The 72089-nt window shown below is 38.9% G+C and overlaps 1 long non-coding RNA gene across 1 annotated transcript; it reads right to left on the bottom strand.

Moving 5' to 3' along the window:
• Positions 1 to 32489: 32489 nt before the first annotated feature.
• LOC138921186 (uncharacterized) lies at positions 32490 to 53558 on the bottom strand. The gene is made up of 5 exons (XR_011433544.1): positions 53411 to 53558; positions 37804 to 37918; positions 34544 to 34685; positions 33689 to 33742; positions 32490 to 33273 (listed from the first exon to the last, which is right to left on the bottom strand). It is a non-coding gene; the product is annotated as an uncharacterized lncRNA (long non-coding RNA).
• Between the last annotated feature and the right edge of the window lie 18531 nt (positions 53559 to 72089).

Here is a 72089-nt window from a genome sequence, read left to right as displayed (position 1 = left end):
TGTTTAGTATTTTTTTTGAATCTATGTATCAATTTAAAGAATTGACAATTTAGCAATATCGAATTTTCCAATCCATGAACAGAGCATATCTCTCAATTTATTTAGATTATTTTAAAGTTCTCTCATCAGCGTTTTCTTTATTTTCAGCATAAAATGATCGTATATATCAGATTATCTCTGTGTTAAGTTTATCTCTAGATGTTTCATGTTTCCTTTTTCATGCTATTATAAATTATGAAGATTTAAAATTTATTTCTATATCCCATTATTCAGTACCGGTATATGAAAACATAATTGATTTTTGTAAGTTGACCATGTATCTGGTGACCCGTCTAAACTCATTCTCAATTTCGAGGAGGTATTTTGTAGAATTTTTGAGATTGTATTCACAGATGGCCATGATTCTTTGCAAGTAATTATAGCCATGTTTCTTCCTTTCAAGTCTGTATGCCTTTTAACTTACTTATCTTTTCTTATCACACTGGCTAAGGCCTCCCACACGATGTTGCATAGACATGGTGAGATTGGACATCCTATTATTTACAGTATGGGGAAAGCACTGTTCTTTTACTGTTAAGTATGTTGTCTGTTATACTTTTTTGTAGATGCCCCTTCATCAAGTTAAGGAAGTTCCCTTCTATTGTTAGACTGCTGAGAGATATTTTAAATTTTGAATAGATCTTGAATTTTTTCAAATTCTTTTATTGCAACTATTGAGAGAATACATTTTTATAGTACATTGTTTTGATATAGTGAATTACAAGGATTGATTTTCAAATGGCAAATCAGCTTTGCATTTCAGGGAGAAATGTCACTCATTCGTGTTGTATAAGCATCCATTTTCTTAAGGAGTTTGTGTAAAATTGGCATAATTCTTTAAATGTTTCATAGAATTCGCACATGCTGTCACCTGGGCCTGGAGTTTACTCTGGGGGAAGAGTTTAAGCTAGAAATTCAAATTACTCGTTAGATATCACACTATTTTGGTTGTCTCCTTTATGAGTGAGCTTCAGTAGTTTGTATGTTTTACGGAAATTTACTGATTTCATCCAAGTGTTAAAATGTATTGGCATGACGTCGTTCATAATATTTGTTATTATCCTATTAAGATCTGTAGTTATGTTCTCTTATTCTTGATATTGGTAATTTTTACCTACTCTCTTGTTCTTCAGCACTCTGGCTAAAGCTTTATCAGTTTGATTCTGATAGAACAGGTTTCCAGCTTCATTGATTTTATTTTTTATTGTTTGTCTTTCATTTCATTAATATCTACTCTTTATTATTTCCTTCCTTTTGATTACATTGGTTGTAATTTTCTTTTCTTTATGTAGTTTTCAAAGTGATGGCTTAGTTTATTGATTTAGGATATTTCTAATATAATCATTTGTTATCATTGTCTCCATGTGCTGCTTTAGCTGTGTCCCTCAAGTTCAATATGCTGTATTTTCCTTTTTATATATTGCAATATATTTCGTAATTCCCCCCGCCCCTTTGAATCATAGATTATTTAGAATTGTACTGTTTAAATCCAAAAGTATGGGGATTTTCCAAATTCTTTCTGCTACTGGTGGGTTTTTCAATTCCACCATTGCCAGATAAAGTACTTTATTTGATTTAATTCTTTTAATATGTTGATGTTTGTTTTATGACTCATGGTGTGGTCTATCTTGGTAAATATTCTCTGTGTACATTAAAAGAATGTGGCTTCTGTTGTTTTGGGTGGATTGTTCTATAAGTGTCAATTAGATCAAATTGGTTGATAGTGTTATTCTTTCATATCCTCTTTATCCTTTTTTATTTTCTGTCTTGTTTTATTACTGAGAAAGAAATTTCGCACACTCCAACTATAACGTCTCTTTCTCCTTTCAGGTCTGTCAATTTCTATTTCACATATTTTGATGATCCATAAGGTGAATGCATAGTTAGGATTGTTGAGTCTTCTTGACAAATTGATTCCTTTACCAGCATAATTCCAGTTTCATAGATTCTTGCAGAAGACACAAGACCCTTGGGTCAGAGACAAAGGCTTTTGTTACTCACAGCACAGAAAATAGCAGGAACTTCATGTTTACATTGATCCTCACTTTCCCCTAAATCTCATGAGTGCAAGGCAAAGGTAAGCCCAGGTGGACACTGTACACTCAGTAGGTTTGTGTCCAGTCAAGGAACCCTGAACTTAGGAAACCCTAGTCCTATAAAGAGGGCTGCTGGGAAAGCTGCCAACATCTTCCCTGGAGCATGTTATTTTTATTATCCTAGACAGCAAACAAATCGGCCTTACACCCTGGAGATGGAGGGAGACACTGTATCTATCTCTCAAGGCTGTTCACTATACAAACATCCTTGAAAGAATTGTCCATTATAAAAGCTTTCACAGGATGTGAGAGTATGTTAGAGACCCACGGAGAATTGTTTCCTAACAATGTCCTTCTTTATGCCTAGAGATATTCCTCATCTGTATTCTATTTTGTGTATTAATATAGCCACTCACTCTTCCTTTTGATCAATATTTGCTTGGCATGTATTTTCCTACCCTTTTACTTTTAACCAATCAATATCATTATATTTAAAGTGGGATTTTTATGGAAAGCATTTGGTCTCAATTTTTTATGAATATGACACTCACTGCCTATTAGTTGAGGGGTTTAGGCAATTTACATTAAATGTAACTATTAAAATGAATGGATTTAAATCTACTAACTGGCTATTATTTTCTATTTGTGTCATCTGATTCTGTTACATTTTTGCCTTTTTTATTATTTTTCTATGGTTCATAATATAGTCTATCTTCAAATTATGTTATCCCACTTACTTTACAACTGTATACTTCCATATACTTCCATTTCCTCACTTCCATCCATTTTGCTATATTTGTGCTACATTTTACTTCTATCTATGTTAAAAATCCTATAATGCATTGTTACCATTTTTCTCTTGGGCAGAAACTTATCTTTTTAATTGATTATAAAAAAGAAAAAATCTCTTACATTTAATTTAATTTATATGACTTCTGGGATTAATTACTTATGTAAATTCAAATTTTCATACAACATCTTAATTCTCTTCTGCCTGAGGAGAATGCTTTAACATTTCCCACAGTGCTGATAGGCTGGCAATGAGTTCTCTAAGCCTTTGTTTTTTTGAAAAAGTCTTTGTATTATTACCACTCTTCTGCTTATCTTAAATTTAATTTACTCCTTTCTCTATAGGTTACTAACGTGGAAACTTTGTTTATTGCTTTTAAATCTTCCTTCATTTCAAATCTGTGAATTTAATGCTATAAATTTCCCTTAAGCACTGCTTTTGCTGCGTCCCACAAATTTTGATAGTTTTGTGTTTTCATGTTCATTTGATTTTTAAAGTTCTCTTGAGACTTCTTTGTCTCAAGAAGGGTTTTGATTGGGGGCTGGCCCTGTGGCCGAGTGGTTAAGTTCACACGCTCTACTGTGGTGACCCAGGGTTTCGCTGGTTCGGATCCTGGGCAAGAACATGGCACCACTCATCAGGCCATCTGAGGAGGCGTCCCATGTGCCACAACTAGGAGGACCCACAACTACAATATACAACTACGTAGTGGGGGGGGGTTGGGGAGAAAAAGCAGGAAGAAAAAGAAAAAGATTGGCAACAGTTGTAGCTCAGGTGCCAATCTTTAAAAAAGAAGGGTGTTGATTAATTTTCAAGGGGAGATGGACATTTCTTGTGGCTTTTTACATCTCAAGTGAAAGCAGAACTTTGGTTTAGCTATAATTTCTCTCTTTTTTTCTCCTAGAAAAGTTAAACTTTATTCTAAATATTTACTCACTACTCTATTCTAAGACACAATTATTTTTTTTATTTTAACACTGAAATTAAGATGTGTCCTACGACTCATCTCCTTTTTCAATCATGATTGATCAGCTAATCTCATTTATTATTGCCTGAGCAGGGATGTAATTGTCATTGCTTAAGCATAGTCAAGCCTTAAAAGTACTATAAGCAAAACTTTCAGAATGGGTGTCAGTGATTTTACAAAAACCCAAAAAACCCAAAACCTGACTATAATACTCTAGTAAAACACTTTTCAAACACTTAATACGTAATGTGGTGAGGGCGGCGTGGATGATAAAACTAAAGTGTTTAGCAGCATTCCTGAAATTGAAAACAAAAGCGGAGCGATCCTACATAATTGCAAGATGGCTTAGAAACTGAGCACCAATAGCTTTAATTTCCTATGTAGACTCTCTTTAAGACATGCTCTATCTTCTTTAGTAGAGAGGATGACATGTGGAAAAACATGGACATCAAAGGCTCTGAATCACGGGATTCAGAAGGCTCAGATTCTGACTAGAAAGACATTTTAGAAATACCTTAACCAATATCATTTGCTGGTTTTTTCTTTTCATATAGACACAAGACAAAATTAATATTAAATAAGTCTAAAATACCTCTTAGTATTTGAAGGTAAAAAGTCTAAGTGTTAAGAAGGCCTTGTGTCACTTGGTTCGCTGAAGTTTTTCTGTCTTAGCTGTACAGAAAATGAGGTGCATCTTATAAGCAATGGCGTGAGATTCACTAAAATAAGACCATTGATAAATGTTCTGTTTACCTGTAGCAACTTTTAACGCTTCGTTTTTTTAACTCATTTCTATTCCTCTTTTGTGAATTCTCTTTTGCTTCTAAATGAAATGTTTTTATTACAATTTTTTTAAATGTGTTAATTCCCTCATCCCCCATGTAAATATTTACTTAAGTCCTTAAATATTTATTTCAACCTATAATCAGCTATATATTTTGCCTACATAACAAAATAAAATTTCATCATTTACTCTAACAAGCATTAACCAAAATCAGAGAGGACCAAAGCAGGAAAGACAAAAGAAGAAAAGGACAAAGGTGGGCTGGCATTTCTTCTTTAGAGCAGATTTTGTCATTTAGACATTGCCAGAGAAATGAGATTCATCAACTAGTCAAAGCTTTGTTTGATATCAAAGCATAAAAATTATAAAATTGGAATATTATTGTTTTAGCAGAAAGAGTAACTTCATAGATAAATTTGTGACATAAGTATAATTGTTCTGTGCTCCCAACTTGTGATAAGGAAGACTTTAAAGGTAAATGTGGAACTTCTTGACACTATTTATTCTCGTTCAGTATTTTGTTCACTCTCCACCTGTTTTTTAAGAAAAAAGATTCCTCTCTCTAAACTTGTTACAGTTATTTGACTTATTATTGCTACTCTTGTCGAGAAATTTAGAGACTCTCATAGTGGAAAGGCAGTATTGTTATGGTCTTGTCTATGGAGCCAGAATTGGGACTTTGTTCCCAATTTCTGTCACTTGTCAGCTGAGTGACTTTTGGCAAACCACCTAATCTCTCTGTTCCTATTTCTTCATCTGTAAGATGGGGATTAAAATGATAATCATTATATCAATAGCTAACATTCATAGACTACTTCTTATTCAGAGAACATATTAAACACTTCCTGCATATCATTCCATTTAGTCTTCACAAGAAGCCTACGGAGAAGGTGCTATTATTATCTTCATTTTACAGATGAGGCACTAACAAGGTCACTATAGAATTAGAAGAAATAATACTTATAATACTCTTGGTGTGGAGAGTAGGCACTCAATGTGGTAATTATGATGATTATGTCAATGATTGTGACAGAAATGGTAATGGTGATAACGAGAAAGATAAAATTTCTATGCATCAGTATTATGCCATCATCTTAGACGAATATACTTTTTGTTATTAGAAATATAGCATCAAGAGTTTATTCATGAAATACTTATTGACACCCTATTATGGCCAGACCCTGAAGGTATGAAAACTAAGATATAATGCTTTTTTCAAAGGGTCTCTAGATTAGCAGGAAAGGAAAAAACTATGATCAAAAGAGGAAAATATTAAGGGAAGGAATGAAGAGGGGGGAAAGGAAGGAAATAAGGAGGGGAAAGCAGAGAGAAGATAAAAGGAGAAAAGACAGGAAGACAGGGTAATCTTGTAGGAGATGCAGTTGGCTTCACTTGGATTGCACAACAGGAGGTATATTCCAGTCTCTAATACAAGCCATGCATCAGCGCCCATATTCAGAAATCAGCTGCTGGGAAGACACGTGTAAACACAGCAGAGCATTTTTCTTAAGGATGTGTGGTGATGCATAGCGCCTGTCAAACTGGAATCTGGCTTTATGCAAAATGACTGCTGGATCACTGGTCCTAATTCGGTGTGCCATCTGTAAAAAGACAAAAAGGCACTGTAGCACGTGTGTGTACAATTGATATTATGAAATGATGGTAAATTGTGAAATCCAGTGAGAACGAGATGGATGTTTTCTTTCATTCATGCTGTGACTAGTTTTTTCAAATATGCATATCTAAGGATTGTGAGAAGGGTAGAGAGGGATATGGAGAGACAGAGAAGAGGGAAGGAGGAAAAAAGGGCAGAAACATAGTAGCTTCCAGCTGCTTCAAATCCCTTGGAAAGAGGTTTGATATAAATTCTATCAAGAAAAATAGGTACATTCAACAGCTTTAGGTGTATTTTGTGCAGATACAGTTAATATGTCAAAACGTTCTGCTTTAAGCAAGGAGACAGAAAAGCTTTGCCACACCACAAAGGGGCACCTTAATCCCTTCACTCCTTTGTCACCCTCCAAGGAAATAGCATTATGTAAGCATCTGATTTGCATCAGGGGGGCGGCCTTGATTTCAGAGAAAGCTGTTTGCAATTCAATAAGCAACATGCACAATGATGCCTTTCATATGATTCCTTACAGTGTGGTTGATAATGATCATAATACTTTTTTTCCTCAATGGAGAACACTGAGGCAATGCTGGAAAATCTAACTGCCTCTGTGCAAATTAGGGAATATATGAAGATTGAGAGAGATGAGCCTTCATATTTTATGATCTCTGACCTGGATTAAGAAAATTTGCAAAAGGTCATTAGGTTGGATACTCTGCAAGGCTGAATTGATGGCCTGGAAATGAAGACTGAGACAGTCAGTAAATGGAGGGAGGGAGGGAGGGGAAATGGGAAGAGAGAAAGAGGGAGAGAAGGGAAGAGAGAGAGAAAAAGAAACAGAGAGACAAACGGGCTGACAGAGAGAGAGAGAGAGAGAGAAGACAAAGAAAAAATAGAAGTTGCTTGGGAGGCTGGATCATGGGATAGAAAAGCAATTTTGCAACCCTTGAGAAGGTCAAAAGTTCATATGAAATTCATCAAATGCTCATTTCCCTAATTCATTCCTCTCAGCTTTTTGAGTATGCTGGTTATGCCACAGGATCTTGTAAAGCCTGGGGTTTTCTTTCCATTTCCCATTTTGAATAGTTAAATAACAACCACCTCCTTTATGGTCCTGTAAATCTTAATTCTGTTTCCATGTGAGCTGAGTTGTTAAAAAGTCAATAATTTCGAGCTGCTTCCTGCTTTGGCTTGCTTCTATTTGACAGAAAACATTTGAGGTAAGGTACTTCTTAACGTGATGTGCCTGGCTATGCATCACTAACTTCGCCGCAGTGTTGGGAGCAAACTTCAAACACAGACATCTCTGCAAATGTGATAGAAACGAGTAAGGATACCACTGATATTGGGGAAGGACAAGGAAAGAGAAATAAGGAAAGCAATGGCTGTCAATGACATGCATCTTGTAGGCTCCATGCATCTTGTAGCAATCATCCCAGAGCCTGGGACAGGGCAGGACACAGAAAAGATGCTCCAAGTTCATCATTATTGCATTCAAAAACTTAAACTGCTTGCCCTGGTGCCTGTAATAAAGACAAGAACAAAACAAGATTTCTAATCTCAATTTGCTTAAAATCAAGCAAGAGTGAGGACATCAGTAAACGAGCAGAAGAAACATAAAGATCTCTAACATGTTGTCCTCATGTAACTTTTGTGTTCCCAATTTGTTCCAAATGGCATGCAACATTTTGGAGATATGAAAATAACTATATAAAGCAAAATTTCTCAACTTGACATTGTTGACATTTTGAGCCAGATTATTCTTTGTGATGTGGGCTGTTCTCTTGTGTATTGTATAATTAGTAGTACCCTTGGCTTCTATGCACTAGATGCCAGTAGCAACCAACCCCCAGGGTAACAAACAAAAACGTCTCCAGGCATTGCCAAATCTCTGGGGAGACAAAATGCTCCTAGGTGAGAAACACTGCCATAGAGCATTCAAGTTCTTTTTTTTCCTGACCACTCATTGGATTTTTGCTGTATCAGCCTTTGTTATTTTACATCATATATGCAGTAAAAGTGGCAAATTGCTAGATTTCTCCTGAAAACCATTCTCTTCTTCTTCTATGGTAATGAGAGCTCATGGACATTCCATTAGAGAGGACATAGCCCAGCTTCCTTTGCACATAGATGTGTCCATGAGAATAAGTTTAGTAACTACGTTAGGGAAGTGATTGGTGGCACTTGCAAGCATTGGCATTATAATAAAGAGCACACTCTTGTACTTTTCCTTTCCCTTTTACTATGATCTGAAACAGGGACTGGGTTGACCCAACTTCGAGAATATAGGAAAGACAACACCGTGGAGGACAGGAAAACAAAAGGATGGAATAACTTGGTCAGTGGCAGATTCCTGAATTACTTTGAAGAACAGAACAGTTTCATCAGTCTCAACTACCCACCTCGAGACTCATATGTGTAAAGGATAAAGCTTCTACTTCATTTAAGCCACTGTGTTGTGGTGTCTTTGTTATAGAAACTTAGCCTTTCAGGTCCTATTAGATACAATCTAAACAGATATAGAATATATGTATGATTCCATGTGCATATATATTTTATACCCATGCTCACATGCACATATGATCAATGTGCAAAATTTTGCTTAGGCAAGACATTTAGGGAGAGCAGAATATATAAATGTGTGAATGTCCATATTAGAATATTTCTTTCAAAGCTATAGGAACCTAGATAATGGAGCAATTAATTCTGCCACTGTGGCTTCTGGGCCTTAAATGATGAATAAGAGTTTGTCAGAAAGATTAATGAACTAATGAAAGATTGTTCTCTGGTTTTGAAACTCCAAAGTCTCTCATCCAGTAAGGTAGTGGTAGCCATACTGAGGGCAACAAGGATCATCTTACTTAGTCACGTGGAAAACAACGTTCTCTTTTATCAAATCGTTTAGCTTCCCTCCCGCCTCATACCAGGTTGACGGCCAGGTTTCTGGAAGTGACAGGTGCTTTGGCACAGACAACTGACTCACATGAATACTGAGTGTTTTGATTAAAAGAGATCCATGTTTCTTTTGCCTTATGAAGAGTCTATGAAAGAAACTAACAGAATTTAATGGGGCTTTTAATGATTCATCTTTCTATGCGTTCTTCCTCTATTTTCCAATGATTGAGATTGTATATCGCACGATCTCCTCTGAGTTAAATGCTGCCTTCTAAAACAGAACATTATCACCCAGGAAAACAAACTAACATTTGAAAATATACTCCTGAAAAAGGTGTATGACGATTCAAATAAATTTTCTTAAGTTAAACTAAACTCAAACTGTCTCATGAAAATCAATACGCATTATGCCAGCTTATTTGCATCATTGAAAGAATTAGCTATGTGAAAAAGCAATAGAGTTGCTCTGGCATCATTTTTTTTTCTAGAAACTTGTATTCTTTCATATGGGAAAAAGCCACATTATATTTTTAAGATGGATAACAATTACATCGCACTATAATGAATTCCAACATTCTTTACATGTTGAGAATTAGTGAAATTTCTCATGAAATCTTACCAAATTTATCTTTTACCAGATTTTTCCAATATAATTTGTATTTTTCCAGTGACCTATACTCTAAACTTCGCTCGTATTTGCGCTTACAAAATATCCTAGTGAATCCTGGTATCAACTTTTCTTATTTATTATTTTCTTTTTACTGTACACCATTGAGTCTCTTTTTAAAAAAAAATATAGGAAGTTTTATCCCCCCTTTAAAAACGTTTTTCTCAGTCCTTTTTTCCTGTTTGATAGTTGCAAAAGACCCTGTCTCTTCATTTAATCCTTTCTACTAGCAGCAACTCAATAATGTTAATTCTTCCGTTTGAAGAGGACGTGGGCCCTGGTACATCCACATTTAACTCTTTCATGGATATTGCAATGAAGCAGTGACACTTTAGAGAGTTTAATTGTGAAAATGTGTCACTAAATTTTTCTTAAAAATTTAATTTTGAAAATCTGCTAAAATATTCAATAAGTCCTTATAATGCCATTCTTATGCTAACTACCCACATCTAGCACAGACTTCATAGGTTAAAAGGAACAGTTTCCAATCAGACTGCCCATATGTCAGACATCAGCTACAAGTTTAGGGGCACCCAGGCCACCCACACTTCTGATTAACTAGCCACCAATTTGGAGGTTTCTACTATCCCATCACATTCAATGATTTGCTGGAATGACTACAGAGCTAAGGAAAATAATATATATATGAAGACCTTTTTATTATAGCAAATGGATACAAATCTGGACCAGCCAAAGAGACACATAGGGTAAAGCCTGGGAGGGTCCCAAATGTGAAGCTCCCATGTCCTCAGGACATGTCACCCTCCTGGCCCATAGATGGATGATTATCAACCAGGGAAGCTCACCTGAGCACCGGAGTCCAAAGTTTTTGTTGGGGTTTTATTGCATGGGCATGATTGATTAAATCATTGACCTCAGGGCCAAAATCAGTTTCGAGCTCCCACCCACGCCATAGAGATCACAGGTCAGGCTGATATCGTGTGGCTTAAAGCTCAAACTCTCTAATCATGTGATTGGCTTTCTGATATGAGCAGTTCACCCTAGGGACCCATAATAAGTCACTCATTTGCATAAACTCAGATGTGGCCCCAGGGGCCCATCATGAAAATCAAAGATACTTCTACCACTCAAGAATTTCTAAGGATTTACAAGCTGTCTCCTGGGAACCTTGGACAAGGACCACACAAATTCTTTATTGTACAACAACCCTCGTTTTAAAAGCAAACTCCATTTTATACATATACCTAACCAAAATATTCACTAAGTGAGTTTAATACATTTTATCTACTGCTATTCTTTTCAGGAAGAAGAACATAAAAGAAGTTTGAATAAAAAACCTTGGACCAAGAATAGAGTATGTGTGTTAGGAGCAGGCTTGAGCAAAATGGTGAAATGGTTGAACCTTAGAACTTGAAGAGATTTCAGAGATTTTTCTAATCCTACGTTATTTTTCGGTAAAACCAAATAGGTCAGGAGAATTAAGTGACTTGCCCAAAGGAGAAGAGAAAATTAACTCAAATAGGAATGAAAGTTCAAATTTACAAGCTCTTCCCGCCATTCCCCTCAGGTGTTCCTTCAGAGCCCGCCTGCCCCAACTCATCATTCAGGGCCTGCACCTCCCAGCTTCCCCACCTCATCCTTTCTTCTGAGACATCATGACATTAAGCTCTCTCCCTTCCCTACTGTTCTTCTCTTCCATCTTTCTTCCTTCATTCCTTTGCAACTCCAGTGGGCCAAAAGTGAACCACAAATTCTCTACCCTACAGATTGTGATCCCTGAAACCCAGCAAGGGCAGAAATGTGCTGATTAACTCATTTACAGCTCACCTAGATAGTATGAGACCTTAACTCAGTTTCTTAAAATTAACCTTCTGGATGGGTGTTCATGAAGGGGATCTCAGAAAGGAGGCCCTTGGCTCTTCTGTGTAGATGAGTGGTTTTGTATGCCACAGAAGGCAGAATCTGAGTAAATGAGAAAAGGAATTCTCTTTTGCAGAGTGGGTGGCTGACTGGGTGTGCTGCTCTCTGTGATCAGAGAAAGAATCCGAATAAGAGGAAAGTGACTGCTGCCTGGTCCTCTTATGGTGTATCTCTTATTCTTCTCTCAGAGTAACCTTTCTAAAATACAAGTCTGATCTGAAACACAGGGTTCAGAGTTCTTCAGTGCATCGTCATACCCTTCAGTCCCCTCAGCTTTGTATGCAGTGGCTTTCTGGATCTGGCTTCTGCCTGTCTTTCAGACAAATCACCAGCCACTCCAGCCAACATCACTTTGTCCCTCTCAACCATATTGTGCTATTCCACGCCTTCCACATTCTCTTCCCTCTGCCTGGAATTCTCTCCTCCTCATCCTCCTGGGCCTCTTTCATGCATACAGGTAACTCCTTGAAAAACAAGTATAAAAAATGCTCTTTCTTTCAGTATTTCCCTAATACTCAGATTTGATTAAGATGTCCCTGTTTTAGTCTCTTTTAGCAATCTTTAGAAACCCCTGAGTTAGCACTTTTCATGCTGTACTCTTTATAATGAGTTATCTGTCTCTCCCAATGGATTATATACTCCCAAAAGGTAAGGGCCGTGTGTTGCTTGATTTTGTATCCTCAGAACCTGGCACATAGCATGAGCTAAGTTAATGCTTGGTGACTGAATGAATGCATGAATGAACAATATACGTCATTGTCATCCTCACCCACCTTCATCTTTCCCAGAGAATTATGAAAACGGTCTTTAAAATGTAGACATTTAAAAATAATAGCCACTTCAGGCTTTGGAAGAATCAGTAACTTCCATAAAATTGTGTGTGTGTGTTTAAAATCTCTCTCTCTCTTTTTCAATTCCTCAGTGTTCACAGGATGTTATTTTGAAAATTGCATTTCATATCATGAATTTTTTTCCAAGAGGATGTGTTGTGATCTTTGTTTTCAAATATAAACAGCAGCATTTCAGGGCTGTGCTGAAAGGTAAATGTTAGAAATCTTCATTCTTCGCAGTGGTAAATATTTCAAAAGAACTGAAAGCACAGAATCCCCAGCTGCATCCACAATTGCCATAGCCATTATTATATTTTGACAAAATACACATGGAATTTTGGCAGTGTCTTTTACAAATATCACAAGATTGTTTTTTCCAACTTAAAGGCCACTGTTCTCTCCTGGCTTCTGCTGTCAGAGCATTGTCTTCACACCATAAACCCATTTTATAATTTACTCAACTCCATACAGTTCACAGAACATGTAAACAGAAGTCTAAGTTCATAACATTGTCAATTCTCCAAAATCAAAGATCAGCATTTTATTGACAAAGCCGTGGGACACCAGGCCCCTTTCCTCTTCTAAAATCCACCATTGTACCTTACTTTTCACTTCCACAAGGCTAGGTCTCTTGGCTTGGATTTTTATTTAAAAGAATATAAATAATGGATGAGTTAGTGGAAGTGAAAAAGGCATTATGTAATACTTAGCGCTTCCAAAAGTGACATTTCAAAGACAAGAGCTGATATTCAGACTGAGAACTTTTCATGGTATGAAATCTCTGTACATGTGATTTGGACAAAGGAACAATAATTGATTTTTAGAAGATAGATCACAAAAATTGACATTTAGTAACATAGCAGAATGTAAGTATTTGTGTCAACTAGTCCAGTTTTTCTTCTCAGAGATTGGCATCAGAAAAGATTAATGATATTTCAGCTATTTATTTTTGAATTGATATTTATACTATCTTTGCGAGCTCGCAGTAGGTACTTCCTTTTGAAAGTCCGGGCTTCCATTTTTGTTTACACATATTTAGTTTCTCTGATTTCCCATCTTTAGCAGACCAGTGATTTCTATAATGACGCTGGCAAAATTGACTTAGGCTATCGTAAAATTAGCACAATGGGAAAAATAAAGCAAGACACAAATAATGTTGTATGAAATATCCCATGGAATTAATAAGAGTCGAGAAAGAATGCTAGTTTCCCTTAGGAAGACCTAAGGATCTAAGATCAGTTCTATTTTCCTTGAATTAATTAAGTATAATTGTACCTTTTTGGGGGGGAAGAGGGGAAGCATGTTAAAAGTAGGCTCAGTAGTACAATTTCAGCATGCTTTAGATAATTTTTAAAAATCTAAGACAACAGTAAAAATATTCTCTCTTTTAAGATGAAATCTCAAATTTAAAAACACTGTAGCTAATAGTCTTTTGGCTTAAATATATGTCCAACTATGACAATTTAAGCATCACACATATTATGCTTAGGTAGAGCATCTGTACTTATGTAGAGTCTTGGGAAAAGTTGCCAGAGCAAAAGAGTGTGTATTTTTAGATTCATATTGTGATGTTCTGCTGTGTGGCCTAGAAGAAATGATGCAGCTTTCACGGTGAGGTCAAAGCTCACTCTGAAAGGTTATTAGTTTTAGTTACAACCCTGACACTTGGGATATATCTATCAATTGCTGGTGAATCACCATTTCTATCTAATCTATTTTTTTCCATGATAAGTAGATCTCTGTTATCTACCTTGTCTATTAAAACAATTGGGTAATATATCTGATATAGTCATTAAAATTGCTAAAATTTAGGTAATGTTGACCAAGTATGGCAACAATTTTATTATATTATTATTATCATTATTATTATTTTGGTAGAAGCATTCTTTGGGGAAAACAGTGATTGTTTTTCTCAAGAGGTCTTTTTGTTTCTCTGACTCATTCTCCCAGTTCTACTACGGCAATTCACTGGAATTAGAGGGAGGGAAGAGGATGTGTCCAAAGGACACTTGAACAATGCATTTTCCTGTTTGTGTTGATGGGTAAAAGACATTTAGAACACACACTGGCTGGTTTGCAGGACTTGCAGTAACAATTCAAATGTCTTGCTGATCCTAAGGGTGGCCTCAAAACAGGCTATAAATGGCAATAAGCCATTTAAAAGAAGTTCGGGGGTTTACTTTTGGTAGAGTGTTTTGGTAAAAAGTCTTTTTTTCCTGTGACTGTTCTGATGTAAAAAGGTTACGGACCACACTGAGATTGCAGAGGTCAACGAGGTTGGGAACACTGAGTTCTGCCAGTGACTTGCTGTGTGGTCTCCAGGAAAGGCATTTAAACTTCAAGGTTTCCACCTCCCCATGTATGGGAGAGAAATAATAGCACTTAAATATTTCTCCGAGTATTGCTGTAATTAATCCTTCTGAAATGCTTTGAAATAAACATCAAAGAGATTCACTTATGTGCTTCAGCTTTTGATTTCATTTGTTAATGAGGGAGAACATAGTCTGCATGAAAGAAAAAAATGCTTGAGAATACAAATGGTAACGTTCTAGGCATTATATTAAATTTATTCTACATGATTTCACTAAGATCATTACAGAAACTTTTGAAGGCCCTTTCCATTGCATGTGGATGTCCACAGAGGTGGTAACCTCCATCCTTGTAGCCACAAGCACCCCCAACTAAGCATCAGGCACTACAGATGCAAGATTACATAATGATGTATCTTTGGAAAGTTTGCATGTTAAAAGGCTTTCCGGATACCACTCAGGGTTGATAACATTATTCAATTGACTAAAATGGGTTTGTCAGTTAAGACATTTTCAACAGAAAATAACAGAAAACTTGAACAATGAAAGGACAATGAAGGACACCCATTGGCTTCTTTAATAGCAAAGATCAGAGGTAATAGCAGTTGCTTTTCGCTATGCTATGCAATAGAAGGAATTCCAAAATTGCGGTAGCTCACCACAGAGGTTTCTTTGAGGCAGGCTGCTGCTCTCCTTCAAGTGTCTACTTTATCCTGGTATGCAGGCTGAAGGAGCAGCCCCTCCTTAGGATATGCCATGGAATTATACAAAGAGAAATGGTAGAACCATGTATTGGCTTTGAAAGCTTCTTCTCAGAAATCACATGCCTTTTTTCAATTCAAAAAGCAGATTGCGTGGCAAAGGCTGATGTCAATGGCGTGCATAAATATAATTCTTAGAGATGTAGGCAGTGAATATTCTGTAATAATAACATAACTGGCCACTTAAAATAAAGCTCAGGCACAGTTTGATCAGGGTCACCCAGCTACATTTTCCTGAGTCACCACCCAACTTCACTTACTGGCTTTGACCTCAGATCGTCTTTCTTTTTGGTAGTAAACTGACAATCATCCTAGGTTTCATATCCAGAAATCATCCATCAAAAGAAAAGAACTTCTGGGGCCAGCCCGGAGGCGTAATGGTTAAGTTTGTGCACTCTGCTTTGGCGGCCTGGGGTTTGCAGGTTCAGATCCTGGGCATGGACTTACACACTGCTCGTCAAGCCATGCTGTGGCAGCATCCCACATATAAAACAGAGGAAGTTTGGCACAGATGTTAGCTGAGTGACAATCTTCCTCAAGCAAAAAGAGGAGGATTAGCAACAGATGATAGCTCAAGGCCAATCTTCCTCACCAAACAAAAAAGAAGAGAACATCTCTTTTTCCAACCATCATAAAAAGGTTTGGGTTTTATTGTGATTGGTCCCCCTTGTGTCACATGCTCAACCCGGAAATCATCACTGTGGTCAGGAAAGGCTAAGCATTGAGTGCCTGAGACCTAGGACGAAGTTCACCCTGGGAGACAGACCAACAGATTGCACCCTGAATCAGAGATTGATCTTGATTCCAACCAAACCACATTGTGGCAGGAGCAGAAGAAATATAAGGAACCAATCCCAGATCTAGAGATCCCAATCCATCTCATGACTGATCAACTTCCATATCACTCTCTCATGAGATTCCATTGCCCTCCCTACCCTTATGTTCTGTGATACAACCCCATATTCCTAATAAAACATCCTTAAGCTTAATTTAGTTTGAAAACGATTTCTGTTTCTTGTAACTCAAAGTGTTCTACTTGGTAAAAAAAATACAAAACTCACATACAATTGTTACATAAAAGAAGAGTCAATAAAAATAAAATATAATTGACTTGGTTTGAATCCAAATCCTCTACTTCCTAGCCATGTGAATTTCAACAGGTTATTAACTTTGCTAGGCATATTCCTCTATCTTTAATAAGAGAATCATGGATTTATAAGGTTTTTGGCAGAAGTTTAGTGAGCTAATGTACATATGTAAAAGTCTTGCCTAGTATACAGTAATGACTAATTAATGTGGGGTGTTTTATAGGTGTTATAAGAATTTAGAGAGGGTAGAGATCATAGCTTGAGGGATTAGAAAATCTTTGCGGGGAATGTGGCATTTAAGCTTGATTTTAACGTCTGCATAGAATTTCCCCACGAGAGATAATAAACAAGCATCTAAGTCCCCCTGGATTGTGTCCAGTAGAGGTGCAGAGGTGGGAAAACACACGCATGCTCAGAAAATGGGAAAGAGGAGAGGGAGTTCTGTGAAAGTTGTCATTCACATCTCCCTCCATATTTCATCTCTGTTTTCATCCCCAAGCCTGAAACGGTCCTTTTACCCCATCCTCCAGGTTATTTAGACCTGTGAGCCGGTTCAGCTCCGGCCTCCCCTCCCCCTCTCTGGTATTTCCTCCCTCTATGCAGGAGAAGTTCCGCATTCACACTTTTCATGAATGCTGGCTTATTCAGGCAGGGCATTTTCACTACTTTTACTATTTTGCCATACTGATATTTGTCTTACTTATATGTTAATATTTCATCATTTCTAACACACTCTGTGCATGAATAAAAAATATATACCTGTATTTAAAATGTGCGTAATTAGACTTTCTGCTGACTTGAGGGAAAAAAATAACTTTCCAAATGGAATTAATTTTATCCCCAAATGGGCAATTAATAATGTATATTATGTACATTACATAGAGCATTCCTCATTTAGAGAATGACACAAAATTCATTTTTTTCTAATTAGATTGTGCTTTGTTCAAAAGTATGTGTGCATTATTTATTGCTGTGCCTGGTTTCCAGAATGAAAGAATTAAACACCCTCAGTGCCACAGAACTAGTTTTGGTTTCCTTTAACAAGGTCTGTCCTTGTATGCTTAACAGGAGCTAGAAACAGTAGAGAGCTAACCAATTCCACAGACCATATCATCATCAAATTATCAAATTCAATACTCCCCAAATCCCCAATATAGAATATATCATTTCAGCTGCCTGTGCTCAGTCTCCTTTTTTCTGACCTTTATAATAAATTTTTCATTCATCTGTTTGAACTCTATTTCTCATGGTTTGCTGGTGATCTGAAAGGCTTTGCATAGTAAATGGAACATGTTGAGCTTCTAATGTGAAAAACTGGGTCAAAATGTTTGAAAATAGGCAGGATAATCACAGATAAACACGAAGTAAGGAAAAATAAAGAGGTAAAACAAACAAAAAGGGGGGTAAATTTTCTTGATAAAAACATTGCATTTGACATTCTTAGACTGGATTTTGTTGTTGCCTTTCTTGGTTCGTTTGTGTGTTTGCGTGTTTACTGGCATTTTTAAAACACCATCAAGTATTCAGTTATGTTGCAATTGCTGCATCAGCCAGGGAAGAACAAAGAGGGTTTCTGGGATGATTCTGGTAAGATTCTGACAACTGAGAGGGGAGACTTTGAAAGGCAGTCCATAGAGAACAGGGTGCATTCAGTCCCATCTTTACAAAAGCTAACACTCCAGGCATTCCTGCATCCTGAGAAAACATCCTTAGCATTTTTTATGCCAAGGAATATCCATTTTTTGTCCTCACAGTATGACTGTTTTGAACACAAATCAAAGGTTTTTAATCAGACCAGTTAGTTCCACCTGCACTGTACCAATCTGATATAAAAAGAATGTTCAGAGATTATTTAAATCCAAATAAACATGAAGTTTGGGCCATGTTCCCGGTCTTGGAAAGTTCTGATTTGCATCACAATTACCTCAAGGGTAATTGGTTTCAATCGCAATTTGGATGCCATCACTCAGAACCACCAAAAACGAAATATCAAAATGAACTGATATAATGGAAAATTTTGTTCCTGGGCATTCTGGATGATCTTTGACAATACCAAGAAGTGGAAGGCCCCAGATATATAGCATCCTATTTGTTAAGCTTAAAACTGGAATGAGGGAGGGAGACAATAAGGTTCCCAAATTTCAACCCAGAAAAAAAAAAAATAGCTGAGAAAACAAGTAATCATATGCATTGAGAAGTTAATTTATGTTTGTATTTAACAAACTAAAAGTAACTAAAATATCTACAAGAAGTATTCGATGATGTGGACTTTGAGGAAAAAAACATTTTTAAAGAATCCTTCAAAATGACAAAAAGAATTCATAGATCTACCTCTCAAAAATATTTTCTCGTCTTAGAGACCACAATTTCTCCGCAGAAGCCTGTCATCATTGGTGATGCTCAGTAATATAAATGAGTAGAACATGCAGAACCCTCCAGCATAACTCTCTGACAGCCCGTCTTTCTTCTCCTTCTACCTCATTCAGGAGCTCCTGGTAAACTTTTTTGAAGACTAAATCAGATAACAGATAATCGCTTTGTGAAGAGTCATACACTAGGCAAAACCAATTTGTTCTGCCTCTGCTAAGTGTTCTCTGAAGGGCAAGATGAAGCAAATTCTGATTATATCATGATTTTGCCTCCAGACAACTCATGATGATTGCAAGTGTATACACACATGTATACTCACATGCACACACACACATATGTATATATACACACATCATTTTAAATGGGAGAGAATTTTCAATTTTATAGTCAAAGAAATATCCCCTAAAGCACATGATTATTTCAGCTGCCAATTCCTTGGATTTATATGTTTGTTTGTGTTTCCTTATTGAAGCAGCCAGCTTTGCAAATTGTGCTCCAGGTGTAGATACACCATGGTTTTGAAGACAGGTAAAAGTAAACTGTCTGGTTGGTTTCTGGGAAACGTGTTGTTGCCTATCATTTTATTGTCAGCAGTGGCAAGGGTTCATTTCATCGGGGAACCTCCCGTCATGGCTACCCTTGCACTCCTGCCTGGTGAGGGCTTGCTAGGAAGAATCATTTCATGGGCATCCTATAGTGCGTTTTGTTTTCCTTTCAACTGATTACCTTTTACCCTGAAACTCATCCAAGTACTTTTCCACCCACTCACAATAACATTGTGCACCCCCCATCCCCAGCCTGGCATTTCACTACCCAGAGAGAGCTTAATGCCATCTGCAAACTGGGAAATTCAATTTTGAGAAGTTGAGAAAATGTGAAATATAATTGATCTTAGCATATTTCTAGTACAACCAGCTTTAACCACTTTATATCTATTTGAGCAAATGCTGTGGAAACCTAAGTTACACATATATATATTTTTTTTCATGTTACAGCATCAAGCAATCAAGCTTTATCCGTTTTAAATTGATTAGCTTTTAAAAAGAATTTTAACACATTTAATTCCTTCAAAATATGTTAAAATAAAACCACCACATATTGAAGACTTATGGTGAGCTGGGAAAAATGTTCAATATTGTAATTTCTAATTTAACCCTACAACAACCACAGAGGTAACTATTGTTAACTTCATTTTCCTATTGAGGAAGTAGGTCAGAAATGGTCTTAAGTTCCTTACCCAGGCACGCAAAGCTGGTAAAACAGAGACAACAATTTGAATCAAGTGCCGGGTTACTTACCTGTTGCAAATTGGCATGACCAGAGGCACAATTTTTAAAATCAGTTCATCTAAAGTTGTGTTTGTCAAATATTTCAGCAGTGACATTCTTTTCAAAAATAAATCTAATGCAAAAGAGATGAAAATTGCATTTTATTATGTGGTGTTTCTTGATCTGTTTCTCTTTGTTGACAACAACAATGTATACATACATGGTAAACATTCAAGCAGCATGGAAATACACAACATGACAAGAAGTGAAAATTCTGTTTGACAAACACAAAACTTTCAGACAGTAATTTAGGTGACAGTTGAAGTCAAATCACCCTTGGCATTCAATTTATTTTTGTAATTTACTGGGTTGTTTAGAAAATAGAACATCTTGACTCTTACAGACAAACAGGAGGGTACACCTTGTTTGTGTGTGTGTGTGTGTGTGTGTGTGTGTACAGGCATGCACAGATGCAAGTTACAAAAATATTCAGCCCGGAGTTATAACCATCTTAATCAAGGACACATGTTTGCAAGCTCAAATATAGCCCCAGAGATGATAAGATTTTATGTAAAGGCCTGCACAAAAATGAACTAATCTGGCAGCAGAAATCAAGATGCTGGTGGTCTATAATGCATTAAAATTTAGTATATAACACATTTGAATGTGTGTTTTAACAATCTATTACCATTAAAATATTAAATTGGAACCAAATGTCAATGGACCTCTCAAGACATCTTTAAGACCTAAGGTTCCTTAGAAAACAGTTTGAAAATCACTTCTCAAAACATCAAATCCACAACTAACTCTATTTAAGAATTGTAATCCTTTCTAACCTCTGGCTAACCTGTAGATCTTCACATCAGATAACTGGCAAGCATTAGGGGAATTGAATACACACAAACACACTCACACGCACACACAATTCTCTAAACAATCTGTAGCCAATACATACCCTAAAGAATATATATTTGACATACACCAAATATATTTTTGTTCTGGAGTTGTAGAGAAATAGAAGAAACTCTTAAGCCAAGGGCTCCTGATGGGCCATACCAAAGGATGGAATATCGTATGCAATAGACGATTTGGACAAAACGAAGAATATGGGTAAAAGCTGGAGGTAAACCCATAGAACGTGTGGTGAGGTTAGAGTTAGTGTTTAATATTTTTTTTTAAAAGATTTTTTTTAATTTTTTTCCTTTTTCTCCCCAAAGCCCCCCAGTACATAGTTGTATATTCTTCATTGTGGGTCCTTCTAGTTGTGGCATGTGGGACGCTGCCTCAGCGTGGTTTGATGAGCAGTGCCATGTCCGCGCCCAGGATTCGAACCAACGAAACACTGGGCCGCCTGCAGCGGAGCGCACGAACTTAACCACTCGGCCACGGGGCCAGCCCCAGAGTTAGTGTTTAATATTTTAATCCTTGGTAATAATCCCAAGCATGTCCATTCTTTATTTTTTCCGTGAAAATATTTTCTTAGCGGAAAAGAGAATTCTCAATTAGGGATGTTATCTTCAACACACATACACATGCAAATCAGTCATTTTAAGGGAGGTCCAGTCTTGAAGATCATAAACTTAGATGTAGTGGCAAGCAGATTTTCCTGTAAATTTGTTTGTTTGTTTTCCTCTTCTTGTGGCTGGACTTTAAAACTGTGAATAAGCCCTTGAACGGAGCCTCTAAGTAGTTTTGCCACTTTAGTAAGTGGGATCTGGCTAAGCTGCTACATTTGTGCAGATAATAGAAGAGGTATGCTAAAATGTAAAAGGGAGACCAATTTCTTCACATTTTTTAATGTTGGTCTTACAGCAGTTGAGGCATTTAATTATCTCCCTTTGAATCCTGTTGTGTTTTTTCTTGTTAGACTTAGTTCAGCTTTTATTATTCATTTCTGTGACTGCACAAAATGAACTGAAAAACACCAGGCACATAAGGAATTAATTTAACGTGGGTCCCAGTTAAGAATGAAGGCAAGTCTGGGTTCCGCGCCATTTTACAAAAGCGAGGGGCAACATTTTGTCTTGCTTTTGTACTATTTAATATACCACCGAAAACAGTCCTTTCAAATGATGGTTTTCAGCATGGGTCTTCCAGCCCGCCATGAAAGTCCTTGACAGTAATCTGCATAATAAAAATAGTACCAAATACAAGTAACAGAGGGAAAAGGGACTGGTTTCAAAAACATGACTTTCACTATAGAAAAAACAGCATTAAAAAGTATAGAAAAACCTTTTCTAAAAATATCATAATGAGGCTTTCCTTTTTTCTTTTTTCTTTGTTTTTTTCAGCATTACCAAGTAAACTGTGTAGGAGATCTGAGGAGATTTTCCTGTTTAAATGTAGTCTCTAAAATAAAAGATTTGGGGTAAATGCTAATATTTTTATTTACACAGCTGATTTCACATGTCAGAAGGTTTAACAACATTGTAAGAGGGAAATATAGATCCATAATTCCTTACAGAAAATTTTCAAAGTCAAATGTGTTTCCAAATTCAGAATTTCAGATTTTGGAAACATAATCCAAGACATATGCCATATATCACGTAATATCTCTAGAAGCGTCTGTCTGGGGCAGCACCTAGTAAATAAACATGTTAATACTATACAGCAGAATGCATGAATAGTCTCATTAAGTAGGATAAAGATCACAAATAACCTCATTTCCATCATTTCAGGGCAGGTCTTGCCAACAAATCTGTTTTCGGGATTTTCTGCATTTCAGAATTGTAGTTAAGGGATCATGCACCACTGTCGTCTAACAGCTCTCCAACATGGCGCACCAGTCCACTTTCCCAGCAGCACTTCCAGACGATTTCTTGGCAGGTCTTAGTCATCCTTGAATTAGTGTCCAGCATGGTGTCTAACTCATAGTGAGTATTAATTTTTTAATTGAATTATTTAAGCAAAATATCAGCATCAAGAAGAAGTACCAAAACAGCAACCTTTGGGAATGTTCACCTGAAAATAAGTTGAAAAACAAACATGTGAACTTTTCTCAATATTACAATTTGGTTTCAGTTTGAGTAGAAGGCTAACCTAAACGAGATCTGCATTTCACAAGGCAGTGGGGCCCCCAAGTATTTAAATGACCAAACTCTATAAGCAATCACTTATAGATCAATCACACGGTCAATTCAGTTTAGGAGTTTAAAGGGCCAAAATATGATGTGTTTCTCGTACCTTTAGAGTGACCATGCCAGGAGCTTACTGACAGTTCAAGATACAGGATTCCTCTAGCACAAAGCTTTGCAAAGTTTCAATATACATATAAACTTCGTCAGCTGAAACCTAATTCTTTTTTTTCCCCTATAGAATACTATGACATTTTCCCTATCCCATATCATCATGAAACAACAGTAATCTTCCCTAATTAACCTTTGAAAGTGTCTGTCTTAACAGTATCAGACCTGAGATATGCCAAACGTTTTCATAATATGTAATGTGATTCCACCCAGAAAAAGTAATTCTTGGAACACATCTCAGAAAGTAAGTTTCTCTCGGTTTAATACAAAACAGATTTGGCATCTAGAATTTTTACCATTTACTTGTGAAAACAAAGCTCTTGCCCATTTTTTGAGTGATGCTGGAGACATGTCCCTCTTCTCCATCCTGGGCTACCAGCTCTCCCTGAACCCCATAGCTACCAGGCTTGTTTCTTTAGAAAGTGTATATTCCAGAAGTGCATTTATGGTCAGCTCTGGATCTGGAGAACAACTCATGAATTTTCTCTGAACATCAAAGCTCTTCTCTTTCAGGAATTATAAATATTTAGAGGAGAGAAAATGTTAATTCAGAAATTTATTTATTTATTTATTTTTTTGGTGAAGAAGATTGGCCCTGAGCTAACATCTCATTGCCAACTTTCTTCTTTTTGCCCAAGGAAAATGGTCCCTGAGCCAACATCTGTGCCAAGCTTCCTCTACTATTTGTATGTGAGATGCCGCCACAGAATGGCCCAATAAGCACTGTGTAGGTCTGCACCCAGGATCCAAACTCACGAACCACAGCCTGCCAAAGCAGATTGCAGGAACTTACCAACTACTCCACTGGGCCAGCCCCCAGCAATTTACATTTTTTGTTTGCTTTGCTCTGTTTACCCCTCTTTTCAGGCCACCTCTCTCACCCTGCCATGGTGATATTTCTAAGCTATTAATCTATTTAATCATGTTAGTCCTTTTGTTAGAAACCTCTTTTGATTCCCTCTTACCTTCAGTGTAAAAAATATTATTTTGCTGGTTTTTTTTACTATAATTCTGAATCTCCTTCCCTGGCTTCATATCCCTTTATTCCCCACCTGCCCCAGGTCCACCTGCGTTTCAACTTCAGTAAACTCCATGCTGTTCTAAAAACACCAAAACCTTAACCTTGTACCTTTGTACATATTTGTCTTTCTATTTGTGATACATTCCACTCCTTCTCAAGCAAACACATATTTATAACAGTTCAAATGTCATCTTCTCAGGTAAACTTTGCCCAATGATCTCCTTTTGTGCTCTTATAATACTTTCTACATCCTTCTTTTGCAGTACTACTTTCTCAATGTCATTTTAAAAATTCTGTGATATTTCTATCTCTTCTTAATCTTTTTGTGTCTTCTCCCGAACATCTCAAATTGCCAAGCATATGTTAGGTGCTCCATAAAAATGTACCTTGATTGAATAAAAATAAATGAATGTTTCATGGATTTGTTAACAAATTTCTTTCGAGGAGAGGTCAGTTTGTGACATACTGTTTAGTAAGAGAACTCTACTCCTATAATAAGGAATCTAGGGAGTTTTTAATTGAATAAACAAATATTTTTCTTTTTGAACACAATTTGCGCTAACAGGAGGTAGTGTCACCCAATATCTGTGAAAATGTGAAAAGAACATCATCTGTCTTAATGAGGAGATTTGCAGATCTTTCTCAAAGATTGAGTGTTTAAATATCCTCTCGTGTGATGTCAGTGGTAAGGAAGAGTGATGCAAGTTGTAGGAAATGCCAGCAATTAAGGATTCTGAGAATACCAAACACTTGTGCTAAATTGGTTTTCTTCAGTATTGCACACAATTCCTAGCACACACAAGGCTTGAAAAAACAATGACAAAGAAGTCATCCTGGTCCTGACTTCAAAGCAGAGCAGAGCCTGAATTCTTCGCGGCGCACACTGAGCTGGCCCTTGGAGCCAAGGACTCTTCTCTGAGCTGTTTCCTGCTCTGAGGAGAGTAGGACGCAAGACTGCCTGAGCTGCCATCCCCCCTGCCTTCTTTCTCTGTTCTCTGCCAGTATCACCAAGCAGGGCCCAAGGCACCCAGGAGTGGAACAAAGCAAGCATTTAGTTGCTTACGTTTCCTCCCAGGATGATAAGCAATATTCACTCTAACTTCAGGGCCACAACAGCTGAGCAAAACAGGGTGTCACAAATGAAACACATTATGGTTAATCCAAGATATTTTTATTTGGAGTAATTGTCTCTCCTCCCTTGATGGCTGTACCAGGACATCTCTTTTCTCTAAATTTCCATTTTAACATTCTCATTGGCAACTAGAGGCTTATATTCTTTTACTGAATGTGATACCACCCAACATGAAATTCTCTATCAAATCTTCCTTTTTAGGGGAGAGAGGAGACACTTCGCATATTTCTATCTCTCCACATGTCATTAATCCTATATTTTTTTCTGCAGTCCTGAAAGAAAAGAAGTTTCTATACTTTTTTTATACTTGTGTTCTGATTTTACATAATCTTATTTCCTGACAAGATTTATAGAAAAAAACTATAGGAAATTTTAGAACTCCCAGATGTTATTGGCAAATAGGAATTAGGATTTGGAGATTGTGATCAGCTATTAGGAATTAGGGTTGGAATATTCTAAATTTCACAATTTTTATGTAAATATGGGTTGTGCTGGATATTCAGGAAGCTTTCCTAATATAAAGATTCAAATTCTCTCCTATGGAATATTGACTTATTGACTTATTTGTCTATTATGACAATACCCAACTGTCTTGATTACTGTACCTTTATAAATCCAGAAATCTGGTAGTGTTATTCCTCCAACTTTGTTCTTTTCCAAATTTTCTTTTCTTTCCTTTTGTTTTTTTTTTTTTTTTTGCATTTCCATACGAATTTTAAAATCAGCTTGCTAATTTCTCCAAAAATGCTCGGTGAGATTTTGATGGGGCCTGCATTGAATCTATAGATCAATTCAGGGAGAATTGACATCTTAACAATAATGAGTCTTCCAATCCAATCTTAACAATTTTGGGTTTTGGAATGGAGAGAAGATAAAACTGTCTGTTTTACTAGAAGCTTTGTTTATGATCTTTGATGTTTTTCTCTCAGTTTTCCTCTTCTAACTTCTAACATAGAAAGTGTCAACTGTTGGTAAAATAATACTCAATCCACTAACACAGTTATCTTTCCTAACTAGTTCTCTGTTTTCACAACCAGATGGAGTCAGATTGCTATTAATACGTATTCATCACTACATCTCTGAGATCCACTTTTACCTACGACTTTATACCACTAGTCACTAGTGTTTCCATCCCAATCAAAACCTAATGTTCGTTTTCTCTGCTCCTTTCTTTGATCTTTCTGTGTATTTCACCACTGCCTTTCCCCACTGTAAACCTCCCCTTCTCCAGTGAATCCTACGGACGATAGTTTCCTGGTTCTGACGCCGAACTCTTTGACTATCCTTTACACCAGCTGCAAGATCTAGCATAATATATCCTAAAACGTATTCCAGAAAGCACTAGCTCCTTGAGATATTAATTGACAAAAAGAAAAAAGATAAAGAGAAATAAGTTTAGGCAACACAAGCTTGAGGTTCTTCACTGCAGCCTTTAATATGCTCATGTGCATCGTGTATCATATAGAAGAAGTTACTACATATGGCATTTACCAAACATGCAAGCTGGGGATATAAGCCCTGAGCAGTCATAAGGCATTAAAAATTGCCATGCCCAGCAGGGGGACCTGAGTAATTCAGGCATCTTCCTACTCCTCAGTGTCCTCATCTGTTTAATTCTTGTCCAAATTTTCCTGTCTCATCTTTAGAATTCAACATACATTTTATTATTCAATAAAATGTTAATGATTGTTCATCATTACTGAACTATTCATCATTATAACAGTTATAATGATACTAAAATTTCAGAAAAATATTCCTTAACTTGATAAATATTTTCCTCCCAGCAGAGAATGGGATTACTTTTAGTTTAAAATGTATTTTAAAAATACTTTTGAGGGAGAGAGCAGAGGTGGAAATGGTGTTAAAGAAGAAAAATCACCTTGGAAGAGAGCATAATCCTTTACGGAAATATTCTAACCTTCCATTTTGTGGGCAGAGGGAAAAACTGGGTCTCAAAGGACCAATTATGGGTTATAGCAGTATGTTCAAGATGACTAGAAGTAGTCTGCATCACGATGCAGGACACTGTCGGGTCTGACTAGAACTAGATATGCACTTCAAAATGTTTCAACAGTTGGACTAAACCAAGCTGCCTCACACCCAAACAAAGAATGACTTCAAACTCTAGTGAAAGCATTGGTTTCCAGTTGAGGTGACAGAGTGGCCTCATCAATAATAAGTTGCAGAGAATCCTGGAACTCTTCTGCCTTCTTTGATCAGTATGGTATCTGTCATCTTTATGGAGCTCTGCCAAAAGGGATGCTCTCTGACTCCCAGGGAAAAAGTTGGCAAGAAATACCAAGCTCCATCTCCGTTTATGAAACCAAGAGCTTAGACTCAACTATTTGGAATTTAAAAACTAAGAGGAAAAAGAAAAAATGAAACAAGCATCCATTAATTTAAAATTAGTTTTTCATTTAAAAAAACAACAACAACCCAGGAGTATTCATGCTTGATAATAGAAGAGGTATAAGGGTCTATATTTTCTAGTTAATTTTACATGTGATTTATTTAACAAAGTTTCTAACCTGATTTTTAACTTGGATTTTTCAACTCACATGTTGCTTAATACTTACTTGCAAAATAAATATGCTTTCAATTTAGCTTTAATATGGAAGGCATGGGTATTTAATTAATATTAAATGAGTATTAAAAACATATTTATCTAGAATCAAAACTATGAGATACCACAAGGAAGGAAATATAGTTTTTTCCTATAAATCATTTATTTGATAGCTGTGCTGCCTGCTGGGTGTTTTAGAGCAATGAAATCTTTTCTACTATTTTTTTTATATTTAAGAATAATGAATGGCTTCGATTCAGCCTGTTCAGCTATCATGGTATAGAGTCTTACAACAGGAAAGATTGACTAACGTGTTTTTTTCATTTCAGGAAAATTAAACATCTTTCTTTTAAAAATTCTTATTTACTGTAGTTTTGATATGGGAGCTCTTCTAACAGCCCTGGCAGAATGATTTTCATTGGAAAGCTGATTATACATCCAGGTCCTCCAAAGTATGCTTTAAATGAAGATATTTATGGCAAAGGAATTAACATCTTCGAGCATGCCATAGTCAATTTTACGTGTCAACTTGGATAGCCTAGAGTACCCAGTTATTCAATTAAACATTAATCTGGTCCCCTGTGAAGGTTTTTGGTAAATGCGATTAACATCTACAATCTGTTGACTTTAAGTAAAGGAGATTATCTTTGATAACCTGAGTGAGCCTGATCCAATCAGTTGAAAGATTTTTAAGAGGAGAACTGAGATTTCACTGAAAAAGAAGAAATTGTGCCTGTGACCGCAGCTTCAGCTCCTGCTCTAGAGTATTCAGCCTGCCATATGGGTTTTGGACTTGCCTAGCAAGCCAATTGCATAAGCCAAATCCTTGCAATAAATCATATAGATTATATATGAATATATATATGGATATTCACACAAACACACATATATGTGCACTCATACACTATGCATATGTATATGTGTGTTTGTAGTTAGAGAATTTTGTGTGTAATTATGAAATATACGTATTTATCTTTTGTTGAGACGTGATTACACAATATAATTGCGTGTGTGTGTGTCCCACTGGTTCTATTCCTCTGACCCTGGGTCAATGGTGCTGCTTATAGTTGTGAGTCTCTGAGTCGCAGTCCTTAGTTACATACTCCAGGTAGCCTGTACCCTTACAGAATTAAAAACGACTAAGAATTTCCCCAAATTAATGTCAGACGCCAAATGACAGATTCAGAGAGCTCAGAGAACAGTAAGCACGATAAAAATAAAAATTTTTAAAACTACACTTAGGTATTCATTTTCCAACTACAAAAATGTCATTTAATTAAGTATGACTTAGAGTACCAGGAAGTAAGAGTACCAGGTTCTCATTTCTTGATGACTAAATATCTAGATTTATAGGTTGACATCAGAGTGAGGCACCTTATTGTATTAGGCCTTTCTCAACATTTTCTTAGTTCTGATTTGGGGCAAAGACCAGACATTTGAAAATTAAATATGATGTATGACAGGTGCTTAACATTTTAACATTTCAAATACTATAATGTGATTTACCTCAAATCCAGGATTTGGACAAAGGTTACTCTAGAGACATATGAAAATCCCCACACTCTTCTAAAATAACCAAACGTAGCCCACTCCTGAGGCTGTTTATTTTTACATGATATACAATGAAAACACTGTAATTAAGAATGGGAAAACCCAGCTGTGCTTTGGGTTTATCAAATTTCTTAACATTGTTGTTGACTATTTGGAGTCTGTAAAGACTAAAACCTACTTTTCCAAGAATTTTCCCTCAATTTTTAAATCAGTGTTTATTTTAAAAGAAGTATAATCCATATGGTTTTGATTCCTCCTCACTTAACTCATCCAAACTCAGTTTTGCGAGAACTATTTGAAGTCAAAAGCTTTTTGAAATTTTTATGAGCTTTTTTGTCTTTTTTTTCCTCCTCAGAAGAGGAAGCAATACTTTGCCAAGTATAAACCAAGCTAATAACTAAACAGTTTTATATTCTAAAATAATGAAACCGGATGGGGTGCTGAATTTGACAAAATGCGGTCGTTCATTTACGCCCAGTGAAACTGTTGCTAAGCTCATCCAGAGACCGCCTTCCCTAAAGGACAGCCCAGGTGACACCAGCCTGGTACCACCCAGACTTTCAGATCTGGCACCGTACGTACAGCAGCTAACTGAGTCCTTTCCCAGCCAAGGTTTACTAATAATATCTTTATTTGCCACCAAATAAAGTGCAATACTAAAGATCATGACAATCCAGGAGAGTTCGTGATAGGGCATGTAAGCGGAGAGGTAATGCTCCATCTAAGAACGAGCACCTCTCAGGACTGTCAGACTTGAGAAGGAAATCAAGGAGGAAAAAACACAGGACCCTGTGGGCACTTTCAAAGTCACATCTAGAAGAGCCGTCAGCAAACTAACTACAGCCCGTAGACTAAGAACAGCCCGCCGGCTGTCTTTGTAAACAAAGTTTTATTAGAACACACCCACACCATTCGTCTATATACGCCTATGGCTGCGTTTGTGCTCAATGGCAAAGTTGAGTGGTTGTGACAGAAACTTTGGAGTGCAAAGCCTAAAATATTTACTAACTGGAGTTTTACAGAAAAAAGATTGCTGACTCCTGATCTGGATGATACGTGGCTAATAGCTCTTAGCTTCTCAGCTCTGGCAATAATACAATACTTTTTTGAATGTCATATTTTCATTCTAGATCAAAGATTAGAAGGGTATAAAAATAAATAAAATAAAGATAAAATAAACATGATAATAAAAATAAAAATTAAAAATTTTAAAAAGATCTTTATTTTCTCAAAAAGAGAAAATATTATTAGTAAACACACATAGGATATAAATATATGCTATTTTTCACATGACAATAAGAAATTAACATTTGCCGAAAATTTCCCAATTTCTAGCTTCTCTATGACCAAACATATTGGGGATTTGGAAAATGTTTACAATTCTCCCAGCACTAAAGTATTTACAGTGGAGATCCCTTTGGTGAGGTGATGATTTTTTTCCTTCTATTATTAATATAACAGAAAAATAATAGTCAAATTTCATAAACCTTAACTTTGTGCTAGCACCTACGCTGTGCTTTTTTCACGCATTATTATATTCAATCCTCACAAAAGCACTTTCCTAAGTTATTTAAACTCTAGAGATCTTAGTTTCTCGTTTTGTAACATGTGGATGACAATATTACCTTCCTCACAGAACTCTTTTGAAGGTTAAAGGGTTTAATACATATATGATACTTAGGAGAAGACCTGAGCCATCTATCAAACCCAAAAACGGCCCCCTTAAAGCCAGTTGAGCCAGGAGAACTCAATTTATTAAACCTACTGCAGTAAACAGAAATACTGTTCTACAGTCTTAGGAGATTCTTAGAAGGGGGAAGTCAGAAGAAAAAAATATCCATACAGTCATGCACCGCTTAGTGGTAGGGACATGTTCTGAGAAATATATCCTTAGGTGATTTCATCGTTGTACGAACATCATAGAGAGTACTTACACAAACCCAGATGGTACAGCATACTACACACCAAGGCTATATGGTACTAACCTTATGGGACCACTGTCGAATATTCTGTCCGTTGTTGACTGAACATGACATCATGTGGCATATGACTGGATATATATAATATGTATAGATATGTGTATATATATGTGTGTGTGTGTGTGTATGAGTGTGTATCATACCATATATATGGTGTTAGAATTTGAGCTGATGATTTTACAAGGAGTCTTGAAAAGCAGGTGACAAGACTGGGACTGCGCCGTTCATGATGTGAGTTATGGATTTGTGGGCACAGTGAGGCAAGGGGCTTGGTACAAGTATTGATGTATAAGCAGTTAGTCTTGTTAAATAAGTTGTTCTAGTTGGTTTATCTTCTGGGAACAATTATTTCTTGGCCCACCGAGCTGTTATTTTTGCCTGGTCCCAGTATTGCTTAATACAAAAACAGGAAAGTGTGTTGGTTTCAGTTTTCACATCAGATGCAGTAAGTGCTAAATACGTATTAGCGATTTTCATTATTTTTTTATTATCATTATTTTATAGATGAGGTACTTGACACTTAGAAATGTTAGATAATTTGCCCAAGGTCACAAAGTCCACATGTTTTCATTATTGCCCACATGTTTTCATATCCAAATGCATTCATGTAAGTGTAGAATTACCAAGGTCTGTACTTTTAAACGTCTGTGTGTTCAAATAAGCCTAATTCAGAAGAATGAGAGAAATTGCACATAGGAGAATTCTTTATTCTTAATTTTAATGTGTGTGCAAGTATTTTCATACTAATCCAATAGGAATCAGTGAAGTTTGATGGAGCTGATGGCGGCGTGTGTATGATAAGGGATGGCAGTAGGGGAGGAGTAGAGAGGTGCTATGGCCATCGCCATCAACCTCCCCCCAAAACACAGAGAACATGACAATCAGGCAAAGCTAAGTTTATGAGACCTACTGCCCCAAGGGAGAGAATCACTTCGACAGTCTCAGTTGTGTGCCTAGAGGGTGAGCTCAGAGAGGGATATCTCTCAGGTTTGGATCTGGTCACACTTGGTTTAAGGTGGATCTTTCAAGACAGGAAACTGATCGAGGCTGGAGGGAGTTTGTGGCATAGAATTGGTGGACACGGTGAGGCAAGTGTCTAGAAGCAGCCACAGTAAGTAAAACGTTGTTTGATAAGTGAGCCGTTGGCCGGGTGAGTCACCTATTGTCCCGATAGGAGAGTTGTTTGCCTAGTTGAGAAAACTATTTGCCCAAATTGGTTTGCACAAATTTTCTGAAGCCAAGAATGAAATTATTTACCGGTTATATTCTTATCTTCCTGAGTGAGAATTTTCCTGGAACACTCAAGTCATGTTGACACAGGTGGGCTCAGTTCTCAGTCCTAATAATTAAGCTACATGGATGTAGGTGAGTTCAATTCTCAGATCAGACAGTGATGGATTATACTTGTGTTAATTCTCATTCCCAAGGTTATTTCTTTTTGAAAAACCTCTTTTAGTGTGTAAATCCTCTAATCAGATGAATTGCCTGCAGATAAACAACCAACAAAAAACTTATTAGGATAAACAATATTACTCAGATCAACAAATTAACTTATCATTGTTAAGTTTAACTGCAACATTCATAGAGGATTATGAATTTGTGGCAACTTTGTTAATACCTCTATACTATAAAGTGCAAGTGTTTATTTATTCACCTATTCACTGGAATTGTACTATTTTGTAACGTTGTGTCAACTGGGCTAAAACACTTTCCAAAGTTAAATGTTCTCTAGTCTTTTTCTGTTTGAATATATCTATGTCCATTATAATTTTTTTTTAGTTTTCTGCCTCTACATCGTAAAATTAATGGAGGATGACTGTTGTTTTCACACTGCAGCTGATGTCCTTCTTAGGGTTTAATAAAGAAAGAAAATAAAAAACACTGAGTTATATAATTGTACCTGAGGAAGCAGATAACCAAATCTCTGAAGCAAATACCGTGAGGCTCCACTGAGCTACGGGGCAAGGAAAAAAGAACGTAAGCATTTCAGGCAGAAGCTAAATAAATATCACAAGGGAGGGAGGAGAAAGGAAGAGAGGGAGAGAAGGAGATAAGTAAAATTCTAAAAGTTATTGAAAAAGAAAGTTACTCTTTAAATGTGCAGAAATATGAGCAACAGAAACTAATTTTTAAATGAAAGCAAGAAATTGTTCAGAAAGGGGATATTCCAAATTTAAAGATATAGCCAAGTGCGTGAAATGTGTATTGCAAATCGTTTGCGAAGATGCCATAGCAATGAAAAAATAAGAAACAATTAGGAAAGGGTCCATGATCAAGATTAAGCGGAAGTCTAATAAAGGACCATTATGTAAAGAGGCAGAGTCTGTCAGGCCTATGGGTATTGTAAGCAAAATGCAGAGAATATATCCCCCCAGATAAAATTATTTTATTAACTTCATCTCCTTTGATTAACCAACAAAGTTCTCCAAGTAAAACTTACAATTAAAGATTCATTTTCTTTCTATTACTGAGTGTACAAAAAGAAATATGAAGTGAAATGCAAATGAACAGCTCTTTCTTGGAGGGGAAAATCGTTAACAAGGGAGCTGTGTACTAACAAGAACCATACACATCTGACAAGCCACCACCAATTATAGTTTATAATTCATGTTAATAATAAGTCCGCCTGTCTATTTTTCCAACTTTACATGTATGCATAGCACTTTACATTAAGTAGACAGAAAGCAAAGCCAACAACTAGAGGATGAAGAAGAGCCTACCAATATGGCAGCCAGAGTTGGTCAGCTCACCGCACCTCTTATGGCAAGTTCTTTCTGAAGGGAGACCTGACCCAAGCACTTGATAGCTATCGTGGTCACTCCTTGTGCCTCTTCTCCCTCTATGTTGGGGAGCTGCTCCTCAATGGTTTCCATGGGCCTCTCTTCCTGAGGGAAAACCTAAGAGATGGATGGGATAAATTACAACCCCCATTGCCACAGCTGGTCTTGGGGCAGCAAGATGAGCCAGATGAGCACTTGGGGCAGTACTCATCCACCCTCTCCTCCAAGCTCCCTTCTAAATTGTCCTCACTCTCAGCTCTCACTGTGGCAGTTCTAGGTGGCTTACCTGGTGGCTTGACCTCAACCTTTATTTCTGAGGGATCTGAGCCCTTGGCAACCATACCTTTCTTAACAGGAGTTGTCTCTCACATCCATTCATAATTACAGTGGGACAAGGGAGTGTGACAAGGTGCCCCAGTTCCACACATATTCCTCCCCACCCTGTTGTGTAAAAGCATCCCTACCTCCTGCTACTGATGAGGGTCAAGTATTCCTGCGTGACAGTAATTCTTTCTCTTGCCACAAGGGGTCCTAAGTGCCCTGATAGCAGAAATAGTGTGCAGTTCAATACTGCCCTTGCTATTCCCCTGGTAAATGTGCATCTTCTAAGGCAGGGTTTTTCAACTTCGGCACTATTGACATTTTGGGCTGGATAAAATTTTGTGGTAAGGGCCTTGTCCTGTGCCTTGTAGGACGTTTAGCAGCATCAACGTCCTCTACCCACTGGATACCAGTATTCCCCTTCCCAGGTGTGATGGTAGGTGGGGCCTCCCTTGCTTCCGTCCCTTGGATTTCAGATCCCATTTATTCTTCCTATTTGAGACAGAAAGACGTATAGAGACCTCTGATTTGATATATATCTTGCATTACGAAGGATGCATGCCGTCCTTTCAGACTGTTTACTCCAAGCAGGTGCTTCAGTTGGGTCTTAGAAGAAGCTCTGCATTCCAGTTCTATATGAATCCAGTTAATTTTGGATTGTGTGGTACACGATGCAGTCCATTGCTGCACCTTATTTGCTATGAAGTGGGCCCATTGGTTGGATGTCTTATTGTTTGGGGTTTAATGCTTGTGGATCAGGCATTTCATAAATCGTGGACAGTTGAGTCGACTGAAGCTCCAAAGGTAAACCAATCCCTGCAATAGGCATCTGTCTCTATCAGGATGAACCACACAAGGGGTGTCATGTAGTCAGCTTGCAGCTAAGTCCCTGGTTGGTTTCTTCAAGGAACAGTGCCAGATCATGCTCTCAGCGTCGGTCTCTGCTGGCCACATAAAGGCAGCAGTAGCCAGAATGGCCATGGTAAATGGAAGTCCATGCCCTTGGGACCATATGTAGTCTTCATCTCTGCCACCATGTCCTTTCCATTAATTTGCCCATCATGCCAGTTCCAGGGCAGCCAATGACAAAGGCCACCTAATGTCAACTGACTTAGTCACTTTGTTTATTTGGTTGTTCAGTGGCTTTTCCATGTTGGATGTTTTCTAGTCACCATTATCATATGATACAAAACTCTTCACATTTTATTTCCACTCTATTATGTTCAGCCACATGCCTCTACCCTGGACCTCCTTGACTTCAATCTTCTAATTCTTTTCCTTCCAGGTTCCTGACCAGATAGCTAGGTCACTGGCCTGTGCACAAATATATATATATATTCTCACCTTGGGCCATTTATCCTTAAAAAAATTGAATAACTAGATATTCTGCTCACAGCTTGGCCCATTGGGAAGATTTTCTCGCCTCAATCTCTTTCAGGACACCCCTGATTTTGTTTATAATACAGCTTCCATCTATTTTTGGCTTATACCTACACAGCAAGGCAAGCTATTTATAAACCAACCATAGGTCCTTTTCTTCCTTCTTCAGATGGTTTATGGGAGCTGGGAGAAGGGCAGTTGGGCGACTAAATAGGTGACGTGGTCTGAGTTATCTGTTCATGTAGGTTACACATGCTTTGCGGTTCAACTTGGGCTTGATTCTGGATGTACAATTCGCATGTTACAGTGGAGCGCTGCTGGGCCAGTCTGCCTTTATAACCTATAAGGTCTGACAGGATCCAGCTGATAACAGGAAGTTGCGATGATTTGTCACTGATGCTCCATAGTCAAGCGTTCTGTCTCTAAGAGAGGACAGTGCCATGCCAGGATTGTTTCTACACAGGCATATAATTCTCTGTGTATTAGTTAGCTACCACTGTATAACAAATCACCACAAACAGTGACTTAAAACAACACATGCTTGTTACCTCACAGTTTCCGTGCATCAGGAGTCTGGGCCTAACTTAGCTGGGTCCTTTGCTCAGGGTCTCATAAAGCTGCAGTCAAGGTATCAGCTGGGCTGTGCTCCTATCTGGAGCTCAGACCCTCTTTGAAGCTTACATGGTTGTTGGCAGAATTCAGTTTCTCCCAGTTGTAAGACTGAGGTCCCTTGCTAGCTAACAGCTGGCAGTCACTCTCAGCTCCCAGAGGCAACCCTTAGTTCCCAACCACAAGACTCTCTCACAGGGTGGCAGCCTACTTCTTCAAGGCCAGCAGAAGAGTCTTGTTCCAGTCATCTAAGGCAGAGTCTTATATAATATAACATAATCAGGAGGGTGACTATCTCACCGCCTTTGCCAAATAGCATAACCTAAGCAAGGGTGTGACTGCCATATTCCATTGGCTAGAAGCAAGTCACAGGCTCTGCCTAAACTCATGGGATTATACAAGGGCATGACTCACTGTAAGGTCATCTCAGGGTGTGTCACCCACCTCTGTTTTGGATGGCATGACCTTACTCCTGGCTCCCAGTGGCTGGGTTGTGATTCTCCACTGGTGCTTATTATAAGCTTTGTATTGCATCTTTTCCTACCACAGACACTCTAACATCATAGGGTCTGTTAGGACATGAGGCCAAAGTGTTGGGCTGCTGGCCCCACAGCCTGGATATGCTCTAGAGCTCTTCCTTCTCTGGATCCCGCATGAAGCTGGCAGCCTTCTGTGTCAGCAGGTAAATGGGCCAGAGCAGAATTCTCCAGTGTATAATGTGTGGCCTCCATAACCCTAAGGGGCCTGTCAGGCACTGAGCTATCTTCCTTGTGGTAGGAGACACAAGACGCAGCAATTTCTTTTATTTTTGAGGTAATGTTCCAGCACAACCATGGCCACTAAACCCCTAAAATTATACTCAATAGCAGGTTCACGATTTTTCATAGAGTTTATCTCCTATGCTCTGAAGTACACATTGTCTTACCAAGATTTCCAGTACGCCACTTCTCACTCTTCCTGTCCAATCAGCTTGATGCTGTCAGTATAATGGATCCACGTGATGTTCCACAGGATGTCCCAATGGTCCAAAGCTCTTCAAACTATATTATGTAGTGAGAGGGACTGTGGTTAATGTAACCCTGATGCAAAATTGTTAATGAATGCTGTTGCACATGTATGCAAATTGTTTATGATCCTCTTTTCTAATGGGAATACAAAAGAATGCATTTGCCAAATCAATGGCTCCCGGCCATAGACCTGAGGCCTTCTTAATTTGTTCTAGAAATGATTCTACATTCTACACAACAGCTTTGATCAGTACTAGTAAATGGTTGAGCTTGCAGCAGCTCTAGGATCTATGTTGTCTCGACTGAGGCCAGACTGGTGAATGAAAGTGAAATATGATAGTGATCACCACGCTAGTTTTTCGTCGATGGCACTAATCTTTGCCGTCCCCTCCCCACTCTGCAATGTGATATAGTTTTTAATTTGCTATCTTGGCCAAGTGGAATCAGTTTCAGAGGTCCCTAATTGGTCTTTCCCACTATGATGGCTCTTGCCCCCAGCCAAGGACCCAGTATGGGGGTTACTCCAATACCCAGTGTTCAATTCCAATCGTATACTCAAGGTCTGAGGAAATGATGATTGTGTGGATCCTCAGACCCAGTGATCTCACTGAGATGGACTTTACTCAGGACTCTATTTATTACCTCGCTTTCCTAAGTCCCCACTCTAACAGAATGGCCATGAGAATGCTTTGGATCTCTGGTTATCAATGTCAGCTCAGATGCTGTAACTAATACATCTTGAATTATCTTTCCCAGTGTGTAGTCACTTGAGTAAGTGGCTGTAAGTCCCTTTTGGAAATGACTGAGGGAATCATTACATTATTTACTTGTGGCAGTGTTACAAGGCCCTTCATACTAGAGACCTAGCTATGTTTTCAGTTAATAGTTCCAGATCTAAAAATCAATTCAGCAACTGAGCAAGAAATTGTGATTTTTTTGTCTGGAAGACTGTCTCAGCCTCCTTTTCCTCCATTTTTGCCTACTTCTGGTTGTAGATATTAATTAGCAGTCTTCTTGCCTGCCTGTCTATTCTGCCCCTAGGGAGACCTGCTCAATCAATCACCATCTCCATAACTCCCTGGGGGTCACAGCTCCTTCACTGCCCCTCTGACCTTCGCAGTCTTAATGGTAATTGTGGTCTTCTGGACTGCAGTGGTTAAGAGCTGCCATCTGGCTTCTATTTCTCTGCAGTCTGTTGCCCCCAAGGACATTACAAGCCCAGTGCTGGTCCACAGAGAAGAATCAATACTGAAATCCCAAGTGGTGCTGGTGCCACAATCACTAGCACGTTCCTGAGAGTTGAAGCACATAGTGTTCTCTGGGGCCTCCTTAAAATACAATCCTCTGGTGGGTCTTCTGGCCTCGCATATTCATTCCAGCAAATGCACTTTCTTCAGTCTCTTTATTTCTTTCTTTACTCTCCAAAAGGGCAAATTGAGCAATCTCACTTTGCTCAGTGTTGGCCAGCACTGTCCATGCTTCTTAGGGTCGCCATAGCAGCAAGTTTGCCCAAGGGTCCATGGCAAGGTTTTAAAACCCTTATCATCAGAGCGTACCTCCAAGGCAGTGAATTCTTGCCTTCCTTGATCAAGCATCCTCAAAATCCAAAGCTAACTCCAGGCCCAGATGGCTTCACTTATGAATTCTACCAAACATTTATGGAAGAAATGGTCAATATCAATTCTACATAAAATCTTCAAGGCAACTGAAGAGGAGGGAATACCTTCTATAGGCCAGCCTTGCAATGATAAGATAATTCTTCATATACGAATGAAAAAAGATTAAGAATAATTTTTAAAAAACACTTTGTGAAAGAGTAATAGCTGGGAGAATTTACATTATCTGCCTTCAAGACTTATCATAAATTTACAGTGTGGGATTTGCATAAAGGTAGACACATAGATCAACGTAATACGATAGAGTCTAGAAATAGACCCACTCATATGTCTTCAATTGATTTTTTTTTATTGAGGTAACATTGGTTTATAACATTACGTAAGTTTCAGGTGTACGTCATTCAGGTGTACACACATAATGACTTCTGTGTAGACTACATTGTGTTCACCACCAAAAGTCTACTTGAACGCGGTTCAGTGGAGAAAGGATAATCTTTCCAACAAGTGGTGCTGCAACAATGAACATCCATATGCAAAGAGGACATTGTCCAACTTGCAACTTACACAAAAATTAACACAAAGTGGATCATAGACCTGAGAGTAAAATCTAAAACTATAAAAGTTCTTTTAGGGAAACATTGCTTAAATACAGAATGCAAAAATGAGGATTAACTTTAAAAAATTATAAATTGGACTTTATCAAAATTGAAAAAAGTGAACAACTTTTGCCCTATGAAAGTCATCAAGGATACTTTCCTCTGTGGAGAGGATATCAAAGTCACCAAGGTCCAGGATCTTGTGTCCTCATGGGAGATGAAAAGATAAGCCACAGCCTGGGAAAAATGCTTGCAAATCACATACCAGATAAAGGACTTGTATCCACAAGAACTTTAAAAGAAAAAAAAGCAAGCTAAATGTTTGAACAGACTTTTCTCCAAAGAAGATATACAATAGACAAATAAGCAGAGAAGGAAAATAATAATTATGGTAATGATAAAAATAATAATGAATTTAGAAAGTAAGACCTATAAAGAAATTCTTACTGAGTTAGGATCATCTAACTTAGCAATTTGAATTGGTTCTTCTAAGTTGGCACCAGAATTAATCAAACTGTGGACCTATGTTAAATTAACATAAGTGAGCCCTTTCTGCTACCATTCCCAGTTGTCTTTATTTATGGTTTTATGTTTGTGGTAGCAAAAAGCAAAGTCAGGAATTATTTGGTTGAGCTAAGCATAGAGATTGATTTAATATTTTCTCTGGGAAGATATACTACATTTTCTCTGCTGCTTTTGCAGTTTGTTGATAATGTTTCTTCGTTGTAAAATTGCAAAGGCCATTCCCATGGTAGAGGTGGGAGGGATGGTACAGAGTGGAGTGCTTCTTGAATAAGATTAGAGGGGGAGTCAAGAAATTATGTTGAGCCATTAACTTCAAATGAAAATGGTCTGATTATACATTGGAAGCATTTATCTTGGAAGTCTCATGCCGCCCAGGGCTTAAAAGGAAGGGTCCAAGGCCAGATCCAGAGAGAAACCTGGGATCTGGGCTCCAGAATGTACTGAAAGTCCCATTAGAAAAAACAAAGGGGCCAACTGGCATCCAGCTTAGTTGAAGCCTTAATACCTTGATTAGGCATATAATCCAACAAAAGAAAAGGCCAAAAAGTCCATTTATTCATTCAAAGCTGCCACTGAGCTTGGCATTCGCAGATGGGGGAATACAGTCATGAACAGAACAATCTAGGAGCTCTGAGTTTACAATCTGTGGTCAGCATTTGGGGGAGAGTGTGAAGACAAGCCTTCTGTACCCAGTTGGGCTTCTTCTTACTCCAAATCAGGTCAGGTTGCTAGATCTTAAATTCATAGAAGCCAGTATTAACATTAGGCCACATCATAAAAATTGAGATAGAACCCGTATGTGATCCAAATACACTGAGGGATCATCCAGATCCCCAGAGACAGAAACTTTATATCCAGTTAACAAGGCCTAAGTCTCTGCCAGAGTTCTTCTCCTGGCTGAAGACAAGATCCTAGACCTCAGCAACCTTGGTATCAAGTCAGACTCGATTCTTTAGGGAGAGCAGACCAGCCCACCCACAAACCCTGCATGTGTCTCTTAACTGGCTTCTTTGCCAAAACATTTTAAATGCAGCATGTGTGCCGTGTATTTCAAATTGTCCAAGCTTTTCATATACATCTTCAGATAGGAAAATTCGAGGATAAAAAGATGCTTAGATGTTTCCATGACTTTGGGGAGTTTCTTCATATCTCCTTTTACTGTACACAATAATTTAGAGAAGACTTTATTTCATTTGATTGATCTTAATGTTATTTAATTGTTATTTTAGGTTACCAAATGGGCCTCAGCATTCTAACAGATATACGTTGTTAACATATTTGTAATAAGTGACGACCTCCTCTAATTCATTTTTAATAACTTTTCTAGAATTTGATATATTTTGGTAGGACAGTTAAAGGAAGGATTCGCTTTTTGCCAAATATTTTTGCATTAATAAATGTAATATTCCAGAGCTGTATGTTATACTGATAATAATAATTAATTTCTGAACACTTACTATGTGCAGGGCAGTGTGTCAGTGCTTGCACAGATAATTTAATTTGATCTTTAAAGCAGTCCCATTACAAAGGTATTATTGATACTTTAAAGAGATTAAGAAGGTGAAATTCAGCAAAGTTAAGTAAACTATTAAAGCCCCAGAGTCAATATGACTCCAAAGGTCCTTCATCTTAACCTCTGCACTATATCACCTCACCACACTTAAATTCCCTTTGTTCTCAAGAAGCTAACATTCCAAACAGATGTTAATGTTATTATTTTTCCTTGCTATTTCCACTCATGGTTTGACCTAAGTCTTGGGTCATTTCTAGCTTTGGTTGCATGCAAAATTGGCTAAAGAATAACATGCATGAGGGGAAAAGACTCCATTGAAATTTCTACTGACTACACTGATCATCTCAGGACTTTAATGAAAGAAGTTTATTTCATATTTCAAAGGGAGGATAAGTTCGCCATGAATAGTCTTTTATTGCACAGTGTTCCAAGGCACCAGGCGAACAAGGAGGACCAACGTAATTGCACACATTCCCAGCTGAAGCGCATTAGTCATATTCTATTTTAGAAGAAGAGCCAGGTTTGGGGTAGGAAAGAAAAACAAGAGGAGTGGTTGTACCTTGAATTTGTTCTATGTGAGATGTGTACAGCAAAGGTGCAAAGGCAAACTCATAACACAAAGTGAATGACTGTGTCTTCATCCAAGGGGCACATCCTCTGTTTTTTGCATTTTTCATGACCATCCATATATAACAGTCACCTAATTAGTACAAAATTAATTGTTTGTTTTTATTCTAGACCACCAGCAGTTTTTAGTTTGGTTTTTATTTTTTCTCTTAAAAGGATTGAATGAGTAGCATCTAGTACACATTTCAGGGACATAGGTACAGTTTATATTTTTGGTGTGTAAATTGTGGAGTATTTAGCCTAATGTTTGGCATATAATACTAAAGAACTAAACAAATGCGCGATTATAAAAATAAATTTATTTCATGGTTTGGAGTCATTTCATGTTTAGATAAGAACATTGTTTAGTTAGGAAGCAAGTTAGGGCCCTAAAATAGCATCATCCACCCAGAAGTATTTTTGAGTGTTCATCTGAAAAGAAAAAACACACACTGGAAATAACTCTCTTTAAAATCTTTAATAAATTCTGATTAAATATGTTTTAAATTGTTATGATGTGGTCATTGGAGATTTGTACTTTGAGATGGGATGTACATTTAGGGCTTTAGAAAAGATAAATTCTTTATCATATTCTATATTTTCTGATCAGGATGCTTGCTCTGGTAACAATTGAATGAACAATTTATTTCACCCGGCACAAAATTATTTATCATTAAGGAGAAGCAGGAAGCTAGCTGGTAATATGAATGAGAAAACTTTTCCTAATTAGGCAACAGACTAGCTTTCATGAAGATCAACATCCTTACATCCTGGCAAATTAATCTCTCTTAGCAGGAACTAGAAAGAGGCCGTAAAGAGGACGCTGTCTTTATCTTGCACACAGAGTAGTGTTATTTTTGTGATAGTGAGAGATGGAAGGAAGCAAGACTGAGAAAAGACAACCCAATTCTGCTCTTTAGCTGACCATAAACTTCTTGAAGTCAGACACCAAATAGTATATGTATTTTTTATTTATCATAATATCTTGTAGAAGTTAGGCACGTACGTGTGTGTGTGTGTGCGTTAAACCTTTTTTCATATTGGCTATTAAGTTTTTCTTACTAGAAAGATGAACAGAAAGCATAGATTTTACATAGAAACAATATCACAGCTATAAGAAGAAAGGAACATATAATGACAGTTTTATTCCAGGGAAATATAAAGAGAGAAGGCATATTTTTGACAAAATGGACAAAACTAGAAGCATATTAAAAGATAATAAGGGTAGAGGAAGAGTGAGAAAAGTAGCAAATTGCAAAAGAAGTTTAATCACAAAACAAGTATCGGTAGTTTCCTTTAATCTCATACTTTTTAGAGTTATGTGTTGTGATCAAGTTTAAGCAGTTTGAATAAACTGTTGAAACAACTCTAGATTAGTCAGAAGTCTTTATGGCGGCCATGGAGATATGATGCTCAGATCTCCTTTCAAAAGAAAACCTAACCAAAGAAGTATAGTTAGATCACAGCCTCCAGGTCCAGGTGCCTTTAAGTTGTGCTGCAATGCAAACATGAGCCAAGGCCTCATGTGTCCTGGACAGTGCTCAACCAAGGAGTTTGGCAGTGGTACAGGAGGGCTTCAATTTTGAGGCAGCACAGGACTCCTCAAAAAGCAATCTTTCCAATGGGGCTCCTGCTGAAGTTGGCTGAGAGTTTCTCAAAGTTGCACTGCTATGTGAGGCTCATCCTACCCAAACCTTTAGCCCTCCTTCTCTCCTTCACAGGAACCAGAGCTTCGTCACTGCTTGAAGCCTTTCCTTGGATGTCCCTGCCCCTTTGCCTTATTATGCTTCATATGTATTTCCCCCAATACATTTTTTTGCACTTTTAACTCAATCTTGGTTTCTGCCTCCCAGAAGAACCAGATGACACAACGGATACTGGAAGTGGCCTGTGATAGCAGTGAAAAAGGTGGAGTTTTGCAACTGGATCATTTGCCACCCACCAGAGAATGAGGATCCCTTCCCAAGTGGTGTGTGGCTCATGGATAATTTTGGGTACAAAGCGGCAGTCCAACTGATAAACATCCCATCAGTGGTGACTTGGGAGAATGTCTTGTCAAATATGAATTCCCTAGCTGGGACAATACTCAGGCTTTTGAAAAATATGAAGCAAAGAACCCATGTAAAGACAATGGAATTGGCTGATTATTAGTAAGTTGCATCGTAGCTCTAAAGAGAGAGAGACTGAGAAACTGATCATAGTTAAGAAATAGCTCAAATGTAAGTGTGAAAGCAAGAAGGCATCTTGGGTAGCTTATGAACAGCTTCTTAGCTTTTGCAAAGGGAGAGTGGGCACAGCTGCAGAGAAAATTCAGGATCTGCTATTTAGGGCCACTGAACTGCAAAGATGATCGAATGTTCAGTTGAGGAATGTTCTTATGCTAAGCTCAGAGCTCTGCTTAGGAAAATTTGGGGCATGAAAACATAGGATGGGGACATCTGGGTAAATTCTCCCAAAGATCTACAACCCAAGAGCCTGCAGAGTTGGCTCAAAATTCTCTGTTAAGAGCTAGAAATTTTCCGTTCCAGGAGGACACTTCAGGGACTGCTCCCACATAAGTTAAAAGGTACATCCCTCAGGAGTTGCCTCCAGCTTCCATCCTGGCTTCTAGGCTGAAAAGTATGGTTAAATTCCAGTATAACCCAGCTGTGGGATGGATAAATACAAAAAGAAATAATCACCCCATGAAGCAAGCTCAAGAATTAGCTAACATGGACTATCTGTCAGATTGGATTTTCAGAGTTGGTCAACAGGGGTGAAACTTATGACTAGAAAAGCAAGAGATTATTGACTTGGTATTCTCTTGAAACATAGGGCTTAATGCCCTGACAAAGACCCCAGGGCATAGGGAAACTTGCTAATGGGTCTTAGAAACCTGGAGAAAATCTTTTTTTTTTTTTTTTTTGGTGCTGAGGAAGATTCACGTAGAGCTAACACCTGCTGCCAATCTTCCTCTTTTTGTATGTGAGCCACTGCCACAGCATGGCCGCGGACAGATGAGTAATGTAGGTCCATGCCTGGGAACCAAACCCAGGCCACTGAAGTGGAGTACACCAAACGTAACCACTAAGCCTCCAGGGCTGGCCTGAGAAAGTCTTGATAAAGTTGAAATTCCTGAATTGCCATTAAAGATACTGGAGGAGTAAAAGACTCTGGGAAGTGGGTGTGTTGGAATGGATATATTATTTCATGCCAGGAAATCCATCAGAGTAATATTTTCCATGGAAGAGCCCATAGGACACATAATTCACCAAGGCCATGGGGAATGTGTTGGTGAGACAGACACCAGAATCACTAATTTGCTCAGTCATGGCTCTTTTCTGAAGATCATGGCTGACAGTAGGAGAGACTGTCACAAAGCTTAGCTTGCTAATAGCAATGGAGATGATGGGAGGCCTGAAGAAACAGAGCCCAGATGGTAGTGCTTGACTGCTGGACACGAGGAGACTGCAATGCCCGTAATAACTGGCGAGGTTGAAGGGACAATGAAGAGGGCTGCATCTGCAGAAATTTTTTATGCCATCACAAAAGAAGATTAGAAACAGTGTGCATTTACGTGGAACCCTCAACAATACACATTTACATCTTTTTCTCTTGACTATGTGAACTCTACTGTCGTCTGTCATAATATAGTCCAAAAGAAGTGATTTATCTGATCTTCCAATCCTTTTCTATCTGGATCTCTGGCCAGCTGGCCAGGCTGTTGGTTCCTTTTCATGAATCCATATATCTTCTTATCCCAGGCTGCTTCTCATTCCTCACAAAGTGGGGACGTCAGGGCATCTCACAGAACATCACATTGTTCCATTACACTCAAGTTGATCAAAGCAGACTAGAAAGGCAGTGGCTAACAAGCTCCAAGTCTTGGTAAGACATAGGAGCCCCAAAGTGAGATCAAACATACAGGGTCAGGGACCTGCCACTTCTATTAAAATTTCACATGTCCTGTGTCCCTAATGTACTGGGTTATCCTCTTCAAAGTAAAACACAAAGTAGATTTATTTTGAGTCTCTACAGCAGGTCCAGGCTGCAGTGTGAGTGGCCCTGCCTCTTGGGCCACGTGATCCAGCAGACCCTGTATTGTTTTAGGTGTCGATTGTGGGAAAAGGTGCAGTCTGAAGTATATACCAAGAACCAGTGAGAAAATCACAGCAATGGCTGCTGCGGTTCTGGATCAAGGCCATACTGTCTACAATGGAGAATGATAAATCTTTGAAGAAACTACTCCCAGCATGCTCTTGGGCAATTGCAGAGGTGAAATGTTTGACCATCAAATCAAACAAGTGACCATGTACTCTGAACTTCCCAAGTCAAATGGGCCCAGTAGCAGTCCATCATAAAATGGAAATGGTACATCTTGGATCTAGTCAAGTAGGGCCAAAAAGTGAGTAAGCTGCATGTACAGGAAATCCGGGCTCCCATGTTATCCACTCTGGTTGAACCATGTCTCTACCTCACCATGCACCTAAGGGCATGTGCAAAGGCCTCATAAGACCAGCTGAAGCAGAAGAAAAAGTATGAACTTGACTTATGGATATGTCAGTTTGGTATATGAGTATAAACTGAAAATAGATGATGCCTACGTTATAACCACAATCTGGAATGGCCTTAAAATAAACTGATGAGAGGAAATTTTTCTAATAAGCAGAACTTCAAATGGTGCACTGGGTCATCCACTTTGTGAGGAATGAGAAGTGGTCTGGGGTAAGAAGATACATGGACTCATGGAAAGGTGCCAATACTCTGGCTAAGTGGTCAAAGATCTGGCTAGAAAAGTATCAGAAGCTTATGTAAAATGATATCAGATGTGGAAAGGTGATGTGGAAAGATGCTGATGGATATATGGAAACCGGCAAAAAGTGTAAAATTTATTTTATCACATATTAATTTCTATTAGGAAGCATTCACCACAGAAGTGGTACTGAACAACAAAGTTAAAAAAATGCCTCTCGGGGCTGGCCTGGTAACATAGTGGTTAAGTACAGCATGCTCTACTTTGGCGGCCCGGGTTTGTGGGTTCAGATCCCAGACGTGGACATATGCTGTTCATCAAGCCATTTGTGGCGGCAACCCACATACAAAATAGAGAAAAATAGGCACAGATGTTAGCTCAGGGCCAATCTTTCTCACCAAAACAAAACAAAACAAAACAAAAAGCCTCAGTAAGTTGATATTAGAAGATATTAGTTGATATCTTCATCATTGGTTACTGCAATACAGGCACAATGGGCATATCAACAGAGTGGCCACAGTGGCCAGTATGGATGCCAAGCCTGGGCCCCACAGCATGGATTCCCACTTATGAAGGCCACTCTAACTATTTCTACCTCTAAATATCCAACTTGTCAGTAATAGAGACGAACACTGAGCCCTTGCACGGCATTATTTCTCGAGAAGACCAACTGGTCACTTGGCTGAAATATGACTAGATTGGGTTCCTTCTTTCCTGAAAGAGGCAACAGTTTCTTACCTGAGGAATAGATACCCATTCTAGGTGTCTGCAGTTGTCTCTCTTGGCTACAGACCAACAGCTGGCACCACTAGCTGGAGGCTTAAGGAGTCGGGAAATAATGCAGTGAAAGACAGTCTACTTCACAGTGAAAGGGGTACAGGAGTGAGCCGTGAAAATGGGATCTACTGGTTGTAACACATACCAGGCCACTAGAAGCTGCCAGCCTGATTAAGAGAGCATTGAAATGACCTACTGAAGGCCGAAGCTGAAGCACCAGCTTGGAGGGAATGCTCTGCAGACTGTGCAGACTGAATTGACTACCGAGGCCGTGGAGAAAGCCCTGAGGCAGAAAGGCTGAGAGTAGCATGCCCAGTGTTTGAGTTGTGATGCTGTCAGCATCATCAAAACTGCTGAAGTCAAAGGTGGGCTGTGAGATAAGAGAAAATACATATATTGGTCTCTGACCCCGGTTCCTGGTACCGAGCTCCTAAAACTCTTGCAGTTTCCTAAGTGATGAAAGCACGCACAGGAGCATCTTTTGTTCTAACATTTGGTGTAATATCTGGTTCCTGACATAGAGCTCCTAAATTCCTTGGAATTTCCTGGGTGATAGGAGTGTCTTTTGTTCTACTGAGGAGACTTTGGGTTGGGTCCCAAATTGCTTCTGGATGGGGCCAGGTTACCAGAAAGACCAAGCCATGATTAGAAGCTTGGAAATTTCAGCTCCCCTCCCATTCTCCAGAAAGGGGAGAGAGGCTGGAAATGGAGTTAATGATCGATCATGCCTACGTGATGAAGCCTCCACAAAATTCTCCAAAGTACAGGGTTTGGACGGCTTCCAGGTTAGTGAACACGTGGAGGTACAGGCAGAGCTCGGTGCCACATCCCCATACCTTGCCCTACGCATCCCTTTCATCAGATGTTCATCTGCATGCTTTATCAGATTCTTATACAGGCATACCTCAGAGATGGTGCAGGTTCCGTTCCATACCACACCAATAAAGGGATTATTGCTCTAAAGCAAGTCACACGAACTTTTGGTTTCCCAGTGTATATAAAAGTTATGTTTATACTACACTGTAGTCTATTAAGTGTGCAATAGCATGTCTAAAAAAACTATGTACACACTTTAATTAAAAAATATTTTATTGCTAAGAAATGCTAACCATCATCTGAGCCTTCAGTGAGTCATAATCATTTTGCTGGTGGAGGGTCTTGTAAAAACACAGTTATCTGTGAAGCGTAATAAAACGAGGTATGCTTGTATAAGAAACTGGTAAACAGTAAGTAAAGTGTTTTCCTGAGTTCTGTGAGCTGTTCTAGCAAATTAATTGAATCTGAGGAGGGGATGGTGGGAGCCTCTGTTTACAGCCTTTGTCAGAAGCACAGGTAAAACCTGGACTTGTGACTGGCATCTGAAGTGTGGGGAGAGGGGCGCTCCCGGGAGACCGAGCCCTCAACCTGTGCGATCCGACACTGTCTCTGCCAGAATTCCTTGGTGTGCTAAGCCCCCTACACGTGCAGTGTCATAGTGTTCTGAATGTGGTAGCAATGTGACAGTAAAGGAGAAACACAAGAGTTGTGTAGCCATGTATTCTTTACACGGGCTTAGGTGATATAATATGTGGTACCAACTGTTTGCATCAAACAATCCACACTTGAGTTTCTGCTCTCTGCCGTGAAAACAGCATGTCCCAGAGAGTGGCTGCTTCTTCATTCTAGCTCCAGAATGGTAAGCCATGCAGAGCAGGATCCAGCAGAGTCCAAGTGAGCCAAGTAGAGCTGAAGCCAGCCCTAGTCCTCGTGGCATATAAACAGAAACTAAATGGCTACGTCATAAGCCACTGATACTTTAGAGTTCTTTGTTACTGCACCAAGAATTCACTAATACATTAACCAAAGTTTGGTAGGGGGTATTGTATAAACTTATCTATTCTTTCTGTTTTCTTCTTTTTAGTGCCAGAAGGAAGAAAACTCAGCTTCGCTATACATAATAATATAGAATTTTAATTGTCAAAATCATGAAAAATGGGCATTTCAAATTTCTATTTAACTGCTTTTTATAGTTTCACCTAGACAGACTGCATTACTATGCGGTGATATTTCCAGCTTGAAAAGTATTTCATAAAGAGTATTCTAGGAAGTTTATCTATTCAAAATGTAATATCTCTAAAAACAATTTAATGTATGTAACAAGGGCTTTTGAACAATCAACAAAGCATTTCAAAGGTTATTATTTTTGCAGCCTTGGGAATATGTTTTTCACTGTAAACCTCTTCAAAGTGTATTTTCACAAAAGAAAATGTTCATTTAAAATCAATAATGGTAAACAACTTTTTATTCATTTAATAGTATTTTAAAATAGTATGAAAACAAACAAGCAATTCTAATTTTCAGAAGATAAGGACAGTAATTCAAGTGATAGTTAATAAATCTGTACTTACTGAGTCAAGCAGAACAGAGTAGATAACATAGAATTTTGTAGAATATATCAAGCTGTTTCTTCATCAGATATAATTTGATAATTATCACAAAAACTATTTATTGTCTACAGATGAAATTTAAGTTGATAGCAACGTTACTTATCCCTTCAACCACTAACTAAGAAAATCAACCTAAAATGCCATTGAGTCATCTGAATATTTCTTTCCTGTAGGGACAAGGAAACTTAACAAAGTTGTTTTTCCAGTTGCTTTCATCAGATTAAAGCTGCTTTCCATCTGCTCTATACTGTTCAAAACCTCGTGACCTAGGTTGAGGCCAAACTTAATATAGCCAAATACTACTTAAGAACTGAGGAGAAAGAATCAAGCAGAAACTTTTGCTTAACACTCTCAATGGACTTGGAATTGAAAGCTCAAAATCTACCCCAGCTGCTTGAAGTTTAGCTCACACAGATTTCCCATGGTCACTGCTCCCTAGGAATTCTTTTTGGTCCTTGTTTTCCTTCCTCCCTGTCTCTCTGTAGAGTCTTCTTCCTGTCATACACACACTAAGGTGACCAACCAAGTTTGTCAGGGACTTTCCTGCTTTTAGAACGAAAACTCCTCCCAAGGCATGGGCAAGCCAGGACAGTGGGACATCCTCATCCGGTCCAGCTCTAATCCTGTTTGTCCTCTTACCCAATTCACCTTTAATAGTAGAATCTGCAGTGGTGTAAGAAGGAAAAGGAAAGAAAGGAGAAATGAGGATATGAGTATGAAAATAATTGAGAAGATTAAAAAGGAATTAGGAATAGGAGGAAAGAATGGAGGGGAAATTCCACCTGTTAAAGCTTAGTACCCCTCCTGGAGGGCCAGCTGTTCTCAACTCATGCCCATTCTCTCTCCTGTCACTTATACATCGGATCTGAGCAGCTTCTTCTGCCCATCTCTCCCCACCCCTCTCTCCAGCCCTTTCTGGAAGATGTGGTTGGGAACATTAGTCCTGAAGCCAAATGCCTAGATCAAATTCTCTTTCTACAAGCTGAGAGCTATGTGCAGGGGACTTAACCTCTTTGTGCTCATAAAGTCTGGATGAAAGCAGTGCCTCTCTCCGAGTTATTGCTAAATGAGTTAATACATGTACAGCTGAAGAATTAACTACATTATTACTGTTCTCCAACTCAGAGTCCATAACAAAAGGGAATTAGGAGCCTTAACATTGCATGCCAGGTTCTGATAGGCTGACCCAGGCGCCTCAGCGCAGCGTAGCAATGTTTCAGGACTGAATCTGCGGTCTAAGCAACTTACAACAAACTCTTGGAAAAGAAGCTTCTCATAAGCATGAGATTGCCTGTAGGTCAGATAAAATTTATATTGCATTTGTCATGCTTTGTTGCTGGAGCTGATCGTATCTGAGAGCAAAAATCTGGCATGAGCCATTTTCTCATACATTTTTAATTTATGGACTCGAGAGTTTGGAATAACATTCAAAGTCACAGATGCTTATCTGAACCAAACCCAAAATATTTTGAGGTTTTCATATCAGTTATAACCATCAGAGAACTGTAGCTGGAAAAGAAAAAACCTTTGGCTGAAAAAAATATAACTGTGAATTATTTTTAATATTTTTCTTGAGGAAAACTACCTCTAAATTTACAAATTATATCACATGTATAGACAGATTCACTTTTTTTTTTTGCCTCAATGAAACTTAGGTTAAAAATATGAACCCAGAATAAGGAATAGTCTTCCGAGAGGTATATATCCAATTATTTCAAGACATTGATCATCTGCAAAATTTTTTAAATTTGTAAAGAGAACACAATTTCAGGGCAACAAAGAAGAAAACCCCATCGTACTTGGGTTGGAACCTGGGATCTGGGCAAGGAATGAAGGCCGCTTCTCTGGGTGCTCTCGAAGATAATTCTGGATAATTGTAGTGATAGACTAGACGAATAGGTAGCTTAGAATCCAGAGCTAGCTGTTTAAGGAAATAGATATACAGTTTGGCAAATAAGGCTTAAAATCAGTGGAGGTCCAGTCCACAAAGCTAATCAACTTTCCTGGGAAAGGCACAGGCAATTACAAAATGACTCCAAAGAATCGAACTCGATAAAATCCTCTGAAGGCTGATCCAGAGGGTGTGTGCATTTGTGGGTAAGAAATTTATGAGCTCCATCTCCAATAATATTTGAAGGTGAGAAGTCATGAACTGAACCTTCCGTCTGCTAAAATACTACAGCAATTCGTCACTTTGTCTTCAGCAAAGACGTGTTTTAGATTTAAATGCAGATATGGCAGCTAAAGGTGGCATGACCTCAGGATGCAAAACGTAAAACAACAAACAAACATAAACCCCTAATGAACGTATTAGGGAAGATAGGGCTGCCAGTTCTTTATTTAAGATGGGAGTTTGAAGAGAAAGAAGCAAAAGACTGAACAAGAAATAATGGAAGCTGCATCTATGGCTACATTAAACCCCAATGGGGGAGGGGACGGTTAATTTAATGAATTCTTTACTATTTAGTTCGTCTATAAAAAAGATTCCATCAAAACAGTTGCATGTGTAGGCAGAGCTTTCAACTAATTAGTGAATGTTTTAATTCCTGATGGGTTGTCTGCAACGTGGACATAGCTCTAATTTGCATTTCACACCATCCTCTTAAAATCAAACCCTTCTGTGTAAACACGCCATCCTCACGCCCACCACGCCATGGCCCACCTCATTCTACTCCCACTCACCCTGTTTTACAGCCCTTTGCTCATGCTCTTTCTTCTGCTTTGAACCCCTTACCTCTTCTTAGTCTGATTGTCCGTAGTTCTCCTTGAAGTTCCAGCTACTAATTGCAGAATTACTAGGCTTCTGGCCCTGATGACCAGACTCTTGCTTTCTTGACTTTTACATCCTTTGGCCTTCATCTCCCAGCTTCCTAGCTATGACTGGTTTCTCCCTGGCACCTCTAACTAACTAAATCCTAAGTACTTATGTAACAGTTCATTTCAAAATCTAACTTCCAAGCCAGCGTTCCTTCCAGAACCTGTGGTTCTGTTTCTAAAATGAACAATAAAACATGAGTGATACAGGTAATTCTAAAAAAGAGGAAGATTTGAAAATAAAATTACCCAGGAAAGTACCTCCATTATCAATTTTGTTTTGGCACAGGAGATGGAGCCTGCATGAACTTTGCCAAGTCCCTCAACTTAGAGACCATAAACCCTGTAAAATGTCTTTTAAATGGAGATTATACTAATAACAAACCCCAGAGAGTGTTGTGAAAAATAACATAAAAATGAGAATGGCTTGCTTTATTAATGCTAAATGATAAATACCTAACTCCCTTATAAAATCGTACTGAGGATCAAATGAAGTAATGAATAACATAGTGGTTGGAAAATATAAAGTATGGTTTTTGTATGATTTAAATCTCAGATATGCAAGAAATGCCTTTTGTATTATTTTTAATACAAAAATATCCTACTTTTAACTCCAAGACTCACTTCCACCATATTGTCAAGAATTGCTGTAGCCTTACCAAAATGGCACCAAAGACTGAGAAGTTGAAATCTTCCTGAACACAGGGACGAGGCTGTCATGTTCCAGCTACCATGGTCACATCTGATTTTCTCACTATCCAAGAGATCTCCTTGAGGCCTGGGAGCTGGCCCCTGCTTCTAGAACAGTCTCAGGTGGGAATCTTTGGAGGGTTGGGAATCTGGGTGTGGTCACTTCTCCCTTATCCACCTCCATTTTTTGGGCTTCCAATATCTAATGTTGAACTCTGGAGTCATCCTGCCTCTCCAGCATTCATCTGGGGACCCGGGCTCTGGTTCCATTGCTCTGGGGCCAACAGTCAGTGAGTCTCTCCTAAATTATTGGCGTAGGCCTGGAAACCAAAGCTAGGAAGCCTTTCAGTCTTCTGCTTCTTGCCTGACCACCTTCCTCTCTGAAGGGATGAATCTGAGGCACAGAGTCTGTTACACCCTGGAACAGAAAGCATGGTCCAAAATGAAAGGGAAACATGACGGAAATGGGAAAAATAAGAATATATTTTTAAACACACATTTTATGCAGACATTCACATAAGGCTTTCTGTTACTGATGACCAGTTGTGGAAAGAAAGCAGCTTTGATTTCCTGTGAGGGATACTTTAGACCTCCAGGAAGGTGAGGAAGGCAGCTTCTTGTGTGCTTTTGGCTCCAGCTGCAGAGCTGCATCAGCACATGGGAAAGGATTTTTGCTTTCCTTCTTCCCAACTCTTCGGCTCCCACCATGCACTGTGATGATGGTACAGGGACAGCTGTCACGGCTGAGGCTTGAACAACTCAGCAGCTGTCAGGCGCAGGGAGATAAGGCACAGATAGCTCTCACGGCCTCTCCCACTGGCAACCACCCCCTCCTACTTCTAAACCAACCACTGGACACTCCCTCATGGTCTGTTGCAACTAAACGGTGGGTGATGAATTCCTTTAACTGGCTCTGGGCCAACATGATAAAGCCAAGACTATAAAACTCACAAAGTACTGCAAGAGAACAGAACCCACATTCTCTCCAGACACTGAATGTTGGAAACGACATATACACCATCCTTTGGGGATTGAGTTGTTTAGGAATATAATTCCTAGGTGGATTTTTTTTTTTTTTCCAGAAGGAGACTATTACAAAGTGAACGCAAAAAAAAAGGACTACCTTTCTAGCTTTTGTATAATTTGTTAGGCGAATAAAATACTTCTCTCAGCAACACCCCAGCCCCCATCTGTGTTTTATGGAAAAAGATCTACTACAGGCTCATAAATGCAGTTGGGACCAATAATTAGCAAATGCAATATTTCAGAGCAGACTATGCATTTCCTTTAACAGGTAATCTTAAAGAAATATTGCCCCTTGATTACACCTAATCACGCAATAAAAGTATGATTCCACTTTGCAGAGATGTTTGGTTTCCTTAGGTCTTTTATGCCACGCCAAGAATAAAGCTTAATTAAAGTTTCATTCACTAATGGTTTATCGTAAAAACTATACTCAAGACAAAAAAAAAACGTGTTGAACCTGTAGTTTTCTGAGAAGAGAACATGTAAGTAATATTTTTATCTGTATTTCTTTGCCGACGGTGTTCTGGACTGGGTAATCTGTATGGAGGTTAGAGTGTGTCCTTGTGTCTTTCTTAAAAACTTTGAGCCTATGAAGTGTCACGCCATCTTTGAATGATCACTCATTTAATGAAGCCAGTTTAAAGCCATGAAATGGCTTACGAGCTCCTACGTGTTATGTAACATTTCCAGTGGTTACTGTAGCAACATTTTGTCCTGTACAGCATTTCAGTTCCATGTGAAGTAATCTGTATTGTTATACGATGCTTTGTCCCATAGTGATAGCCATAAAGCATGCTTAAGGGTTTCAAACACTGACTCCCCACTCCCTTTTGTCCTACCTGAAAGGCACCTACCAAACCCATTTTCTCCTTTCATTTAAGATTAAAGGGGGACAGATGCTCTGAGGAGGTTCGTCAGCTGTGCAACAACGACCCCTAGAGGCGCCACTGCCTCGAAGGCGGCCAGAACCTCCGAAAGCTCAATGCGCTTTATTTTCCTTATCCTGAGAGCTACCACAGCGTTAATCAAGAACCGCTTTTACTTTGAGAACATGCGCTGTTTTTGATGCCCAGAAACGAAAGTCCAAATTTGTGGGAGCTTTACTATCTACCTATTTATGGCACATAAGTCTTTGCTTTCTTTTTGTGCCATTTAAAGGAATCCTGGACGAGTTGCTTTCTATTCATCAGCAAATCAGCATATAACAAACTTGTGCGTAGTCAGACTGTAACGCCTTTGCTAGCTTTTTCGTCAGGCAGAGAAGACGCTTAGAAAATAAGTTAAAAGCTCAGAAAGAAAGAAGAAAATCCTAGCGCTCTTGCTTTGCTAGGTTTGCAAATGTGTGTAGCCCCGGCAGCCGGCTGATTCATCCTCCGAAAGCCTGAGAGCTCCATTTGTTTTGTTGATTTCACTACCCCCTTTGTTCTGCTTCAAACCTTTCAGAGGGCTGAAATGCATTATTACCTTGTTAAATCTCAACCAAAATCATTTCTACAGCCTGAAGCTGTTTTGACGTGGGTTCAGCGTCTCACACACAAAAGAATTGCTTTTGTTCCCAGAAGCTCTCATTGGCTGAGTGGCCTTTGCCCTGAGCCAATCAGAAGGTAGTCGTTAGGCTTGGCTGGCTATTTTTAGCCTCACTCGCAGAAACTCTCGGTCTTGGAGAGAGAAGGCTGGAGAATGAAAGCAGCGTAGTTACAGCAAATGGCTAACTACATTTTGCGTGTCGCGGCGTGTTTGGCATTTTTCCTTTAATTCCTCATACGCTGTTGCATTAGGATGTGTTTTGGTAAACAACAAACTTAGAAATAAAGCTGCATGTCCTAGTTCCGAATTATCCATTTAGTAAAGAGGCAGAAAAGTCTAGCAAACAGCATTCCCTTTTTATCTAAAAGCACTGTACGCTCGTATCTAGTTATTTCACAAACACATAAAAATGCCAGTTACCATATAGAGAATACTAAGATTTTTTCCAGAGAATTTTTATAAATTTTCATCTTGAGTTAATAGAAATTTTCAACTTGCTCATCATGAATTATAGTCATAAAGTCGTCCTTTCCCCTTGCCCTTTAAAAATGTATATAATTATACAAACGAGTATGCACATGTTGTGTAGCAATTAAAATCATAAATATTCAGTGTTTTTTATGCATGGAGATAAAGTATTCTTTTGAGCATGTTCTTTCATTTAAGCCATTACTCAGTAGGCACAAGAAGTATTTTTCCCAAGTGCACTTGAAGTGACAAAGCATGACCACATAGCATTTGGTAATTATCCAGTATTATCAGGAAATGAAAGTTGCCAAAGGGAAAAAGTTGGTCCCTAAACTTTGATTTTTCCATCAACCATCTATTTAACTGGGCAAAAAGGGGGCAGAGCCAAAGTGAACCAAAATTTTATGACATAAAGCAATTTTAGTAGCAGGAGGGGAGACTTCCTGAGAAGAAAACAAAGGACCAAATCTATGTCTAATTCCTAAAATTTTTTACAGGTTGTAGGTTTTTCCCGTATTTATTACTCAAGCTTGGCCTGTGACCTCTGTTGTTGTTGCTGTTTTTCTTTGCTTGTTTTAAGAAAAATCTTTTTTTATTTCCAGTTGCAAGCCATTGAGGTGCCATTTAGACATATAGTAACAGGGAATCTGGATCATGGGCATACTGAGAAAACTGGAAGGCTTCCAGAACGAGAAAGATTCAAGATCCAAGCTGGGACTGCGGAACTAGTTTGCTGTGGGCTTCGGTGAGCAAGGATAATCAAGTACATGGTGGGCATAGATAGGCCGTGGAACTCACAATAAGTTCACCAGAGAGAAGGGAGCACCAAGGAGCTTGGGGAGGAAGCTACCTTGCTTGAAGCAATATGGAACACAGTGTTTGGGGGACATGTCCCCTGGGTTCCTAAAGATGAATTTGAATGGCTGAAATAAGGCACTTTGGAAAGAGTTATCTTTTTCTTTCCAACATCAATTTGGTGCACACTGGGACAGGTTTTAAGAAGGCAGCTATACAATAGCTCCCAGGAGTTCAGCTACGTTTTTGTAGGCGACCAGCTGCTAACAATTTAGTTTAATATGCAGTCCTAGTAAATTAAAGGAATCTGATAAAGCGAGACCCAGCACGATTCTTATTTGTTTGCTAATGCGTAGCATGTTGAACCCCAGCAGAAATTAACCCATTGCAATTTTTCTATTCAAGACCTGCATTTTATTTTCTTACTTCCCTGTGCCAGGTGTTTTGGCTCCTGACTTGGTCATCTGAGCAATTCCTTAATTTTATACTTGTCTGCTTAAAAAGTAAATACATAACAATAATAAAAATTTTTGAATCATCTTTATTTCCAGTTCTCTCTCTGCGTTTATATTTAAGCACTTTGAAGGTAAAAGTAAATAAAATGCAATAATAAGAGTCTGCTGTTCCTTTGTATCTTAACCTCTCTACTTAACATTTGGTTAGTCTTAAACCTGCGTGGTGTACATTTTGTTTTCTGTGGGAACTGAGACGCTTGTGGGAGGAGAAAGATGCAAATTTGCACTTAGCTCCATCTCCATGGGAGTGGTAACCAGAAAAGAGAAAGGATGCTTACTTGATGCCAAAAGGATAAAAGAGATGCAGACTGACTGGAGATACCAAAATTGAAGAGTGCTTATTTCATTTTTCTATACCTACAAATGATCGTGTTACCTGTGATAGCAGTTGTAAAATGTGCATGATTACTAATTGATAGAAAATTGTTCCGATATTAATTACAAAATTGTGAATGCTTGAAATAACTGGATTTTACCACTCATATCTATAAATGCATAGAGCCAATAAGTCAGACGAAATTATAACAGGTCAAATTATCATTCTTCTACAATGAAGTAGGTATTTTCTTAGAGTAACAGTTTCCTGTGTTCTTGGCAAAAGCACGGAGTAAGCCAAGTTTGTCACGAGTACCTCTGGCATCTCCTGCTTTCTTCTCACCTCATGCATGCAGCACTTTCAAGACTTTTTTGCTTTTTTTTTTTTTATTTTAAGGTATGCTTTTTGGTGAGGAAGATTGGCCCTGAGTGAACATCTCTTGCCAATTTTCCTCGTCCTTTTTAGCTCCCCAAAGCCCCAGTGCATAGTTGTATATCTTAGTTGTGAGTCCTTCTAGTTCTTCTATGTGGGATGCACTCATAACATGGCTTGATGAGTTGTGTGTAGATAAACACCCAGGATCTGAACCAGCGAACCCCCAGCCTACCGAAGTGGAGCACAGGACCTTAACTATTACGCCACTGGGCTGGCCCCTCAAGTTTTGTTTTAATTCTCCCTTCTGTGTAACCTCACCTCCGGCCAAGCCTGCCCCACTGCCCCAAACGCTCCTCTCACATCTTGTAAACTTGTGGTTAGGAGTGAATCGAAGATCCTTTTTTCTCCCTTTTTAGATTAAATTGAAAACACGACAACTTTTTCTAAAATTATTCATTATCAGATGTGTGTGTGTGCTTGTATGTGTATTACTGTCCATTGAACGTCAGTGTGTGGAAGGTGCCTTCACATGCCAGAGAACACATTCATTGCTCCTGGGTTGTCATCGTTTCAATCTGATTAATTTATGGTCTCATAGAAAATCTTCTGGGTGGATTACGTTAGCTTTGTTGAGACCACTGTGCAGAAAGTCAGTCTGTATAAATATTCTCCTAGGCTTGACAGTTTCACCTTAATAGGCTTAAGAGTTGCCTGTCACTTGTCCCTAGGCTTTTTAAAAAATCTTGTGAATGGTTCACTGTTGGGCCAACAATTTGTCCCATATTAATATGAAAACCAAAAAACATGAGAAGAAAATTAGAATCACATGCATAATTTAGCAAATTAGTTGTGAGTAAAGGAAAGCGCCTTTTTACAAACTTTTGAGGACCTTGTAGGAAATAAAAATCTTTAAGGACATGAAGATACCCAAAGTTGGGATAAGGGGCAGTTTGGGGGAAAAGATTTAAGTTGACGTCTAACTTTGTGCAAGGATGACTGACATTTGTAAATTTTAGTGTACAGACTGCAATAAAGCCTACAAATTGAAACACCAACAGCAACGATTGTAAAACAAATCGTCTAAATCAATCTTTTAACTAGAGTGAAGTAAATGCTGTGAGAAAAATGAAGATTTTTATTGTGACAAGCAATTCAGGAGCAAGTAGATGTCATTAAAATTTTTACAACTATAGGGGCCGGTTCCGTGGCCGAGTGGTTAAGTTTGCGCTCTCCGCTGCGGTGTATGAGGATTTGGATCCTGGGCGCGAACATGGCGCCGCTCGTCAGGCCACGTTAAGGTGGCTTCCCACATCCCACAACTAGAAGGCCCTGCAACTAAGATATACAACTGTGTAGCGGGGCGGGGGCGGGGGCGGGGGCGGGGGCGGGGTGGGGGGGTGGGGGGGAGAAGGATTTGGGAAATAAAGCAGAAAAAAAAAAAAAGATTGGCAACCGTTGTTAGCCTAGGTGCCAATCTTTAAAAAAACAAAAAATTTTTACAACTATAAAATAAAGACAAAGGAAAATGTTGCTAATCATAGAAACAAATGAAATATGAAGAATGAAAACAAAAATAGAACATGTAATTGGCATTTGTACTGCCTTAATTCTTCTGGCTTTTATCAAAAGATATATTGTATATTGCTAATATTTATTCTAAAATGTATTCCCCAAATGAGAAAATAGTTGTATTTACATTATACTGTAAGTATAAATTCAATTATGTTTTCAAAAGTAGATATGGAGAGTGTAATAATAGCCCTCAGGGTAAGAGAACAAAATCCCAACATTCCTTGATTTTTTAATAAAACACAGCTTATCTTTATGGCTTGTACACGAAGGAAAAATATGGGAAGAGCATATGTAAAGAAGGTGAGGAAAAACTTAGATGAGGCAAAAAAGCGTAAACAATTTCGAAATGATGTATAAGTAAAGCAAATTAGTTTATCAAGCTGAAGGAATCTGTAAATAGGAGTTTAACATTCTTTTTCATTGGCATCCAAAATCATTAATCATGTGAAGATTCGTCAATATAGTTAGATGTGAACAATTGAGAAGGGGTGTGGCTGGGCGTTGGTCACATAACTCTGAATTTTACAAACCCAAAAGATTTCAAGGTCTTAGGTGAGGTCTCCCTCTCCTTTAGAATATGTCCTGAATCAGTGGGCAGAAAGCGAAAGTGTGAAGTGACACTGTTAATAGTCTTCATCTTAGCTGTGTGCCTAAGGGGTCTTATTTACAGCCATCTTTCCAGTGGCGCTTCTTTCCTCTTTCATACATTTTGAAAGCCTCTGTAATTTCTAAGTGAGGATGATTTGTTGCTTACCACTGACAGAACTACCAAAGAATGCTTTTAAATGCCTGTTCCAAACACAAAACTATTGGGAAAATGCTGTGAAAAATCACTTAATCTTTCTTTTTTTTTTTGGCTGGAACGCTTCTGCCCTTCTGTGGAGTCGTTAAAAGTGGAACAACTGTAGACTGCCCTGTAGTCTGTCTTGACACTTGATGACTTAGGTTTGTTTTGAAAAGGCCATTTGTTGATGGATGGGTTTTCCATTCGGGAGTGAGTACTAACGTCCATGGCAAGGTCCTGCTTTGTTCCTTCGTTTGCTTACGGAAACATTAATGCTATGCTTCCTTTGATTAAAATGATAAAATACATGATTGACTATCTTATAGGATCCATCATACCACGACCAGTGCTTGTGACGCCAGAGTGCATGCTTCAAATGAGCACATGTGCTGTTCAGCAAATTACTCCTGAAAAGTGGCGTACGCACAGGCTTCTCGAAAACCCCACAGCTGCGGTGCCCAGATGCTGGCTGATGTGCCACTGAGGTCAGCGTGGGAAAAGGAGTCTTGATGCTTAGTGGAGGACTTTATATTAAACTTTACATCAGTTGCAAAACACAGTCTAAATTGATGATGGATGAGGTGGCTTGAAAGCTGGTGAGTATTTCTTTGTCACCCTTGAAAGGCATTACTCTTTACACAATAGACAACCCCATTAACCTCTGGGACTAAATCTCCTTCGATAAAATCATCCCAGACTTTGTGTAAACGTTGCTTTAAATGTAGTCATTGGTATCAAAAGACAATGAGACAACATGGGAAAGTGGACATAGAAGCATTTTCTGACAAAAAATATAAAAGATGTGCGTGTTCCATATGTAAAGGCTGAGAAACGCAAGATATTCATGTTAATTTCCAACCTTCCAACCTATGTTAGAATTTGTGGAACACACTTAGAACTAAGGAATCTGGAAGAGCAACCAAACACCTCTAATCCAATCAATTGTAGAGCTCCCCTTTTAGCATTTTATCTTTCTTCATTTAATATTATTTCTCAGAACAATCAGAAGTCATATGGTATGTTCACAAATCAGATTTCAGTTCATGAATTTTGCTATCACTATACAGTATACTCATAGCCTAAGGCTAATGCAGTCCATCCAATTTGGAGAGCAAGAGAGAAATTTTTTGTTCAGAGGAAGAGAGGAAGGCTGCTCAGAGAGTCATCTCCTACACTTAGAAGGAATTTTTCTTTTGGTTATTTCTAGGTGGAAGAAAAGGTTAGGTCCACCGGAGTACCGGAATAGCCCCTGATAAGGTGGAGTTAGCTGCCCTAGGCAGTACAAAAGATTCTGAATTACAAAGAAGTGATCACAGAGCTTTCCCTGATTAGGAAGGATATGCCCGTTTCCCACAAGAGATGTCAATCTGGGGATGCTTCTAAACAAAGCCCTGTCTGTGGTGCACGTGTTGTTCCCTGTTGGTTTAGTCAGTTGAACTAAAAGGAAGATTTGGAGAACATTCAGAAGTGAATATTTCTTCCAAATTATTTCTGACTTCCCTTAGGTCATTTTAGGTATACTCTTTATGTTCTTTCAGTTATTCGATATTGACATATCATGTAAATATGAAAAGATATAACTGCTATCCTTGAGAATTTCTTACGACTGAGCTGTAGACTAGTGTGGAGATATTTACAAAGTAAGCTATCCGGTGCTTTAATCAACAATAGGGGCATACTTAAGTCAGAGAAGATAGTGTGAGACCTTTAAACTAAGACCTGGAGGGCAGGGAGGCATTTAATAATGGGATGGAGGGGACAATCCAGGCAGAGTGGACTGCTTGTGCAAAGGCACAGAGGAAAAACATTCAGAGAAAATAATTCAGTAGGTATAGCTGGTAGCAGGGGATGGACACGACATTAAATGAAACCAGACTTTAAGGTGCATCCACATCATAAAAAGCCTCGCTCCCTTCTGCTATAAATAGAGTGACCGTGTCATTTATCATCTAAACTGGGCCACAGAGGGGGACGATGAGTGACATAGAGGGGTGCTATTAGTAATTACTCTGATGAAAATGTAAACCAGAAATCTCCTTGTTGAGGGCTGGCCCCGTGGCGCAGCAGTTAAGTGCACACGTTACACTTCTCGGCGGCCCGGGCATCACTGGTTCGGATCATGGGTGCGGACATGGCACTGCTTGGCAAGCCATGCTGTGGTAGGCGTCCCATGTATAAAGAAGAGGAAGATGAGCACAGATGTTAGCTCAGGGCCAGCCTTCCTCAGCAAAAAGAAGGAGGACTGGCAGTAGTTAGCTCAGGGCTAATCTTCCTTAAAAAAAAAGAAAAAGAAAGAAATCTCCTTGTTGAACTGAGACCTCTGGTTTCCCGGGCTGTAGGCAAAGGGTGACACTGAAGAATTTTGAAGAGGAAAGTGGTGAGCTAGGATATAAATGTTAGACTGATAACACTGATACCAGCAAGGAGGCTGGGTTAGATTTCCAGTCACTGAGATCTAGCATTTAGAAAGAACTTTTTGCTAGCGACAAGAACCTGAGGGCCCAGGTTTTCCTGGGTGGCTGAGGATGAACTCAGTCGGGTCAGTGAACCCACGAGAAGACCCTTTTCACCCATCTCAGATCTTCAAGAGGTGATGTTGCTTTGCCCTTTTGAGTCCATAGAAACATAAATTTGCTGGTGAGCTAGCTAGTCAGCAAAACGGGGCTCTCTACTTGATTGTCTTGCCATTTTATGAAAGTCAAAGGAAAATGCTGGAAAAGGGTTGGGGAGCTGGTGAACCACTGCTACTCTTCTCTTCCCGTGGTCCCAGAGTACTAATGTTTATGGAGCTGCAGCTGCGTCAGTGATGTGCTGCCCGCTGGGTCCCTGTGTGGTGCTCCCTGCAGCAGTGGGTTGATGGGACCACTAAGTGGAGGTTGGGACGGAGGCTTGGGGCTGCAGGGCACATTAAAACTTCAGTAAAATCACTCATGTAAAGCAACTGAGCCCGAAGGGAGTACAGCTGTTTCTGCTCCTGCGTACAAGGTTTTCAGAGTCAGACAGCCACAGCCTGAGCAAATACCTTTTGGGTTTATTTCTTCCGTCTGCTGGACTATGATTTGCAATTTGAACCTTTACCAGTGGAGGAATCACAGGTCTTGGAGGAGCTTCTGTTTTGTATTTGCTTTCTGGCTCCCCTCTGTGTTCATTAGATAATGACCAGCTTTCCTAAAGCCTCATTTTCACATCTTATTTTACTTTTCTCTATCTGAACTATACATTTTACAACATTTCCCTGAGGCAAAACAACCGTAGCCAAAGTTCCTATAAAACAGTCTTGTGTATATATCAAACCAGTATAAACAACATTATGGTTTTAGACAGCCCTTTCTAAGTGAGTACTGATTCTCCTGTTTACGTATTTTAAATTAACTTACATAAATTACTCCTGTTACGTATTTTATTTTGGTACAACAAAATTTTTTGAGCATACTCTTATTCTAAAAAGTGTTCTCTTGATGTAAAGAATTCCCATTTTTATTCATTCATATATAGAACAATTCTTTGTTGAGTATGTGTCACGCTCCTGGTGCTGTGCAAAATCCTGGGCTCATAGTGATTTGAAAGACAAAATCCTTCCTCTTAAAGAGGGTACAATTTATTGGAGGTAAATGGAGGAGGTTAATGGAAGGAAATAAGCTGTTTATCTATAGCAGTCGTTCTCGAAGTGTGGTCCCAGTACCAACAGCATCTGTATCACCAGGGAACTTGTTAAAAATGCATATCATTGAGCCCACCCCAAATCTATTGAACCAGAAACTCTGGGTTGGGGCCCAGCAGTATTTGTTTTATCAAACCCTGTGTTTGACCCTGATGCACGTTCAAGTTTGAGGACCACTGAACTATACTATAATAAGATGCCCGCGTTGGGTGGTGTGGGAGGACATGTGAAACGGGGCTAACTCAGTTTTATGGGGTCAGGAAATGCTTCTCAAAGAAGTTATTTCTAAATGAAAAATTGAAGGATCGGTAGGAATCGGCCAGGGAAAGGTAAGGTGGAGTGGGCAGAAATTAAGTCCAAGGAGAGCACGTACTGAAACAGGCTAGAGTTGAAAGATAGCGGGGCTTATTCAGAATTCTGGAGGAGTTCAGGATGGCTGGCCCTGCCACTGGTGGAGGGTGGGGCACTGTTGACATCTCCTATCAAAGGCCAGGCAAAGCCTCCCATCGCATCTGCAGATGACAGTATAGTGAAAACTACAGCTGCGGTCAGAGGTGATAGTGGGGTTTTTCACACTGGGGATTTTCACATTGGGGAGGTCTGGTAGGGCAGAGTAACGCAGGTGGGGAAAGAGGCACAGCTGGAAGCATGACGTTAGGGCATCTCTGGGATGCATCTGGGCAGACACGCAGAGAATCAGCAGGAAGGAGAACCCAGAAAAAGCGCGGCTCAAGTTAGGCCTCCTCCTCGAGAGGATAGTGCTTAGTCGGCTTGTGCTGCCATAACAAAATAGCACAGGCTTGGGGGTGAAACAACAGAAGTGAATTTTCTCACAGTTCTGGATACTGGAAGTCCGAGATCAAGGTGTCAGCAGAGTTGGTTTCTTTGAGGCCTCTCTCCTTGGCTTGCAGATGGCCACCTTCTTACTGTCCTGATGTGATCCTTCCTCTGTGCACACACCTGCTGGAGTCCGTTCGTGAGTCCTAATCTCCTCTTCTTAAAGGACAGTAGTCATATTAGATTAGGGCCTACACTACTGGGCTCAATTTAACTTAATTATCTCTTTAAAGCTCAATCTCTAAATACAGTCTCATTTTGATATATTAGAGGTTAAAGATTCAACATATGAATTTGGGGGACAGGATTCAGCCCATAACAGATGGCAATGACAAGTGAGACTCCAAGTTCAGAACAAATAGAGTCTTTGGGGGTTAATTAAGACATGGACCAAGGGAGGCAGTGCTGACCAAGAGAATTCAGGAGCCTTGTACCTAGATCTGTGGATCCGTGTAAGAAAATAACCTGGTTTGTCACAACAATACCTCAAGTCCCTACCTGGGACTCCTCAAAATTCCCTATGCTGAAAAGAAATTGGTTCCATATTTGGGACATCATGAACTCGCAGGTATGAGAAAAGAAAATGTGGTATTATGACACAATAAGTGCATAGAGAGATACAAACTGTTTGCCATAGAGGGAAATCATATGGTAAAAAGTCACCAGATTTGGAAAACAGAAAATCTGAATTTGAATGTTGTCACTGCTTTCTTCTTTTGAATGTTTTTTGAATGGATTTTCTCCTTTTCTCTTTGAGAAACTCGGATAGCTACTCAGTCTCAATTTCTCAACAATAAGCGAGTCCTATTAATACCTACTTCACAGGAGTAATGAGATAATATGTACTAAAGTACCATAAAATGCAGCAGTTTTAAAAATGTAAGCTATTGTTAACATTGTCAGACATAATCATTGTCACTTTTGTTGATGGTTTTCTATAAATCAGATGTTACATTCATGCCTTTACTTACAAGATCCCATTTAACTGTAATCTCTAAAGAAACTCATTCAAAAGTATCTGAAATAAATGTTCAAAAGAATCCGCACAAAAAAATATGTTTATTGAAAATAGTCCTTTCTAAGAAGTGATTTGCCAAGATTAGTTAGTAGGGGGCTTATCCAAGTTTAACACAAATGATCAGAATTTATCCACAGGACACGTGACCGAAAATAACAGTATATGGAAAGGAAGCAATACTCCATTTACATAGAATTATCTTATTTCCAATAATTCAGTGACATGGAGATTAGGTTTCATGGAGATTAGAAAAAAGATGGTGACTCAGAGATGAAGAAGGGGTTATAATCACTTGATGTGGTTATTTGGCTTTCTCTGGCTAACCCAACCTGTATAGTGAGGTTGTACAACCCAGTGAAAAGGGGCTCGTTCTGCTCATTCTGGTGCCAATCAATTGCAAACAAGCCAGCAGTTGAGAAAGGAAAATTTATATGATTAGCTAGCATAATTGGAAGATGGCAGACTACTGTCCTGAAGAACCATCTTAAGGGGCCGGCCCAGTGGTGCAGTGGTTAAGTTCACACGTTCTGCTTTGGCGGCCTGGGTTTTGCCAGTTTGGATCCCAGGTGCGGACCTATGCACCACTTGGCAAGCCATGCTGTGGCAGGCGTCCCACATATAAAGTAGAGGAAGATGGGCACGGATGTTAGCTCAGGGCCAGTTTTCCTCAGCAAAAAGAGGAGGATTGGTGGCAGAGGTTAGCTCAGGGCTAATCTTTCTCAAAAGCAAAGAAAAGAACCATCTTAAAATCATACAGAATTTTGAGGCAGTTATATAGGGAAACAGGCAGGGAAGGAAAGGGATTAGGGATGTCGGCCATCTGGTGTGGCAAACTTCAAGGCACCATATTATCTCTTCCTTCCATCATTTGTGATGGGTACCAATGCAGAATTTTTCTTTCTGGAGGCCATCGTGTTCCTGGGGAACTCAGAGAACAAAGTTGCCTTATCACAGCTGGGAGATATATGTAAGCAAGAGTCTTAGAACTAGCAAATAATGTATTTTGTAAAAGAGAGAAGTGCTTAATCATCTAGGCTACGTGCAAGCTAGAATGTATTCACAGAGACTAGTGAGTGTCAGGGTCATAGTTATGATATTGCTTCCTTTCCTTCAGATGGCTTCCCTCATGTTGACTTAAGATCTAGCTGTTACAGTGGGTGCATCAGGATATCAGAGCTGGGAGCACCAGCTAGGAAGGTTATTCTACAAAGTTCATCTAGTTTTCCATATCCACAAAGCGATGCTCCCACGGTACGTGATTTCTCAGGTGGGCATTTCAACAGAGAGAGAAAGAGCAAGCCAGCCATGGATGTTGTTATATGTCAATGAAAATCAAGTAACAGTAAATTCTGTCAGACCCTTCAATTCTATTCAACCAAAAACCTCAAAGACACTTTGAAATCTATTATTCAAAATATGAGATTCAATAATAATTTAAGTATGAGCCTAAAACATGATGTGAAAAGAACAATTATAAACGTTGGTTCTTAGGTAGCATACAGAGGGGCTTGCTACTGTTCATGGGCAAGGGGCAAGGGCCCCTCTACAGAACAGAAGACATCTGAGCTGGGTTATCGAACTGAATAGGAAGGATTCATGTGAATAATGTAAGAAAGAACATTCTGATTCTGATGTTCAAATCATGGAGGTTCCAAACCGCTGGGGAAGAGCTACGTCTGTGTGCAAGTTAATGACATTTTGTCCCTCCAAATCCTTCTTCATCTTGGTCTGTGCCCCCAGGAGACTGACTTTATGTAGGCATTGCATCATCCTTGCCTTTTGTCTCCTGTTTGGGATCAGTCAATGGGAGGCGGTAGACTCCAATACACACTGAAAGAAACGAGGAAATTGAGGCCAGGGATTCAGTCCCCTGACTTTCTCCTTGCCAGTTACTGCAGGTTGGTTCTGTCCCTCTACTAAAGGCCACAGTTCAACTGGGCAACCCCAAATCTTTAGATGCTGGTAATGGTTCCTTCTCCTTTCTCTTCACAGCCATCAATTTTTGCATTCCTTTTCCACATTTGAGTAAATAGTCCCTTTGTAAAACTTCCCTCAATTACCCCCCTTAAGTACTGCAACTATATTCTGATGGAATCCTGGTTGATCCATTTACACAACAACACAACTGAGTAAAAATCAAAAGTTCCTTCTGCCCAGAGTTGTCTGTGCACTTCCCAAACATCAGATTCAGTTGACTTGATTCTCTCCTCTGTTCTCTCATCTCTCCATTCCTATTGTGCTGAGCGGCTATTTAACGTTACCAAGGATGAGCAGAATGGTTTAGAAGTTGCCACTTGAAGAAGTGAGGAAACTATTTCACATCAAAATTTCCTATTGCCACAGAAGAGATTTCATGTTCCTAAGTCTGTAAAAGTCCTCAGAGAGATCACCTAATATTGTCCAGTGGTGCTGAAAACTGGCTCATAATCACAATCATCTAGACAGCTCTATAAAAATATATATATTTGTTTCCCAAGCTCACCAAAATCTCTTGCATCAGAATCTCTGGGGGCAGGATCTAGACTTTTATTTTATTTATTTTTATTTTTGTATCACTATGAGGTTTCCTGGCCTATGATTCTCATTTAAGGGATGGAAAACCTAAGGATCTCAGAGGTTCTGTAACTTTCTCAGCCTCAGATAAGAAGACACAGGCACAATCAGAATGAGATCCACTGCTCTTGACTCTCAGTTAGCTGGAGTGAAGGGACTTGAGAAACGGAAGAAACCTAGGGAAACTTTAGAGAGAGAGTTAATGCCCTAATTTGGAAAAGTATAACACTGAGCATACATCAAGGAAAACAAGGTTGATTTCCAAAATCTTACATTCACTGAACATTCTCCTGGACCTCACACAGCTTTGAAGACCCCTATTGTTTTGGTCCAGACCTTTCAGTAGAGTTGTTTCTTACCGTTAATATGATAACCAGCAGTCGCCTAGATCTAGTTACATACTAGGATTGCAATTCCACAGGAAGGACTCAGTGTTCTGATAAGTGATGGAAATAGTCATTTCATAAATCAGAAGATAACCTCGAGCCATTGCTTTGAAGTTTCGCTGATGTTTTCCAACTGATTTCCTAAGGAAAGAAAAACTGCCAAAACCCTCCAAGAAGATAAACAATATTTGGCCGGTGGAAATCCGGAGTCTGAAGACAATCAACTGATCAAATATTTTCTACCAGAAAATCATACAAAATCATTTCAGTTAAAAAAAAGTTTCTTCTGCCACAGCCCTTTTCTACAAATAAAGAATTAATATATTCTCTCTTCACTGGTGAAATAAGAATAGAATTGACAAAGAGAAGTAACCCATTCATTTCAGCTTGGATGAACTTCTTTGACCTCTGATATCTTACAGCAGATATTTATTGGCAGCCTCAACTGTCCAAAATCGGAGAAGGAAGATTCCCCAACACCAAAATCTGATTTCAGTTTAACCAGTCTGCTACTTTTCTCTTCATCAGTTTAGGTTGTCTGAGCATTGCAGAAGGGTGGAGTCAGGTGGACATGCCCACCTCTTAGGCTAGACAGTACCAGCTTAAAGAGAGAAATTCCCTGGAAAAGGGGGTCACTGTGAGCAGCTACCATCTCAGTGACTGGGGGCTGGTGCCGCAGCTGGGAAAGTGGATCAGGGTGAGGCACCACCATATCCATCTACCCAGATAAACAGAAGTCTTACTTATTGACTTTGGGGTTAAATAAAAAGTAACTACTTTCTCAGTTTAATAGAGGATTTATGACAATGCTATTTTTTCTTCTCTTTAATTATTTATCAATTAAATTAAAAGAAGAGCTCACCTTTGCCTAACAGGATGGAGATAGATTAGATCCCTGGTCCTCTCTGTAGTGCCAAAAAAAGCAGTAACGAATTTTCTAGGCCTCATTTTTTCAATATGTATGCAAAATTATGGCAGTTTTCAAAGTTATAAGAATTAGCAATTCCATCTCCTTAAATATGAAGAGATATTAGCATTTCAGGAATTAACGGTTCTGTAAACGGCACTGAGATAGTCTCCATTTTATTTGTAGGGCATAAGTTCAGAACTCCTGGGGCAGGAATAACTGGCATGGATGGAGTATCTGCACCGTGCAACTCATGCTCATCGTCCTTTGCATTTGAAATCACTTTTAACCCTCCCAACAAACCTGGTAGGTAGAGACTGTGATCCCCCGTTCTTCTAAGAAGGAAACTGAGGCTCAGAAATTTGGACTGACTTGCTTGAAATTATCCATCGAGCAGGAAGAGCCAGGATGTGAACACAAATCTGAAATATTCCCACTAGAATCCAGTGTCTTGCTCTATCTCAGTATTTTGATCAGTAAAGTACCTTCCTAATTTGGACAAATTGCTTGTAAGAGAAAATTTTCAGCAAATTCATTTGGTAAAAAGATAGTTTGTCATGTACTTTAGCTGATAGTCTCACGGAAAGTGTCAGAAGAGTATAACAGTAAAAGTTCTTTTAGATGTTCAGAGCATACTTCTGGTTAATAATTATGTCTCATCTGCGCAAATCCTACTACTACTCTAGAAATTCAATTCCTCAGATATTGGCTTTTTAAAAGACTGTGCCACAGGGCCCTGAAAAATTATACTTTCAGATACTCAAAGAAGAAAAGAAAGTTGTTTCTATAACTCTTCTCCTCCCTCATTGGATTCTGTATTTTTAGCCCTTTTTGCATGGCATTCCCCAGTTAGTTGCTGGTTCCTTCACCCTTTCTCTGGGTTCTCAATGTCAGGGGCTGAAAATGGGCCTTCATTTCCTTAGTGCATGTGCCTGGCATGATTAAAAAGAAAGACTTACTTTGTGGGTACCACAGCTCCCAAAAAATTATAGGTTGTTTATTTTTCTGAGGAAGATTGGCCCTGAGCTAACATCTACCCCAATCTTCTTCCACTTTACACGTGGGTTGCTGCCACAGCATGGCTGACAAGTGGTGTAAGTCTGTGCCTGGGATCCAAACCCGTGAAGCCAGGCCGCCCAAGTGGAGTTCACTGAACCTAACCACTACGT

The sequence above is a fragment of the Equus caballus genome, chromosome 28 (assembly GCF_041296265.1).
Source record: "Equus caballus isolate H_3958 breed thoroughbred chromosome 28, TB-T2T, whole genome shotgun sequence".
Classification (NCBI taxonomy): domain Eukaryota; kingdom Metazoa; phylum Chordata; class Mammalia; order Perissodactyla; family Equidae; genus Equus; species Equus caballus.
Note: the sequence above shows the minus strand (reverse complement) of the source record. Positions and strands in the feature narration are given on the sequence as shown.